The 72,089-nt window shown below is 42.8% G+C and overlaps 1 protein-coding gene, 1 non-coding gene and 2 pseudogenes across 7 annotated transcripts; all 4 read right to left on the minus strand.

Annotated features, from left to right (window-relative positions):
- Positions 1 to 3,363: 3,363 nt before the first annotated feature.
- On the minus strand, positions 3,364 to 6,914 carry LOC123076602 (G-type lectin S-receptor-like serine/threonine-protein kinase RKS1; annotated as a pseudogene).
- Positions 6,915 to 19,869: 12,955 nt separating this feature from the next.
- Positions 19,870 to 21,631, minus strand: LOC123080758 (GPI-anchored protein LLG1-like; annotated as a pseudogene).
- A 4,294-nt stretch (positions 21,632 to 25,925) lies between these two features.
- LOC123080759 (G-type lectin S-receptor-like serine/threonine-protein kinase SD1-1) lies at positions 25,926 to 35,829 on the minus strand. Of its 6 annotated transcripts, none has more exons than XR_006438537.1 (10): positions 35,564 to 35,829; positions 35,398 to 35,460; positions 34,646 to 34,942; positions 28,905 to 29,024; positions 28,476 to 28,657; positions 27,116 to 27,326; positions 26,803 to 27,040; positions 26,568 to 26,718; positions 26,117 to 26,476; positions 25,926 to 26,007 (listed from the first exon to the last, which is right to left on the minus strand). XR_006438537.1 is itself a non-coding variant. In XM_044503702.1 (10 exons), the coding sequence occupies exons 3-10, from the start codon at positions 35,200 to 35,202 to the stop codon at positions 26,174 to 26,176; spliced, it is 1,581 nt and encodes a 526-aa protein (XP_044359637.1). In that variant the 5' UTR covers positions 35,203 to 35,263; positions 35,398 to 35,460; positions 35,560 to 35,745; the 3' UTR covers positions 25,926 to 26,173. The 6 variants fall into 6 exon arrangements, 5 of the variants coding, with proteins under 5 accessions (XP_044359637.1, XP_044359636.1, XP_044359635.1 ...); XM_044503702.1 differs by adding an exon at positions 35,124 to 35,263 and having other exon boundaries at positions 25,926 to 26,476; positions 35,560 to 35,745; XM_044503701.1 differs by adding an exon at positions 35,124 to 35,263 and having other exon boundaries at positions 25,926 to 26,476; positions 35,564 to 35,739.
- A 1,468-nt stretch (positions 35,830 to 37,297) lies between these two features.
- TRNAK-CUU (transfer RNA lysine (anticodon CUU)) lies at positions 37,298 to 37,370 on the minus strand. The gene has a single exon. It is a non-coding gene; the product is annotated as a tRNA-Lys (tRNA).
- Positions 37,371 to 72,089: the final 34,719 nt, after the last annotated feature.

Genomic DNA, 72,089 nt, shown 5'->3' on the forward strand with positions numbered 1-72,089 from the left:
ATTTTGCAAGAGGCATAAGTATTTAGAAACTAAATGGTTGCAAGAAAGGCTAGATGTTTGTGCTGAAAATTTAAATTTTCGTAGCCACCCTTGTGAACTTTGCAATGAACGTGGCCATTTAAATATCCAATGCAAATTGTTTCATGATCGTATCGTGTCCAAAAATTGTGATGACTTGATTTCCCTTGCGCATCATAATGAACTTAGTTTGCTTGTGGGTTATGAAGAAATGAAACGTATAACTAAGGACATGCCAGAATTTGTCCTTGATAAAGTTCTTGATTTTGGTCTAGAGGAAATTTATATGTATTGTGCGGTGAATTGCATTGAAAATCTTATATTGCCAATTACATAAAGACAAGAAAACAAATAGAAGATGAAGAGAATACTAATGAAAGGGAAGAGATTTCCCAATATCCTCCTATTCTTTCTTATGATGAATCAGGTAACGAGGAGGAGCTTTCTATTCAGCCAATCTCATTAATAAGGAGCTTCAAAAAGAGGATTAAACCCACACAAGATGTGAAGAAGCAAAATAAAAGACGGAGAAGCAAAGGTAAAAAGGTATCCCTCCCAAATGATGTTGCTCCTATTACTCATTGTGATGATGATAATTGCTATACTATTGGTGCTATCCACACTATTAATGATGAGAATGATTATGCTTATGATATGAAAAGGCCCAAGCTTGGGGATGCCATGTTTGATGAGAATGACAAGTTTGAGAATTTATTTGCTGCAATTAATGTTTGTCCCAAGCTTGGGGATGCTATGTTTAACCTCTCAAGTTTTGATATGCAAATTTATTATGATGATAGCATGCCTCCTATTTATGATGGTTATATTGATGAAAGTGGGTTTGGAAGCGTGTCAACTTTAGGAAGTAATGATCCCACTATTTCGGAGGGTGTTGAATCTTATTGTGACAATTATGAAAGTGGATTTGGAGAGGTCATGACTTTATTTAGTAATGATTCCACTATCTTGGAAGAGGTTTCAATTGATTATGATGAGAACAAAGTTGCTACTTATGATGATTATTGTGATGACACTTATGCTATAAAAAGTAGTGATGATTATATTAAAACTTGTCATGAGTATGATTACCTTTTTTCTAAACATTACTCTTTTAATGTGGAAACAATTTATAGTATTCAAGTTTCTTATGATACTCCCACTATTCCGAATGAGAAGAATTTTGCTTATGTGGAGAGTAGTAAATTTTCTATGCTTGTAGATCATGAAAATAATGCTTCATGTGATGGTTATATTGTTTAGTTCATTCATTATGCTACAGAAAATTATTATGAGGGAGGAATATATTCTTGTAGGAATCGCAATAATATCAAGTTTCCTCTCTATGTGCTTAAAATCTTGAAGTTATGCTTGTTTTGCTTTCCTATGCTAGTTGATTCTTATTCCCATAAATGAGTTTCTCACAAAATCCCTATGCATAGGAAGTGGGTTAGACTTAAATGTTCTAGTCATATTCTTCATGATGATCTCTTTATGTTTCAATTCTTATCTTTTATGTGAGCATCATTGAAATCATCATGCCTAGCTAGGGGCGTTAAACGTTAGCGCTTGTTGGGAGGCAACCCAATTTTATTTTTGTTCTTTGCCTTTTGTTACTGTTTAGTAATAAATAATTCATCTAGCCTCTATTTAGATGTGGTTTAATTGTTTTAATTAGTGTTTGTGCCAAGTAGAACCTTTGGGACGACTTGGGTGAAGTCTTTGCGATCTTGCTGTAAAAAACAGAAACTTTAGCGCTCACGAGATTAGCTGCCAGTTTTTACTGGAGAGTACTTTTGGGTTGATTCTTTTTCAAGAAGATTAATAGACAAATTCCTCAGGTCCAATAATTTATTTCAGGATTTTTGGAGTGACAGAATTATTCAAATGATACAGATTACTACAGACTGTTCTGTTATGACAGATTCTGTTTTCTATGTGTTGTTTGCTTATTTTGATGAATCTATGAGTAGTATCGGAGGGTATGAACCATAGAGAAGTTGGAATATAATATATATTACACCAATATGAATTTAGAATGAGTTCACAACAGTACCTAAGTGGTGGTTTTATTTTCTTATACTAACAAAGCTTACGAGTTTTCTGTTGAGTTTTGTGTTGTGAAGTTTTCAAGTTTTGGGTAAAGACTCGGTGGACTATTTAATAAGGAGTGGCAAGAGCCTAAGCTTGAGGATGCCAAAGGCACCCCAAGGTAATATTCAAGGACAACCAAGAGCCTAGGCTTGGGTATGCCCCGGATGGCATCCCCTCTTTTGTCTTCATTCATCGGTAACTTTACTTGGAGCTATATTTTTATTCACCACATGATATGTGTTTTGCTTGGAGCGTAATTTTATATTCTTTTTTTTGCTTGCCGTTTGAATAAAATACCAAGATATGAAATTCTTAATGTTAGAGAGTCTTCAAATAGTTACATAATTATTCAACTACTCATTGATCTTCACTTATATCTTTTGGAGTAGTTTGTCATTTGCTCTAGTGCTTCACTTATATCTTCTTAGAGCATGGCGGTAGTTTTATTTTGAAGAAATTGTTGATCTCTCATGCTTCACTTATATTATTTTGAGAGACTTTTATAAGAGCATGGTAGTTTGCTTTGGTTATAAAACTAGTCCTAATATGATGAGCATCCAAGATGGGTATAATAAAAACTTTCATATAGAGTGCATTAAATACTATGATAAGTTTAATACTTGATAGTGGTTTTGAGATATAAAGGTGGTAATGTTAGAGTCATGCTAGTTGGGTAATTGTGGAATTGAGAAATACTTGTGTTGAGAATTGCAAGTCCCGTAGCATGCACGTATGGTAAACGTTGTGTGACAAATTTGAAGCATGGGGTGTTCTTTGATTTCTTTCCTTGTGAGTGGCGGTCGGGGGACGAGTGATGGTCTTTTCCTACCAATCTATCCCCCTATGGGCATGCGTAGTAGTACTTTGCTTCGAGGGCTAATAAACTTTTGCAATAAGTATATGAGTTCTTTATGACTAATGTGAGTCCATGGAGTATACGCACTCTTACCTTTTCGCAATTTGCTAGCCTCTACGGTACCGTGCATTGCCCTTTCTCACCTCGAGAGTTGGTGCAAACTTCGCCGGTGCATCCAAACCCCGTGATACGATATGCTCTATCACACATAATTAAGCCTCCTTATATCTTCCTCAAAACAGCCACCATACCTACCTATTATGGCATTTCCATAGCCATTCCGAGATATATTGTCATGCAACTTTCCACCGCTCCGTTTATTATGACACGCTCTATCATTGTCATATTGCTTTGCATGATCATGTATCTTTGATTAACAACCAAAGCAAAGTGCTCAACTACCTGCCAACTGGCTCCTCAGTGATGGTCACGCGCTGCATGGAACACTAGCCGATTCATCTTCCTTAGATGCTGTTGGGTTGAAGTATGCCGGATGGTTAGGCTCCGGAAGAACAACACTCTCGCTGTTTAGCATCGTGCCAACGTTTGACATGGTCGGTCGATCGTCTGCATGCTCTTGTACGCACATTAGTGCAATGTTAATGTACCTCGTAGCCTCCGCCGCATGGACCTCACTAGCAATCGATGCTTCTACAAGCTCAAGACAACGTCCACCTTCCCATAGTTGCCATGACTGCAGAAAGTTTATCATCACATAGATGATATAGGAATTGATGGTTGTGTGCATCGCTCGATGCAGTAGCAGGGGGTGTCAACCTCCTTATGGAATATATATATATATATATATATTAGTGTGCAAGGGTTTGTGGGATGCTCACATATCCAAGGAGGTTAACAAAGTCTTCATGCCCATGGAAACCAGTATTCCTTTTTCCACTAAGAATCTCGAGAAGTAACACACCAAAGCTGAATACGTCAGATTTGACCGAGTAAATCCCTTGAGATGCATACTCCGGAGACATATAACCACTGCAACGAGTTGGAATCACAAGTAAAGTATTATATCAAAATTTAAAGGTTGATGCATCAGATGATTAACGGTATACTAATTGATTGTGTTATATTCTTACTGTGTTCCCATCACCCTCTCTGTGCTTCCTTCAGTATAATTGGAGCTGAATGTTTTTGCTAGCCCAAAGTCAGAAATTTTAGGATTCATGTCCAGGTGTAAGAGAATGTTGCTGGCTTTAAGATCTCTGTGTATGATACGCAACCGCAAGTGCTTGTGGAGATACATAAGACCTTGGGCTATCCCTTCAATTATCACACGTCTTTTACTCCAATCAACCAAAGTTATTCTGCTTTCATCTGTACATTAGAGAGTGCACTTTGTAGTATGGACGAATCTCAGTCCAAAATATGGCTAAATTGAAATGTGCATACCACATATAAAGAAGTCCAAGCTCTTATTTGCCAAATATTCGTACACCAAAAGTTTTTCGTCTCCCTGAATGCAACATCCCATGAGCTTGACCAAATTATTGTGTTGTAGTTTTGCAGCAAGTTCCACTTCATTTTTAAATTCTCTGAAACCCTGTCCTGAATGTGAGGCAAGCCTTTTAACTGCAATTTCCATTCCATCTGGTAATTGGCCCTGGAAGTATGTACAAAACTGTAGGTATTATTTTGTACTGAAATATTAGATAATTGATTTCATGCTCCATGAAAAAAGGAACTTTATGATATACAACAGCATCACATATCCAATACATGGCCTTAATATTCCATTTTAGTGCAGTACTTATATTTCCTTATGAGTTTAAGTCCACCGTCTAATAGGGGAAAATAACTATGTGTATCAATAGTTTCATATTTTTTTTCCTTTCTAGATTAAGGCTCCGTATAAGGTTACTTATGCTAATCATATTTGGTTGACATACATTTATAAAAGACTAACCCCGCGTCGCCCATGTCCAGGTCGACACGGGGGCAACCCACGCAACTGCCTCCGCTCCTTGCATCGCTATTCCCCGGCCGCGCCGCCATCGGAGGATGCCGTCGGGCAAAGCCCGCGCGGCAGACGGCGGCGGCGGGGCGCTTCGTCGCGTCTACTTCGATCTGGGGGCGGCAGATCCTGGTGGCGCGACGTCTTGGGCAGGGTTTGCGGCGGATCCTCTTACGGCGGCGCTCGGATGGCGGCCGGCGCTGCGGCGGCTCGTTGCCTTGGTCACGCAGGGGCAGCCACTCTCCTGTGCTACCTTTGGTGGCCGTCCCAATGTGGTCGTCGGGCGGCTGCGAGGTCAGCGATTGGATCTGATGTCCGGCACCTGCAGTCTGGTGCCAGCCATGGTTGACCCGGACGTGGTTTCCTAATTCAGATCTGAATGTCCCGGATGGTGACGGCTGCAGATTGTACTGCAGTGATCTTCTTTGGCTCCACGATGAGGATGATCACCGAAAGATCTACAGGAGGGTTCATCTCTCCAGATCTGATGATGGACTTCGACGGTGGGATGCAAACTATGGACAAAGACTTGACGCACAGGGATGGTTGTGCAACGGCGGTGATCGCTCATCGCATGTAGTTGTCGAGATCGTGAAAAAGTGGTGATGACAACACGAGTGACTTCAGTGGTGTGCTACGGGCACCCAGACTCGAGATCCGAGGTGAAATCTTAGGATTGCCCGAGTTGGTTATGCCTGGCAATGGCGACGTTGTTTTGCATCGTTACCTTGTTGAAGGCATTGCTTGGATTCTCTTTGACTGATTCTTCAGGGTGAAAACCTAAATTCTGACCTTAGTGGTTGGATCCGGTGACGGCGATGTCTGAATGTCGCTCCATTCCTGAAGGCGTTGTTGTTGAAAAACTTCGTCGTCCGCGTGGTGTCATGAAATAGTTGGTGTGGATATGGTCATTTCTATAGTTCGCCGGTCACGTGTTTGATTGCTTTGGGATTTTTTTCCTTTTTCTTGCCTAGATATAGCTTCGGTCTTTTATGACTTTGCTACTTGTCGGCGTGTTTTTGTGTGTGTTGGTGTTGGCCGTGTGCATCCTAGCTATGCAGAGGCCGGATATATGCTCATAGTGTTTGTATCCTCTTGATGCTTCATTTTGAGACAATAAAGTCCATCCTTTATCGTAAAAACATTTATAGACATGGATTTTGGGCTACATATACGTTTATCAAGCAACAACATGTATATATAGTTTTCATTATGAGGCTTCAATAATATAATTGAAAGCATGCGATCTCTGCCTTCTTACATTGTAGAAGATGAATGATATGATAACTTACATTGTAGATATTGAAACTTATACAGATAGTTTTCCAACGTAGCATAAAAAAACTAGGCACATCACAGCACAATTCGTTATAGATTGGGCTACGGTAACTGTAAATAGCGCTACTATAAATATACGTGAATGTGATTTACGCGTGCATGCATTTATGTATTGCTAGTAGCTAGCTAAATCTTAGATTTATTTAAGCTAATCATGATTTAATATGATCTTTAGGAATGAACATACTATTTACAAGACAACACATTTACCTTGTAGACAGGGCCAAAACCACCTTGCCCAAGTTGGGCTTCTTTGGAGAAGTTGTTTGTAGCATGCAATATCTCAGAGAAGTCAAACAGAGTGAACTCTGAACTATTCTCATCCAATCTCCAAACATATGGGTATTCTTCCGGCTTATTCATGGCAGCTTGATGGTGTAAGTTTACCTTTCCTATAGTGATAGGACACACAAATATACAATCTTAATCTGGAGCTCAAACCTAAAGGCTGACTACATAAGAAATAATAGTTTTTCTTTTTAGAGGAATGTTTTAGTGAATGAATCATGATTAAAACAAACCTTTTCTTCGTCTTCTCATCCATACAACAGCACAAATAAAGCACATGAGTATTGACAGTAATGGAGCTGCCACAGCAATAATCCGCAGCGCCCTCTGACGTGAGTTGCGTCCTAGGACAAACATGAATTCATATATAATTGTCCTATACAAGTGAAAACAGATTTATTTGGTGATTGAGATGATGACCAATCTGTGGTTGGTTGTGGATCATCTCACTCGACCAGACTTCACCAATTTAATATTTGTCCTCCCCATTTCAAATGGAAACTTCACCTATTGGATTGACCTTTGAACTATTCAGATTGTAGGATCTTTCCCCCATCAATAGAAATATTTTTATTTTATTTTATTTACATAACTTATTTCACTAGTAGGAAAAGGGGCTTTTACCCCGGTTCATAAGGGCCTTTAGTCCCGGTTATGGAACCGGGACTAAAGGGTCGTTACTAATGCCCTAGCCCTTTAGTCCCGGTTCTTACACGAATCGGGACTAAAGGCCGTCCACGTGGCCGGTGCGGGGAGCCCAGGCAGGAGGGCCTTTGGTCCCGGTTGGTGCCACCGACCGGGACCAATAGGCATCCACGCGTCAGCACCTGGCAGGAGCTGAGGTTTTTGTTTTTTTTGAAAGGGGGTGGTTTAGGGGTTTTGGGGGTTAATTTAGGTGTTTCATATATTGTGTTAGCTAGCTAATTAATAGAGAGAAGTGTCCTCTCTTATCTCCGTGCTTGGTCGACGCTACGTACTATATACGTATGGAGAGGAGTAGACACGCTAGCTAGTAATCAATTGAAGGAAACAGAAGATCGTCATGAACATATGCATACAGAGAGAAGTGATATCGACCACCTCTCCTTCTCCGAGATATTGGTCGAACAACAAGTTCTCGTATATCTATCCGACACTACCGGCTACATATATACAATAATTATCTCTTACAATAGAATCTCCTAATTATATTGTAGGAACACAGGGTCCACATAGTATTCTCCGTTTTCAGCGATCACGTGGTCAAGGAAGAATGCCGCCAATTCCTCTTGAATTCCTCGCATACGATCTTCTGCTAGGAGTTCATCCCGCATCCGAAAGATCTAATTTGAAGAAGGGGGTCAATACATATATATATGAATAAATGAAACTCAACACAAATGATGGTAATAAAATAAAATTGTGAATATTATTGCTTACGCACTTCATATTGTTCTTCAGTGTAGCCCCACTCACAGGTATGGTAGCGGATGGACTCGCAAACGTAGTATCCACAGTAATTATTCCCGGTTTCCTGCCACAACCACTTTACAAGAAATAGAGGTCAATCAAACTGATAAGCAAGCATGCTAAATGGTATTGATGAAACTACCGCTTGAATCACTAGGAGATGCGCGGAACATGCTACTATAGTACTTACTTTCGGGTGATTAAATTGCAGCTTCTTCGGCAGTCCCGGAGCTTTTGAGGTGAATTTTCTCCAAACCCTGTCAGACAAAGAAAACAATTACTTGATATCAGGAAATGAACAAAGTTGCTGATATAATGGATAATGATCGATTTAACTTACTTCTGGAGCATTTGAGTCATGTTCGCATAGTCCTGGGGATCTTTTCGTCTCGAGTCTAAGACGGTTACTACTCCCGGCTCAAGCTTAATCTCTAGGAGAATATAGTGGAAGCTGCGCATGCATGCATAAGTCATCAATTACATTACCATAACCTGGACTAATAAGGGAAACCGAATATGCACAAGACAGTAACACTCACTTGAAGTTGTAAGGAAAGAGTATTATATCTTTGTTTTGATTTAATACCAACGATTGTAGCAAGTTGGCCCCGGCTTCTTTGGGATGTTTTTCAACCGTATATGCATCTATGAGATTTGTGTTAATGAACCCAATATCACCGATTTGTCTTTTCTTCAATTCGGCGATCTTCAATCTGCATAATATAGTGAGGATAAGTATAAATACATGCAATGAAAGAGCTGACCTATATAGAGAGACTTAATGACAGAAGTAGTACTACTTACAGACAGTAGCAAGTGATCGTTGTTTTATCGAGGGCCTTTTGATTGTAAAACTGGAACAAATCCTCAAATGGAACATTCAGCAGTTCAATTCCAACGAGGTCATGCTCCGGTTTAACTCTCAGCGTCAAAGTACTCATCCCATCAGACTCTCTGCAGGTTTTCATGTACCAATCATGTAGTCTTCGCATCATCGTGCTTAGAGATCTGACATCTTTGACGAGAGGCTTCCCGTAATGGTATTTGTGTTCGTCCACCTCCATGATTTCATAATGTACATCGTCGGGCAGGTAATCTCCAAGATTGCTATAACCGGGCACCATACTCGGATCATTAGCGACGATGTCTTTTGACACCTTGAGCGGGGGGCACGATTGGTTCGCTTGTTTGCCGAGCTGGGCAATTTTTTTCCCAGCTCGTCGTTCTTTCATCCTTTTATCACTGACAGTACTTCCCGACCGCTCCGCTTCGACATATGTCTTTGCAAGAACGCGCTCATAGTTGCCTCTCGGCGGAGACTTTGGTGGTTTTGTCAGGGCAGCCAGAGTGCGCTTTGCTTTCACCGGATCTACCTTCTCCTCCGGAGGTGGATGTTTCTTTGCTTTCACCCCTTCAAAGAAGTTCTTCACTTCGGCTCGCACGATCTTCGCGTTCTCCTCCTCGGTCCTCTCATATGGTAACTTCTCTGGAGTCTTCAGAGAAGGACCGAATCTGTATTGCCTCCCGCCTCTGGCAGCTGTACTGCTAGACGCCGGCAGAGCAGACGGAGCGGCTGCGGCTGTCTTCTTTCCTTGCTTACGAGGCGTAGGAGAAGGACTACGACGCGCCGGAGCAGCCGCAGCGGCGGCGGGTCTCTTCCGCCCTTGCTGACGAGGCGGAGAAGGAGGAGGCTGACTGCTCTGGCGCGCCGGCGCTGGCGGAGAAGGAGGCGGAGTGCCGCCACGCGCCGGAGAAGGAGGCGGAGTGCCGCCACGCGCCGGAGAAGGAGGCTGAGTGCCCTGATCACTCGCCGGAGGAGGAGGCGGAGGAGGAGGCGGAGTGCCCTTACTCGCCGGAGCCGTCCAGTTCGGAAGCTTGATGAGCTCCTTCCGCCATAGGCATGGAGTCTTCAGAGCTAAACCCAGCCGAGTCTCCCCTTCACCGGTAGGGTGGTCAAGCTGGAGGTCCTCAAATCCCTCCGTTATTTCATCCACCATCACCCTAGCATATCCTTCTGGAATCGGCCGGGAGTGGTAGGTTGCGCCGGGTTCAGTAGGTAAAACAGAGCCAACAGCCGCCTTGACTTTCAAGTTCTGCCATTTCGCCATAAGGTGGCAATGTTGAGACTCCATGATAGCATCCACGGGGTAGCTAGTAGGAGCCGCATGCTCCAGCTGAGGCAGCTCGGTGGAAGCCACGCTGCTTCTCCGCTGAGATGGCGGTGTAGCTTGGGGGGCAGTTTCGGCATCTCGATTGCCGTCTCGTTCCTCTAGCGCTTGAACCCTTTCGTGCAGCTTATGAATTTGGATCTGCTCCACTTTTTTCCTCCTCTCCTGGGTTTTGTAACCGCCCGCGTCCGGAAAACCAGCCTTCCACGGAACGGAGCCTGGCGTGCCTCGTGTCCGTCCAGGGTGCTCAGGATTCCCGAGGGCCATTGTGAGCTCGTCGTTCTCTCTGTCTGGAACGAACGTCCCTTGCTGCGCTGCATCGATATAGTGCTTAAGCTTCTTGACGGGTATTGCAAGTTGCTCGTCCGTCCAACGACACCTCCCTGATACAGGGTCCAAGGTTCCGCTAGCCCCGAAGAACCAAGTCCGGCAACGGTCTGGCTAGTTCATTGTCTCTGGTTCGATCCCTTTATCAAGCAGATCCCTCTCAGACTTGGCCCACTTAGGCCGGGCTTTGAGGTAGCCACCTGACCCCGTGCGATGGTGAAGCTTCTTCTTTGCAGAATTCTTCTTGTTTGTCGCTGACATCTTCTTACTCTTTTCCGATGTCTTGTGGGCCACAAATTCGGGCCAGTGATCTCTGATCTTCTCATACCGGCCGATGAATTCTGGTGTCTCTTCTTTGTCGACAAAGGTTTTCAGCTCATTCTTCCACCTCCTGAATAGGTCTTCCATCTTCTTAAGAGCATGAGACTTGATTAATTGCTCTATAACTGGCTTCTCCGGATCCTCCTCTGGCGGTAGGGTGAAATTTGCCTTCAGCTCAGTCCAAAGATCATCTTTCTGCATATCATTGACATAAGACACCTCAGGGTCTTCCTTCTTAGGCTTATACCATTGGTGGATGCTGATCGGGATCTTGTCCCTAACTAGAACCCCGCACTGAGCAGCAAAAGCATCCTTTGTCCGGAGGGGTTCAATCGGTTGGCCGTCGCGCGCGATTGCTGTGATCTCAAACCTTTCATCCGAGCGCAACTTTCTCTTCGGGCCTCGTCTCTTTACCGCAGTTGTGCTCGATCCGGAGGGCTAGAACAAAGAAGAAAGACGAGTGTTAATTAATATGTGTACATACCAAAACAATGAATGCATCAATTAGCTAGTCAGCACAGGCTTAACTAATATATTTACCTGGCCGGACTCTGTTCGGTCAGCGGAGCCGTCACCACGGGCTCCTTCTTGCACCAGCATTGGGTCACCGTCATGTCTTTCCTCCTCCACTCTTCGATCACCGTAGCCTGCTTCTTCACCCTATTCTTCCAGACCATCATTGTCGTTAAGATACGACAAGATATCACCTCCGGCTAAGATTATGTCCCCAACACCTCTTCTGCTTGCTCATCTCGTCCGTGCTCCATTGTTTCTACAAATATTACAACATGGCAATTATTACACAAACATGATAGCAGGTGGATATATTAGTGCAAACCTAAACCTAGCTTATTCCGGGTTTGGGGTGGCCTAGGCAATGCTTCAAGGGTAGGGGCGCGGCGGGAGGGGGTAGGAGACCGACATCGTTTTTTTCTAGGGTTTGGGTGTCCTCGAGAGTTTTGGTCGAGCGAGAGGGCCGGGGGGTGCTCCCGTGGTATAAGTTATCACGGTCGAGAGGGGGTATACATATCGACCGTCCATCATGTCGAAGTTATCTGGGAGGGAGTTATATATATCGACAACGATGACATACATACACGGGAAAATAATGTTATCGGGGAGGGGGTATATCGCCCCCCCCCCCACGTGTTGAAGTTATCGGGAGGGGGTTTTATATCGACAACGACGACATACATACACGGGAAAATAATGTTATCGAGGAGGGGGTATATCGACCCCCCTCATGTTGAAGTTATCCCCCCTCGTGTTGAAGTTATCGGGAGGGGGTAATATCGACAACGACAACATACATACACGGGAAAATAATGTTATCGGGGAGGGGGTATATCGACCCCCCCACGTGCTGAAGTTATCAGGAGGGGGTTATATCGCCAACGACGACATATATACACGGGAAAATAATGTTATCGGGGAGGGGGTATATCGACGCCCCCTCGTGTTGAAGTTATCCCCCTCGTGTTGAAGTTATCGGGAGGGGTATATATCGACGACGACAGACCCGATAAAACATAAGAAAACGAAGAAGAAATAAAAAGAGGAGAAGAAGAAAGGAATAGAGGAGAGGATTGAAGAAAAAAAAGAAGAAAAAAAAGAGGAGAAGAAGAAAGGAATAGAGGAGAAGAAGAAAAAATAGAAAATATTCTATTTTTTCTTCTTCTCCTCTATTCCTTTCTTCTTCTCCTCTTCTTTTTCTTCTTTTTTCCTCTTCTTATTTATTTCTCCTCTTCTTCCTCTCCTCTTCTTCTTTCCTTCCTGTTCTTATTTTCTTCTTTCCTATCCTTCTTTTTCTTCTTCTTCCCTTCCTAGCTAGATATATAAAACTTTTCTAAAATTGTAACTTTTGCATATATAAAACTTTTCCATGTGGATCATCATTTCTCATATATATCGAATATATATCCATTGTCATATATAAAAACTTTCTATATATGAACAAAAAACTTTCTATGAACAAAAAAACATTTTTGACATATATATTCATACATTTTGAACATCTACATACCTACAAAATTTTTTTTGTTCACATATACATTATAGCCACATACACATATACATCACATATGAACAAAAAAATTAAACTAATAAAAATAAAAAACATATAGCCACATATGAACAAAAACATATAGCCACATACATACACATATACATTATATATATATATATATATGATAAAAAACAATTAACTAATAAAAAAACAGAGCCGGGGCGGCGGCTCTCACAGCGGGGGCGGCTAGGACGATGGCGACGGTGGGGGCGGCGAGGGCGCCGGCGCGCGGGGGCGGGACGGGGCGGGGGCGGCGAGGGCACCGGCGAGCACGCGCGGGCCGGGCAGGGGGGCTCGGGGCGCCGAGGCGGCACGCGCGAGCAGGGGAGCACGAGGCGGGGCGGCGCGTGGGGGCAGGGCGACGGCGACGAGCACCGGGCGGCGACCCATCGAGGCAAGGGCGCGGGGCGACGGCGACGAGGAGCGGGCGGCGACGGCGAGCACGGGCAGCCTGGTGGCATCGGGGGCAACTGGCGAGGTAGCTGAAAATTTCCCAAGTGTTGCATTATACAGGCACACCTTTGGTCCCGGTTGGTGGCACCAACCGGGACCAATGCCACCCTTTAGTCCCGGTTGGTGCCACCAACCGGGACCAAAGGTCCCTTTTCAGCAGCCCAAAGGGCGGGAAGCGGCGGCCTTTGGTCCCGGTTGGTGCCACCAACCGGGACCAAAGGCCTTGCGCTGCCCGCGGCCAAAAGTTTAGTCCCACCTCGCTAGTTGAGAGGGGCTCGGAGTGGTTTATAAGCCCCACTGCGGCTGCCCTCTCGAGCTCCTCTCAAATGCAGGCTTACGGGCCTAATATCACACTGTGCTATTTGTGGGCCAATTGGGCCTTCTGCGGGCCTGAATCCTGGCCCAGGTTGGGTTTCTAGTCGTATTCAGGCCGTTGTAGCCCAATAGGTGGCAGTTTTTAAAAAAAAATCCAGTTTTTTGGTTCTGTTTTTTGCATTATTTATTTTCTTTTGTTTTTTGCTTTATTTTTTAATTCTTTTTGCTTTTAGGTCAGCAAAATTATAAACTGTCTGTTAGTGCCATTAGTTTTAGAAAACCTATAAACTTTCTATTAGTGCCATTAGTTCTGTATGAAAATTCTTTTTGCTGTATTTAGTTTTTTTGTTTTCTTTTTTGCTATATTTATTTTGTTTTGTTTCTACTTACAACAAAAAACTTATTTATTTTACTTTATTTTGTTTCTAATTACTTATTTATTTTACTTTATGATAATTCTTTCTGCTATTAAAGTTTTTATCAAAAAAAGTTCTTTATGAAAATTCTTTTTGCTTTTAATGATTAAAAATAAAAAAGAGGCGCAATGCGCGTTGATTTGCTTCAAGCCTTTCGGAATAGTGTAGACTGCACTGCATATAGCTTGATGCAGTCTGCCTTATTCCTCAAGGCTTGAAGCTAAGCAACGTGAGCATTGCGCCTCTTCTTCATCGTCTCTACACTCAGGGCTTATAAACCGCTCCTAGTGCCTCTCAGCTAGCGAGGTGGGACTAAAAAACTGCTTAGCTAGTAAGAAACTCTAGTACCGGTTCGTGCCACGAACAGGTACTAAAGGTGCTCGTGGGGCCACAGCCTCATTAGTACCGGTTCGTGGCACCAACAGGGACCAAAGGGTGGAATTGGTCCCGGTTCGTGCCACCAACCGGGACCAATGGCCTTGCACAGCGGCGTGGTGGTGAGTTTAGTCCCACCTCGCTAGCTAAGAGAGAGCCGCACCTGTTTATAAGGTGCGGTGCGCCTGAGCTGTCGAGCTCCTCTCTAAAGCAGGCTTACGGGCCTAACCTCTCTGTACATGCCTGTGGGCCTACTGGGCCTTCTGCGGGCCTGAATCCTGGCCCATGGATGGGTTCCTAATCGTATTCAGGCCGTGGTGGCCCAGTAGGTGGCATAATTTTTAATTTTTGGCCTGTTATTTTTCATGCATTTACTAATTATTTTGAGCTATAAGACCCTGAAATTGAAAAGCATTTCAAATGAACTCTGAAAAGGTTGAAAGTTGGCATGGTATCATCATTTCATCCACATAGCATGTGCAAGAAAGTTGAGAGGGTTACGGCAAAAACTAGATGCACTTCTTGTACAAAACGGACAATGGTATCATACTCGTCTATTACAAAGTTGGCATGGTATCATCATAATAGTTGCGGGAGAAAGTCTTCACTTTTTCTTCGCTTGTGTCATTTGCTTATTGCGCCGTAACCATGGATAATCTTCATCGTTTATCAGGATGCTTGGGTCCGCCTTGACTTTGAAGGGAGGAATTTCATGAAACTTTTCATAATCTTCAGACATGTCTGTCTTGCCCTCCACTCCCACAATGTCCCTTTTTCCTGAAAGAACTATGTGCCGCTTTGGCTCATCGTATGATGTATTCGCTTCCTTATCTTTTCTTTTCCTCGGTCTGGTAGACATGTCCTTCACATAGATAACCTGTGCCACATCATTGGCTAGGACGAACGATTCGTCAGTGCACCCAAGATTGTTCAGATCCACTGTTGTCATTCCGTACTGTGGGTCTACCTGTACCCCACCTCCTGACAGATTGACCCATTTGCACTTAAACAAAGGGACCTTAAAATCATGTCCGTAGTCAAGTTCCCATATGTCCATTATGTAACCATAATATGTGTCCTTTCCCCTCTCGGTTGCTGCATCAAAGCGGACACCGCTGTTTTGGTTGGTGCTCTTTTGATCTTGGGCGATCGTGTAAAATGTATTCCCATTTATCTTGTATCCTTTGTAAGTCAATACAGTCGAAGATGGTCCCCTGGACAACGAGTACAACTCATCACAAACAGTGGTGTCACCTCTCAGACGTGTTTCCAACCAACTGCTGAAAGTCCTGATGTGTTCACATGTAATCCAGTCGTCACACTGCTCCGGGCGTTTGGAGCGCAGACTGTTCTTGTGTTCATCGACATACGGGGTCACCAAGGTAGAGTTCTGTAGAACTGTGTGGTGTGCTTGAGACCAAGAATATCCGTCCCTGCATATTATTGAGTCCCCCCCTCCAAGCGTGCCTTTTCCAGTCAGTCTCCCCTCATACCGCGATTTAGGGAGACCTATCTTCTTAAGGCCAGGAATGAAGTCAACACAAAACACAATGACATCCTCTGTTTGATGGCCCATGGAGATGCTTCCTTCTGGCCTAGCGCGGTTACGGACATATTTCTTTAGGACTCCCATGAACCTCTCAAAGGGGAACATATTGTGTAGAAATACGGGCCCCAGAATGACAATCTCGTCGACTAGATGAACTAGGATGTGCGTCATGATATTGAAGAAGGATGGTGGGAACACCAGCTCGAAACTGACAAGACATTGCGCCACATCACTCCTTAGCCTTGGTATGATTTCTGGATCGATCACCTTCTAAGAGATTGCATTGAGGAATGCACATAGCTTCACAATGGCTAATCGGACGTTTTCCGGTAGAAGCCCCCTCAATGCAACCGGAAGCAATTGCGTCATAATCACGTGGCAGTCATGAGACTTTAGGTTCTGGAACTTTTTCTCTGGCATATTTATTATTCCCTTTATATTCGACGAGAAGCCAGTCGGGACCTTCATACTGAGCAGGCATTCAAAGAAGATTTCTTTCTCTTCTTTCGTAAGAGCGTAGCTGGCAGGACGTTCATACTGCTTCGGAGGCATGCCGTCTTTTTCGTGCAAACATTGCAGGTCCTCCCGTGCCTCAGGTGTATCTTTTGTCTTCCCATACACGCCCAAGAAGCCTAGCAGGTTCACGCAAAGGTTCTTCGTCACGTGCATCACGTTGATTGAAGAGCGGACCTCTAGCTCTTTCCAGTATGGTAGGTCCCAAAATATAGATTTCTTCTTCCACATGGGTGCGTGTCCCTCAGCGTCATTCGGAACAGCTAGTCCGCCGGGACCCTTTCCAAAGATTACGTGTAAATCATTGACCATAGCAAGTACGTGATCACCGGTACGCATGGCGGGCTTCTTCCGGTGATCTGCCTCGCCTTTGAAATGCTTGCCTTTCTTTCGACATTGATGGTTGGTCAGAAGAAATCGACGATGGCCCAGATACACATTCTTGCTGCTTTTGTCCAGGTATATACTTTCAGCGTCATCTAAACAGTGCGTGCATGCGTGGTACCCCTTGTTTGTCTGTCCTGAAAGGTTACTGAGAGCGGGCCAATCGTTGATGGTTACAAACATCAATGCGTGCAGGTTAAATTCCTCCTGTTTGTGCTCATCCCACGTACGTACACCGTTTCCATTCCACAGTTGTAAAAGTTCTTCAACTAATGGCCTTAGGTACACATCAATGTCGTTGCCGGGTTGCTTAGGGCCTTGGATGAGAACTGGCATCATAATGAACTTCCGCTTCATGCACATCCAAGGAGGAAGGTTATACATACATAGAGTCACGGGCCAGGTGTTGTGATTGCTGCTCTGCTCCCCGAAAGGATTAATGCCATCTGCGCTTAAACCAAACCATACGTTCCTTGGGTCAGTTGCAAACTCAGCCCAGTACTTTCTCTCGATTTTTCTCCACTACGACCCGTCAGCGGGTGCTCTCAACTTCCCGTCTTTCTTACGGTCCTCACTGTGCCATCGCATCAACTTGGCATGCTCTTCGTTTCTGAACAGACGTTTCAACCGTGGTATTATAGGAGCATACCACATCACCTTCGCAGGAACCCTCTTCCTGGGGGGGCTCACCGTCAACATCACCAGGGTCATCTCGTCTGATCTTATACCGCAATGCACCGCATACCGGGCATGCGTTCAGATCCTTGTACGCACCGCGGTAGAGGATGCAGTCATTAGGGCATGCATGTATCTTCTGCACCTCCAATCCTAGAGGGCATACGACCTTCTTTGCTGCGTATGTACTGTCGGGCAATTCGTTATCCTTTGGAAGCTTCTTCTTCAATATTTTCAATAGCTTCTCAAATCCTTTGTCAGGCACAGCATTCTCTGCCTTCCACTGCAGCAATTCCAGTACGGTACCGAGCTTTGTGTTGCCATCTTCGCAATTGGGGTACAACCCTTTTTTGTGATCCTCTAACATGCGATCGAACTTCAGCTTCTCCTTTTGACTTTCGCATTGCGTCCTTGCATCGACAATGACCCAGCGGAGATCATCATCATCGGGCACTGGTTCCTCTTGATCTTCAGCAGCTTCCCCCCTTGCAGCATCATTGGGCACATCGTCTGGTTCCTCTTGATCTTCAGCAGCTTCCCCCGTTGCAGCATCACCGTATTCAGGGGGCACATAGTTGTCATCGTCCTCTTCTTCTTCGCCGTCTTTCATCATAACCCCCATTTCTCCGTGCCTCGTCCAAACATTATAGTGTGGCATGAAACCCTTGTAAAGCAGGTGGGTGTGAAGGATTTTCCGGTCAGAGTAAGACTTCGTATTCCTACATGTAGGGCATGGACAACACATAAAACCATTCTGCTTGTTTGCCTCAGCCACTTCGAGAAAATCATGCACGCCCTTAATGTACTCGGAGGTGTGTCTGTCACCGTACATCCATTGCCGGTTCATCTGCGTGCATTATATAATTAAGTGTGTCAAAAACCATTACAGAACATCATGAATAGATAATTAAGTGACCAAATTAAGAGAAGTTCATCATCACATTAGAACCAAAGTACATACATAGTTCTCATCTAACAACATATATATATATATAGCTCTCCAGAGCATCTAATTAATTAAACCATACATTGAAACTATGTAAAACATTTCAATGCGAAAACAAATGCGATCATAATCGCAACCAAGGTAACAATTGATCCAACGACATAATGATACCAAGCCTCGGTATGAATGGCATATTTTCTAATCTTTCTAATCTTCAAGTGCATTGCATCCATCTTGATCTTGTGATCATCGACGACATCCGCAACATGCAACTCCAATATCATCTTCTCCTTCTCAATTTTTTTTATTTTTTCCTTCAAGTAATTGTTTTCTTCTTCAACTAAATTTAACCTCTCGACAATAGGGTCGGTTAGAATTTCCGGTTCAACCACCTCCTAGATAAATAAAATCTATGTCACGTTGGTCGGTATATTTGTCATAAATAATAAATGAACCAAATAGTTATAAAGATAATATATACCACATCCGAATCATAGACAGGACGAGGGCCGACGGGGGCGGATACCAAAACCATCGCACTATATAATAAGAAGGAATAATAAAAGTAACAAAATTAGACAAGTATCTGTCTGAAGTAAGAATTTTTCTTTCTTTCAGAAAGAAGATAAGAACAAGAGGCTCACCACGGTGGTGCTGGCGACGAGATCGGCGCGGGCGATCGACGGCGGTGAAGACGGGGATGGGACGTGACGGACCGCTAAATCTAGACAAATCTAGGGGAAAATGGAGCTCGGAGGTCGAGTTTCGAGAGAAGAAAGATTAACTAGTGTGGCTCAGACATGTCATCGAACACCTCATGTGCATAGGAGGTGAGCTAGAGCACCCAAATGCCCTCACCTCACCGGCTAGAAAAAACAAAGCACTGTGGAGTGCTCTGCCGTGGCGATGGGGTATATATAGGCAACTCATTTGTCCCGGTTCGTGGCTGGAACCGGGACTAAAGCCCAGCCATCTGTCCCGGTTCATGCCAAGAACCGGGACCAATGGTTGTGGGCCAGGAGCGAGGCCCATTAGTCCCGGTTCGTGCCTCGAACCGAGACAAATGGTTCCATACGAACCGGGACCAATGCCCACGAGGCCCCGGCCGGCCCCCTGGGCTCACGAACCGGGACGAATGCCCCCATGGGTCCCGGTTCGTGACTGAACCGGGACTAATGGGCTTGCCATGCCTGAACGAAAGCCCTGTTTTCTACTAGTGTTTGTTCTACTTGTTCCTTTTTTTTCATTGACATACCACAGTTTTTCTACTTATTTCTTCTAAATCATCTATTCCTATGCTCATGCTACTAGTATGAAAATGCTACCACGTACACAAGAAGCTCATTATCATAATGGTGGAAAAAAAAATCTAAGTATTGATTTTCCTTGTAAATGGAGACTACCACTGGGTACACTAAATCAGCTGCCATTTAAGATAATTTAGTCAATACAACTCTAATTTTCCAGCCCCTTCTAGTAGCATATATATCAATATAAGTTAGTTGAGAGCAAGGTATCACTCAATGGAAGAACAATGCTCCTAGTCCACACAATATAGCAATTAAAGAAGCTGAACTCCCTCGAGCTCGTTGCCCACCACTTGACACGCCGGTGTCTATCCTTGGGACGCCTTCGCAGGAAACCCCTTCCTCGCCTATGTGGCACTCATCGGTGAATAGGTCTTATGGGTACTTGCGAAAGAAGTTGATGCCGGATATCATTGTGTCTGCACAGTTAGTGCCCTTGTTGTTGATATACACAGCAAATGGGCATGCAAAATCCCTGAAAGCATCACAGCATTCCGTAGGAGGGTAATGTGGCCCTTTGCATCGGCTTATGATGATTGTGTAGTTCTGGTACTCAAAGTCCACAGGGCAGTCTGACAAGCATGGACATGAACAAATGGAAGCATGTCAGATGAACTCCTGACCATGGTGAGAAGCACTATGTGACAGATAGTGCACAATTTTTTTCTGAAACACGGTCCCTTAAGGCCCGGTTCATTCAAAAAGGTTGAAGAGATTGCCTAGTTAATTAACGGAAAACCGAGTTAAAACTGTCACAACATGCCAGCAAAAACAGGGCACTCCGAGCGACTTGTCAACCTATACACAAGAATGCACACATGCCGATAACCACTTATACTCTATATTCATATTTGAATTTGAGTGGAAATTTGAACAAGACGCCTAACTATCTGGACGTACATACAACAAGTTCCAACTGATGTATGGAAATCTATCGTTCAGGCCGGCCTAAGCCCGCCGTTGCAGCGTCAAAAAATAAATAAATAAATAAATGTATGGAATCTGAATTTTATAGTCCCAGCTTTAACATAGAACAAGGTTTGGTAGTTCACTGCCTAACTCTGTTTTCCAAGTCCAGAACATCACATCAGCCTCTCAATCCTAAACGCATATGAGCATAATCAAGAGGTTATATTAAGTCAACAAGAATGTTAGTTCAGTACCTTCAGTGTGCACCCCGTCATACGCAGCAATACTTTTTTTTTTGAAGGTAAACTTAACAAGAAGAAGAAAGGAAACTACGTACCTATCTGAAGCAAGCTCCTCCCCGTGGATCCGGTGCTGGCCTGGAAGACGGTGTCTGCTCAAGCAGCAAGAAAACAGAACGAAACCATCACAAATCCGCTGCAAGAAGCAAAATACTACGTACTCCAGTACGCAGCAAGGAGCACCGGAGCACGCAGGGATGACGGACCAGACATGAAGCGAGGCGCAGAGGCGGAGGCGGAGGCGGAGGCGAACCAGGCCAGGACGGCGGCAAGGAAGAGAGACAGGAACTGACCGACCAGCGCCATCGCTCGCTGCTGCTGCTTCTTCTTAACCGGAAGAGGGTGTCGCTCTTGGGGGCAGGGGGACGGAATTCTTGGCTCTAGCAACTAGGACGATGGCTGCCGAGACAGAGCGCGCATGGCAGCGCAGTGAGTATCGCGGTGGTACAGCCGCAGCCAATTATCTCTCGATGGAGCTGGAAATAGGCCAGATAAGGGAAGGAAGGCGCGGAATGGTCGAAGCTGGTCTGGTGCTCTGTTTTCACTCTGTTAGAAATGGTTGAAGACTCGAAGACTGGTGTATGGTGCCGGGCTACTGGAACATGCGCGCCAACCGTTTGAGCAACGCAGCTTTGGTGCCATAAAGGCACCTGCCCCGGGTAACTGACATGTGGACCCACGTGTCATAGACACAAAGGCAAATGCCTTAAGGCACCGAAGCATAGCCCGTCAAACTTGCCCACGCTGCTCTAGGCTCTGGCCCGTGGCCCTCTTCTGGTGGACCAGTCCTGGGTGCGGCTATGACAGCGTAATGTGTAGCCTCCAGCTGATCCTAAAATTAGACATCTATGTAAATAAGTAAGTATAATGTTAAATTGCAACCTATACCGAGATTGTTAAATAGGATATCAATTGATGGACGCGCATTTGGTGAACGTGGTTCCACGCGCACCCCTTATGAATAGTAACTAAAAAATACAAGAAAAAAAATAAAATCTGAATATTTTTTTGTAACATACATAGTCGACCAATATACTCGTGTATGAAGTTTCACATAGAAAACAATGTTCGATAATAGTATGGTCTCAATTGTATTTTTTCACTAAGAATATCACGGGTGTCAATACTTCACGTAGCTTCACACGTGAGTAGAATGGTCGTCCAGGTTTGATACCCCAAAATTTTAGATTTTTTATTTTTTCCTAATACTATTCACGTGAGTTCACACGGAACCATGTTCTCCTTTGAATTTTCGATCAATTGATCCCATAAAAACTTAAACAAATTGATCCTAAAATAGGATATCTATGTAAATAAGTAAGGTAAAATTGAAGGATAGACCAAGATTGTTAAAAACTCAGTGGTAAGAGCTTGCGCTCTACCGACTGAGCTAGATGGGCAATTTGATTAATTTTCCAAATTTGCACAACTGGACTGTTCTTTCCAAAGTGATGCGAACATAAACGACTGAAAAGTTGCATGAGAAATTAAGCTGAAGATGCACCTACAATTTATACGTGATTTTTTGTCAAAAAAGACCATCTGTGCGAACGAATTGCTAAAAAGGACCACCTACAGATGAATTTGACAAAAAGGATCCCCTCGGCCGTAGCGGCAGACGCGACAGCCGACACGTGGCATTTGCCGTCACCTGGCCAGGCGGCAGGCCGAGCGAAACGGGATTTGGGAAGTGGCGATGGAACGACTGGCATGGCGGGACCCGGTCGCCTGGCCGAGTGGCGGCAGGGCTGTAGCGACGGGACCAGCCGCCACGCCCCCTGGTGGCAAGTCTGTTCATGGTGCTTTCATGAAACATAGACTGACTAGTGAGCAAGAAATAGACAGATGCATAAGACGCAGAATACTCTAAATCAGCGTGCGCCTAGTAATCAGCTCGTACGAAACGACGGAAGGCAGCGCAGTGCGAGGGGATTGGGAACACGACGGAAGGCAGCGCTACTGCTGCCGGCCGGCGAGGCGGCTGGGCCCAGCCGGCACAGTAGGCGGCCGGGCCCCACTGCTGCTGCGGTTCCGTCGCGAGCGTCAGAATCCCGTTCTGCCCAGCATGCCGCCTGGCCCTGTGGCGGCAGGGCCTGCCGCCTTGCGCCTTGGCGGCAGGTGCCACGTGTCGCCTGCCGGGCCTGCCGTCATGGCCGAGGGGTCAATTTTGTCAAATTCATCTGCAGATGATTCTTTTTGGCAATTCATTTGTGCAAGTAGTCCTTTTCGACAAAAAATCATGATTCTGGTATCAGTTGGAGGCTGCTAGTTGCTGGATGATGTGCGTTCCTTTTGATTAAGTTTTGGCTGTGTGAAAAAAGTTAGTTGCTAATATCAATGAAATGAGGAATAGTTCGGTTCGAAAACGAAGAATCGTAGAACTCCAGAAAACTAAATGAACTCCAAAAAAAGTTGGGGTTATTTCAAGTATGTACAAAAATAGACATGTTGAACGGAGGATGTTCGGGTAGGCCAGAAGGCTCCGTTTGAGAGCATGTTGTTCCTCGAAATCCTTCAAATGACCTTATTTTTTTCATGACCTTGTAGGACCATTTCAACGCACCTTGCCAAGTTATATTTGGTTTTGACAATTTTTGCATTCTCTGAAGTTTTCCTGATGAAAAAAGGCCAATAAATCACTGGATGTATCGCAATATGCATACGGTGTCGGAATCATTCAAACCAACATGTATGCCTAACATGGGCATGCCCACCTACTTGCAAAATTTGGGGTCACTCCTGAGATTTCCAAGATAATATCATGTTCAACGGAAAGTGTTCGGGGTTGGCCAGAAGGGTCCATTTTGGGGCATCTCGTTTCTCGACATCCCTTAAATAGCCTAGATATTTTTCATGGCCTTGTATCACCAATTCAAGGCATCATGCCAAGTTGTTTGCGTTTTCTGTCAAGTTTTGCATTTTCTGTATTTTCTCTGTTAAAAAAGACCAATAAATGGCCAGACGTGTCATAACATGCATACTTTGTCGAAAGTCGTTCAACAAGGCATGGATGCTTTCCATAGGCATGCCTATTCGCTTGCAAAAGTTGGGGTCATTTCCAGAATGTCCACATATAGACCATGTTCAATGGAGGTTATTCGGATAGAGGCCAGAAGGGTCTGTTTGAAAGCTCGTTGTTTTTCAACATCCATCAAATTGCCAAAACAAATTCCACCAACTTTTATGAACAATTCAAGGCATCACGCCATGTTATCTGGATTTTTGACAATTTTAGCATTTTTCTTTAGTATTTTGGTGAAAAAGGGCCGTTAAATGGTCGGACATGTCGCAACTTGTAAATGGTGTCGAAAGTCGGGATGCCACATATGTCTGTGTCAGGCTGTTGCAAGAAGTTGGGTTCATTTATCCATAGCGGAAAAAACACCAGTTTAGAGGAGTGTGCTAGACTATGCCAGATATGTGCATCCATGAGCTTGTAGTTTTTCCTAACTTGAATGCCAGACATGGGTTACCTTTATGGGCACCATCTCTGTCCAGTTGGCCAGAAAAAGTATCACTTTGCTCAAAGACAAGAAGTGGCTAGAAACAATATCGAGAGGGCATTGGGAGTTCCGCAGGTCCATTTTGCACTTGTTTGTGAATCTTCTAAACAATGGGATCCAGAGACCTTGTGGGAGGTGATGATATGATGTGTGCTCATGCACAAAATGATCATGGAGAATGAGGGTGAGGATGTTGCCGCATGTCTTAAATTTGAGAACATGGGTGATCCTATTGAACTCCCAGACAAGAATTTGACCACATTTGGAGTGTTTATTCAAATCCATCAACAAATTTTGCATCGACCAACTTACGAGCAGCGGAAGAAAGATCTGGTTGAGAATCAGTGGACGGTTAAAGGGAACAATAATGTTGGAATGTAATATTTGAACTACTACTGTATGCGGTTATTTGAACGTTTGTACTCTATATATGCGGTTATTTGAATGTCTGAACTCTATGTATGTGGCTATTTGAACGTGTGGGCTTTCAAAAAAATTAAGGAGGCCGGTTCTGTGTGGGTAGCATTGAATGGCGGCCTCCCGCATCCATGTCCACGGACAGATGGACAGATACGGGAGCAAATTTGCGGGTTGCCGTTTGAAATGCCCTAATAGGAGCAATCTGTGTTTTTGTTATTGTTTAGTCCTAGAGTTGTAGATTGTTAAAATCCCCGTGCTGTGATTTTTTTGTTGCCTCAGCCCCAGATTTTTTTTTGACATTCAGTGCAGGCAGAAATCACATTGCGCCAGCATCCGCGAGGACCATGGCAATGCTTTGTTTTAATTAAACAGTCGGATTTCCCTTGTCCGTACCAGTTCTGGCCTCAGCCCGAGATGACGTGTATTTATATGTGCAGTTACCTCTTTGCTAAGTACGGAAAGGAAAAAGTCCTTCCTGTTGGTTTTACCATGAAAACTCTATGGAAACGCTTCCTTCCGTAACAGTGTGGAACTGCTACGAGTCTGAAGCCACGAACAGATCAACTGCAGCACCGGAACCTTATTAGTTAAGGTCTCAAGGTTTCCATGATAGTCCAGGCTGATCTTTAGTATTGAAGACGGCCGTTCTTCTACATTTGCACCAGTGTTCTCCGCATTTGTGTCATTGTGTGGTGGCGCCGTCAGATTCTTCTACATTTGCAGCAAAGCAGATCACGGGGAAGAAAATCCGAACATGCAGATGAAGGAGAGCAGCCGTGCATCCGGCATTATTAACTTAGGAAAACATGAATGACGCACACCGATGGAACACATACTTTGCCAAGCAGGATTCAGTTAATGCAGCTACTTGCGGATTAAATTCTTCTGTACTCCTTCAAAGCCTACGGTAGCAGCCACCAGTGGAAAATGATGACGCGGGTGCATAAAAGCTAATTACAGTATTGGCTTGGATGTCGTATCAAGCCTATGCATACCGGCAGAACATCATTCACCGGAGGATGGAACAACCGCCACAGAAATACGCTGGTCGCCATCCTTCAGAACCGAAATATGATAGGCTTACTTGATCCGGTCTATCTGCCTATCTTAGGCGTATTTAAGCTTGAACTAATGCAGAAATATTAAAAGATAAATATAAAATTACCATGCCAGCTGTCTGCTTTGCTAGATCTTTCATTAAGAACAGAAGCAAAGTGATCAACTATCTGCCATCCGGCTCCTCAGTGATGGTTACGCCATTATAGCTGCATGGAACATTAGCTGATTCATCTTCCTTAGTTGTCGTTAGGTTATAGTATGCCGGATGGTTAGGCTCCGGAAGAGCAACGCTCTCGCTGTTTAGCATCGTGACAACGTTTGACATGGTCGGTCGATCGTCTGCATGCTCCTGTACGCACATTAGTGCAATGTTAATGTACCTCCTAGCCTCTGCCGCATGGACCTCGTTAGCAATCGATGCTTCTAGAAGCTCAAGGCAACGTCCACCTTCCCACAGATGCCACGACTGCAGAAAGTTTATCGTTTGTCACATACACAACAGGTAATTACTTCGGTCTAAAAAGTAATATACAGAAGAGAGTTTGCAGAATACTCACGTATCCAAGGAGGTTCAGAAAATCTTCATGCTCATGGAAACCAGAATTCCTTTTTCCGCTAAGGATCTCGAGAAGTAACACACCAAAGCTGAACACGTCAGATTTGACCGAGTAAATGCCTTGAGATGCATACTCCGGAGACATATAACCACTGAAATGGGTTGGAAGCACAAAATTTAATGGTTGATGAATCAGACGATTAATGGTATTCTAATTAATTGTGTGATATGCTTACTATGTTCCCACCACCCTCCTTGTACTTCCTTGGGTATCATTGGAGCTGAAATTTTTTGCTAGCCCAAAATCAGAAATTTTAGGATTCATGTCCTGGTCCAAGAGAATGTTACTGGCCTTAAGGTCTCTGTGTATGATGCGCAACCGAGAGTGCTTGTGGAGATATAGAAGACCTTGGGCTATCCCTTCGATTATCAAACATCTTTTATTCCAATCAACAAAAGTTGTTATGCTTTCATCTGTACAGTAGAGTGTGCACTTGATAGTATGGACGAAACCAAATCTAAAATATGGTAAAACTACAATGTGCATACCAAAGATGAAGAAGTCCAAGCTCTTATTTGGCAAATATTCATACACCAAAAGTCTTTCTTCTCCCTGAATGCAGCATCCCATGAGCTTGACCAGATTATTGTGTTGTAGTTTTGCAAGAAGTTCAACTTCATTTTGGAATTCTGTGAAACCCTGTCCTGAATGTGAGGCAAGCCTTTTAACTGCAATCTCCATTCCATCTGGTAATTGCCCCTGGAAGTATGTAGAAAACTAGGGGTATTAATTTTTGTACTGAAATTACAGAAAATAGATTACATGCACTCCATGGGAAAATGAATTTTGGTATATACAGCACCGCATATACTCCCTTCATTCCTAAATATTTGTCTTTTTAGAGATTTCTACAAGTGACTACATACGGAGCAAAATGAGTGAATCTACACTCTAAAATATGTCTATATATATACCCGTATGTGATAGTCCCTTTGAAATCTCTAAAAAGACAAATATTTAGGAACGGAGGGAGTACAATACATGGCATTTTTTTGCGCGGACAATACATGGCATTGATATTCCATTTCAGTGCATTACTTATTTCCTTCTGAGTTTCAGTCCAGTGTTGAATAGGGTAAAATAAAAATGTTTATTACACTAGTAGAAAACAGGGCTTTGGTTGGGGCCTAGCCAGCCCATTAGTCCCGGTTTTGTCACGAACCGGGACCCATGGGGGCATACGTCCCGGTTCGTGCGCCCAGGGGGCCGGCCGGGCCTCCGGAGGCATTTGTCCCGGTTCGTGTGGACCCATTTGTCCCGGTTCTAGGCACGAACCGGGACCAATGGTTTCTTTTTGTTTTAAGGCTCCGTATGAGGTTACTTATGCTAATCATATTTGGTGGAGATACATTTATAATACTGGATTTTAGGCTACATATATGTCTATCAAGCAACTGTATGTGTATTTTTTCTTTCTAGGGCAATGATTATAGGATAATATAGTATAATGGAATCGTGCGACTGTGCCTTTTTCGCCATAGGTTGCTAGTACAAGATGGATGACATGATGACTTCCACTGTAGATATTTGAAATTATATATAGATAATTCTCCCACAAACAAGTTTGAAAACTACACACATCATAGCACAATTCGTTATATATTGGGCTATTAATTGTAACTATAAATAGCACTATTGGAAATATATTAGTAGAATATATTTTAGGCGTGCACACATTTTGTAACAGTAAATAGCACTATTGTAAATATATGAGAATGTGTTTCAGGCGTGCACACATAAATGTATTGGTTAGTAGCCAGCTAAATCTCCATTTTATTGAAGCTAATCGTGATTTAATACTTTTTTGGAATGAACATATATTTGAATATTTTCAAGACAACATATTACCTTGTAGACGGGGCCAAAACCACCTCGCCCAAGTAGAGTTTCTTTGGAGAAGTTGTGTGTAGCATGCAATATCACACAAAAGTCAAAGAGAGTGCACTCTGAACTCTTCTCTTCCAATCTCGGAACCAATGTATCTACTTTCGGCCTATTCATGGCAGCTTGATGGTGTAAGTTTACCTTTCCTAAATTGATAGGACACAGTTATATACAGCGTTAATCTGGGGCTAAAACCTAAAGACTGCCTACATTTATGTGTCTTCTTTCGTTTTAGAGGAATGTTGTAGGAGCAATTTTAACATGCCGTTGATCTCACTAATTAGTAGTTTGATTAACTCTTACTCTATTACCTCACATGTAAAAAGAGAAGGTAAGAGGAACCATGTTAAAAATTGTCCATGTTGTAGTGATCGAATCGTGATAAAAACAAACCTTTTCGTCGTCTTCTCATCCATATAGCGGAACAGATAAAGCACATGAGTATTGAAAGTAATGGAGCTGCCACAGCAATAATCCACAGCGCCCTCTGGCGTGAGTTCCGTGATTTGTGTCCTAGAAAAAAATGAATTCATATATAGTCCTCATATATAAATAAAAGTTAATCCCTTTAGTGATATAGACACTGAAAAAACAGTTGTTGCTTGTGGATCATCTCACTCGAACACACTTCAGCAATTGAACATAGGTCAGGCCCATTTCACAAGGAAACTTATTTCTCCATCTCAATAGACATCTTTTTTAATTCACATAACATAGTTCTTCTACTTATTTATATTTATTCATCTATTCCAATGCTTATGTCTACTAGTGTAAAAATGCTACCATGTACATAACAAGCTAATTTTCATAACAGTGAAAAGATCTAAGTATCAATTTTCCTTGTAAGTGGAGATTACCATTATGTAGACTAAATCAACTGACATGTCTATAAGATCGTTGAGAGCAAAGTACCGCTCAATGGAACAGCAATGCTTCTAGTCCACAGTCCACACTGTTAAACGTAGCATTGTACGTGACATAGGGATAGATAGAGATAGATGTTTAAGTGCTTCGGCTGGTTAGATAACTTATCTCCTGTAAACCGAATTCCTCTTATTCTCTCTTATCCCTTCCTCTCCAAGCATGTAATCTAAACAACATGTATGCGCTTATCAGGGATGTGCGCCCCTGCCTATAAACATGCACAGCGCCCCCTCATACGAGGGTAAGACGCTTTCCGCCTATCGCACATGGTAATCAGAGCATCCCTCTTCCAATATATCTAGTTTTTCCAATCTCCATTAGTGCCTAGCATGTCTTCCTCCGGCTCCTCCCAGATCGGCCTCAACAGCCAGGTCACGGAGAAGCTCACTCGTACGAACTACGTACTGTGGTGCGTCCAGATCACGCTGCAACTAAGGGGAGCAGGCGTCTTCGGCTATGCCGATGGCAGCACACCAGAGCCAGCCCGCTTCCTTCCTGGCAAGGACAAGGACGGCAAGGACTCCACCGAGCCCAACCCTCTCCACCCAATCTGGGTCCGGGAGGATCAATAAGTGCTCGGTACCTACTCAATAATCTCTCAAAAGAGGTGTTGGTGCAGGTGACCGCGATCACCACGACGCACGCGCTCTGGACAACTCTGGCGGCCATGTTCTCCTCGCAGTCGCTTAGCCGTGTCAACAACATCCGCACGGCTTTGCTTCATGCGCGGAAGGGAACTCAGCCGGTCGCCACCTTCTTCGCCCACATGCGCGGCCTCGCTGATGAACTCGCCGCGGCCGGCAAGCCGCTGCAAGATGACGAGATCGTCTCCTACATCATCCATGCGCTAGACATGGAGTACCAGCCTCTGGTGTCGGCCCTCGATGCCCGCACCTCCCCCGTCACCCTAGATGAGTTGTTCACCATGCTAAGCAATTTTGATCAGCGCATGGCACTCTATCAGGGTTCGGGTGGTTTTAAGTCATCTGCGAACGCTGCCTCTCGTGGCCGCGGCAGCCGCCGCGACGGACCTCCACACGGCAAGAACCGCTCGGGCGGCGGCAACTCCTCCAACAGCAACACTCCTCGGGCCGGCCGTTCCTCCTCCACCAACTCCAATGGACGCGGCGGTGGTGGTGGCCGCGGCTCCAACCGAGCGCGCCCTGATGCGCCGCGCTGCCAGATCTATAGCAAGCTCGGGCACACCGCCCGGGACTGCTTGTACCGCTATGACGAGGACGATGATGACTCCCAGGATAAGGACAAGGTGGCTGCTGCTGTGGACGGCTCCTATGGCGTCGACACCAACTGGCACGTCGACAGTGGCGCCACCGAACACATCACCAGCGAGCTTGAGAAGGTGACCACGTGGGAAAAATACCGCGGCAAGGACCAAATCCACACTGCTAGTGGTGCAGGTATGAGGATTCGTCACGTTGGTCATACAATTATTAAAACTCCGCATCGCAAACTTCATCTTAGAAATTTTTTGCATGTCCCTAGTGCTAGTATGAATCTTCTCTCCGTTCATAGAATTGCCATTGACAATCATGTATTCCTCGAGTTTCATTCCTTTTTCTTTTTGATCAAGGATCAGGCAACGAAGAAAGTGCTTTATCGAGGTAGATGCATTCGAGGACTCTACCCGTTGATTCCGGAGCGTCGAAGATTCAATAAACATGCCTACGGTGTTGCCAAACTTTCGTCAACACGATGGCATGATCGATTAGGACATGCCTCTTTTTCTTTAGTTGAAAGATTGCTTAGGAAAAATAAGCTCCCGTTTGTTGGTGAGCGCAATGTTGAAACAGCTTGTGATTCATGTCAACGTGCTAAGAGTCATCAGTCGTCATATCCAATATCAACTAGTGTGTCTACAAAACCCTTGCAATTAATTTTTTATGATGTTTGGGGTCCTGCCCCTAGCTCCGTTGGTAGACACACATATTACGTGAGTTTTATCGATGACTACAGTAAGTACTCTTGGATTTATCTTCTTAAGAAAAGATCCGAGGTCTTTCAAGTTTTCCAAAACTTTCAAGCTCTTGTTGAGCGCAAGTTTGACAGCAAGATCATTGTCGTTCAATCAGACTAGGGGGAGAATACGAAAAGTTAAACTCTTTCTTCCAAAACCTTGGCATCTCTCATCACGTGTCCTGTCCCCACGCTCACCAACAAAACGGTTCGGCAGAACGTAAGCACAGACAAATTGTCGAGGTAGGACTAGCTCTCTTAGCCGGCGCCTCTTAAATTTTGGGACGAAGCCTTTCTCACGGCTGTTCACATTATCAACATGCTTCCTAGTCGTGTCATCAATAATGAAACTCCAACAGAAAGGCTACTTCATGTTAAACCCAACTACAAATCACTTCGTGTGTTTGGGTGTGCCTGTTGGCCTAATCTTCGCCCATACAACAATTGCAAACTCATGTTCCGGTCAAAGCAATGTGCTTTTCTTGGGTATAGTCCTCTTCATAAAGGTGTCAAGTGCCTTGACATCTCCACTGGTCGTGTCTATATTTCTCGCGATGTGATCTTTGATGAAACAAAATTTCCTTTTCCTGATCTTCATCCTAATGCCGACGCCATCCTCCGCAAAGAAATCCTTCTTTTGCCATCTCATCTATCCGGCATTGATCACGGGGGAGAAAATAATTGTGCTGATCAAATGATGACTAACCCTCTTAACCATACCCATGAGCTTTCTGATGTTGCAGGAGAAAACAGCAGTGAAAACAGAGAAGAAAATGATGCACAAATCACTTCTCAAATGCCATATTTCATGTGTCATGACGTGGGGGGCAAATCTGCCTTGGAACTCGCTGGATCCGCCTCGGGATTGCTGCAGGAGCAGCAGCGCAGGCAATCTGCGCCGAGATCGGTGCGGGCTGACGCGTCAGAGCCGACAACTGCGCCGCACGCCCGTGCAACCGCCAGCGACTCCGCGCACGCCACACAACCGACCGCAGCTGGAGGTGGCCCCGCGCCTGCTAGAGGTGGCCCCACGGCCGCTCCGCCCCGCTCGTCGCCTCACACCTGGCAGCCCCCAAGTGGCCAATGGGGCGCACGCTTCCCCGACGAGTCGCGCTGCTACAAGCGGCGTGCTGAGCTGCGGCTGACGGGCGCTGGATCTTCTGCGGCCTCCACAGCGCCTGGATCACGAGATGCAGCCACAGAAGATCCAGGAGATGCACGAGGCGGATCTGCCTCGGCTGTCGCAGCATCCAGTGCTCCTGTTCCTGCTTCGGGATCTTCTGCGCAAACTGTTCCTGCTTCGGGATCCTCTGCGCAAACTGATCCTGCTGCACCGTCACAACGAAGAACAAGACTACAACAAGGTGTGATCCAACCTGTTGATTATAAGCATGTAACAAAATATGCCTTAGTTTGTTCCACAGGTGAGCCAGGTGAGCCAAGCACCCTTGAGGAAGTACTTCGTGATGAAAAATGGAAAAAGGCAATGAAGGAAGAATTTTTGGCACTAGAGAAAAATCACACGTGGCATCTAGTTCCTCCACAGCAAGGTAAAAATCTTATTGATTGCAAATGGGTCTTCAGAATAAAAAGGAAGTCTGATGGAACCATTGATCGATACAAGGCAAGACTTGTTGCCAAGGGTTTCAAGCAACGGTATGGAATAGACTATGAGGATACCTTTAGTCCCGTTTTCAAAGCTGCAACCATACGTCTTGTTTTGTCCATTGCTGTTTCCAGGGGCTGGAGTCTCAGACAATTGGATGTTCAGAATGCGTTTCTGCATGGCGTTCTGGAAGAGGAGGTATACATGAAACAACCTCCTGAGTTTGAGAATGAAAATACACCCTCATTTGTATGCAAACTTGACAAAGCACTTTATGGGTTAAAGCAAGCACCAAGAGCATGGTACTCACGTCTCTGCCATAAGATGCAAATACTTGGTTTTGTTCCTTCCAAGTCGGACACCTCATTGTTCATTTACAATAAATTGAACACAACCATATTTGTCCTCATTTATGTTGATGATATTATTGTTACAAGTTCATCTGATGAGGCAATAGCTGAATTGTTAAAGGATCTGAGTACAGATTTTGCTGTTAAGGATCTTGGAGATCTTCATTATTTCCTAGGGATTGAAGTGAAGAAACATGATGATGGGCTTCATCTCTCCCAGGAAAAATGTGCCACTGATTTGGTGAAAAAGGCTGGCTTGCAAGGTTGTAAACCGTCACCTACTCCTTTGTCAACTTCTGAGAAACTGTCTCTTACAGAAGGTACACCTCTAAGTAAAGAAGACAACACTAAATACAGGAGCTTGGTAGGTGCACTGCAGTACTTAACATTGACAAGACCTGATATTTCTTTTGCTGTCAACAAAGTATGTCAGTTTTTTCATGCACCCACCACTGTTCATTGGACTGCTGCTAAACGTATAGTTAGATATGTCAAAAATACTTTGAGCATTGGTCTTAACTTCAGCAAGTCACCATCTACTTTGGTCAGTGCCTTCTCAGATTCTGATTGGGCAGGCAGCCTAGATGATAGGCGCTCCACTGGTGGTTTTGCAGTGTTCTTTGGTCCTAACTTGATATCATGGAGTGCAAGGAAACAGGCAACTGTGTCTAGATCCAGTACAGAGGCAGAATACAAAGCATTGGCAAATGCAACAGCAGAAATTATATGGGTTCAATCCATTCTTAAGGAACTTGGTGTGAGAAATACTCAAGCTCCATGTTTGTGGTGTGACAATCTTGGTGCTACCTATCTATCTGCTAATCCTATGTTTCATGCCAGAACAGAACACATAGAGATAGATTTTCACTTTGTCAGAGAAAGGGTTGCTAATAAGCAACTTGACATTCGGTTTGTGCACTCTAGAGATGAAGTTGCAGATGGATTCACCAAAGCTTTGCCCACACGGAGTTTTGAAGACTCAAGCATAATCTCAACTTGATGAAGTTGTGATTAAGGGAGGGTGTTAAACGTACAATCGTGACATAGGGATAGATAGAGATAGATGTTTAAGTGCTTTGGCTGGTTAGATAACTTATCTCCTGTAAACCGAATTCCTCTTATTCTCTCTTATCCCTTCCTCTCCAAGCATGTAATCTACACAACTTGTATGCGCTTATCAGGGATGTGCGCCTGCCTATAAACATGCACAGCGCCCCCTCATACGAGGGTAAGACGTTCCGCCTATCGCACACACATAAGAGAGCAATCAAAGGACATACCTTGAACTCGTTGCCCACCATTTGACATACCGGTTTCTATTGCTGGAATGGCTTCGCAAGAAACCCCTTCCATGCCTACTAGGCACTCGTCGAATAGACCTGCTGGGTACGTGCCATGGAGGTTGATGTAGGTTAACATTGTGGCCGCACAGTTAGTGCTCTGCATGTTGTTATACGCCGCAAATGGGCACGAAAATTCCTTGAAAGCAGCACAACATTCCATAGTAGGATGTTGCAGCCCTTTGCACCTGCTTGTGATGATTGTGTAGTTCTGGAACTCAAAGTCCATAGGGCAGTCTGATAAGCATGTACATGAATAAATGCAAGCATATCAGATGAACGCACTGGAAGTCTTGAACATGTTGAGAAGCACTATGTGGCCGACAACGCACAATAGAATAACCATTTATTCTCTAACTTTATATTTGAATTTGAGTGGAAATTTGAATAAGCTGCTTAACTATCTGGACGCACATACAAGTTCCTACTGATGTATGGAAATTTGAATTTTGTAGTCCCAGCTTTTTTACTACTGAAGAATAGTTTGTAATTTCCATTGGTAGTTCACCGTCGAACTCTGTTTCCTACATCCAGAAACTCCACAACCGCATCTCAATCCTAAACGCATATGAGCAAAATCAGTATCTTCAGTGTGCACACCGTCATATGCAGCTGGTTGCAGAACATCTCAATCCGAAACTTTTTTTTAGAGTAATCTTAGCAAGAAGAGAGGAAATCGTGAAACTACGTACCGTTCTTGGTCTGCAGCAAGCTCCTCCTCCCCGTCAGTCCGGTGCTGGCCTGGGAAACTCTGTCTGCTCAAGCACCAAGAGAACAGAACGAACCCATCACAATCCGCTTCAATAAGCAAAATACTAGCACTGCGCAGTAGTTGGGAGCACCGGAGCACGCACGGACCAGACAGGAAGGGCGACGCGGAGGCGGAGGCGAGTCCGGCCAGGACGGCGGCGGGGAAGAGGAAGATGAACCGACGGGCCAGCGCCATCGCTCGCAAGCTGCTGCAGCTTCTTCAGCGGAAGGGTGTGTGGCTCTTGGGGGAAGACGGCTTGGCACTCTGTTCTAGTGGACTAGTGGTGCGGTGCAGTGCGGGCGGCTATGGGGAACTCTAGTCTAGTCTCCGCTAGCACTTCAAAGGCGACAACAACCGCCATGGCAGCGCACTATGTGTGGTCGAGGTAGCTTCTTAATCCTACCATTGGCTCGCTAACTTCTCTGAGCCTGCTACGATCAATAGAAGTGGCGGGGAAGCTTTCCCCTGTCGTTCTCTTCACAAAACTAACACTGTAGGCACCCGCAAAAAAAAAAAAACACTGTAGTGGTCAACATAGCCTTCCCCTATAATTATCTTCAGAAAACAAACACTGCAGTGGTCAACATAAACTCTGATGCTTTGATTGAGGCAAAATAAATAATGATAGTATGAAACAAAGCTAGTGGAGATAATAATGCACTCTGCAGCTACTTCAGCCTGATGGAAAAAAATCTGGGTACAAATTATAATTCAAACCATAACGATTCTTCCTGCAAAAACAAAATACAACTCTTCTGAAACAAATAACAACGATTGAAATATAAATGAGATTAAAATGGTGAGGAGGTCAATAATAAATTGGAACAACTTGAATATGATTCGGGAGTAGAAGTAGACGTGCACCTGTCACGCCGTATTTTCTTCGGAATTTGTACTTTTGTCCGTCAGTTCTTCGAAATTTATACTTCTGTCGGTCACTTCTTCAAAATTTATACTTCTGTCGGCCTCGTTTTAAACCTTCGCGTGTTTGGTTTGTCAAATTTGGGGTTTTGTTCCTCAATGTGCTGCAATCACTGGCGGATCCGCCATGTGTCATGGATGTACATGTACACCCAAAATTATCAAAAAACATATTGTGTGTGTATATAAATCAGTAAAAAAATAAGCTCACTATAACTTAGCTAATAACACCCTATAGCCTTTGAAGGAATGTCTCGCTAAATAAATCAGTGTACAACGTCTTGCTAACAGCACACTAATAGCATATTTTAAGAGTCACGCTATTTTGTTATAGCATGCTTTTTTTCGCACGCGCGCGCGCACACACACATGCATGCATGTAATATATCATAGAATACTAACTTACTGCCCATAGGCCCATTAGTAGCCCATTTCAGAAGTAATAGTGAGCCCAAGAGCAGCAACGAATGGGCTTCACGCACGAGAGACGCACACAGCCAGCCAACCACCAGCTAGAAGCTTTCGTCTACCCACAGACAAGGCGGCGGCGCATTGGTGTCGTGCTTTCAGGTGATGAATGATGGAATTATTTCTTCAGGTGAAGAATGATGTTGTCATATCTCGCTTTCAGGCCATGGCAGAGTGTATGGTCGTGCTGTAATTTTCATCTCTATTTCTAAATTGTCTAGACTTTTGAGATGTTGTTGCTATTGTGAAAATTTTGTACATGTATTTGTATTGCAGTGAACCAATTAGCTTCTCATTAGGGTGAACAAAATTGAACACCCAACAATGAATGCCCGAATCCACCACTATCTGCAATCGTTGTTTTATATTTTGGCATTGGTGCTTTGAGGATTATGTTGCAACCTTTTTTGAGACAAATTATACTAAAATCAAGTTAACCTAAAAAAATATGTCACCCACCTTAGGTCTCGAACCCAAGACCACAAGGTTAAGAGCCTTGCGCTCTGCCAACTGAGCTAGACAAGCAATCTGGCCAAATTTCAAAATTTTGAGATTATACTTTAGGAAATATTGAGCAATATGAATTATACATGAAATTTTAAAATGAGATTTTTATTACCAGACAAACAGTGAAAAGTTCCCCGCACCGCATACTCGCATCGATCGTAGGTTGGATCTCCTAAAAGAATCATAGAACTTTATAACTTAATGATCAAATTATTCCCTCTATATTTATTATGAAATCCTTTTTAGTACTCCCTAATTTTTTATTTACTCTGCATATTAGAGTTGACTGAAGCTTTGTTCTTCTCCTGCTGGTTCTTTCTCGAAAAGAAGTATTGAATTCAAATGGGACCTTATTGAAAGAATTAAATGCAACTCTGAAAAGATTGGAAAATTGAAAAAGGTAACGAGTCAAGTATAAATCTTGAGTTTGATTGTGTTAAGTCTTTTGTAGAAACATCTATTTTTCATAAGCTTAGTGCAAAATATGAACTTGACTCTGAGATAGTAGCTACATTTTATGAATCCTTTGCTACTAATATAATGCTGATCTCCCTAAGAAGAAGTGGTTTAAATTTCATCCACCCATTAAATATATTTGTGAAGAACCAATTATTGATAATACTGAAATATTTGCTTACACTGCTAGTCCTGTTGTGCCTACTGCTTACGCTGAGAAGCCTCCTTCCCTGTTAGGATTAAGGTACATGCTAAGGCTACAACTATGGTTCACCAGAGTCATATTAAAGCACCTAAACCCTCTGAACAAATTAAAGTAGAAGCTAATATTGCAATAGTTAAACATCTATTTGTTGATAATGGACATGTTATTTATTTCTGCGATGAAGCTCCTAGAATTGCTAAATCTGTTATAAATGAATGAGATATGTTAGATAAGAATAAGAAAGTCGTTGGCATGCTTGTTGTTTTTATTAAGATTGGATATCATTGCTATCATGGTTTTATGTGATATGGGTGATAGTATAAGTTCCATTCCTTTTTCTCTCTATCAAGAAGTCATGCATGATATTTCACCCGCTAACATAGAAGAGAATGATGTTACTATTAAGCTTGCAGATATGCATACTATCTCGCCACTTGGGATTGTTAGAGATGTTGTAATCTTGTGTGGTAAGATCAAATACCCTACTAATTTTATAGTAATTGGATCATAACGTGAAATTTTTTATCCCATTATATTTGGCAGACCCTTCTTGAATACTGTCAATGCTGAAATCGATTGTGTTAAAGAGAAGGTTAAAGTTAAGTTTCGTAATGTATCTCATGAATTTAATTTCTCTAAGTTCACTAGAAAACCTCATGATAAAGTTTTACCTAATAAAGATGATATTATTTGTCTTACTTCTATTTTCATGCCCCCTACTGATCCTTTAGAGAAATATTTGGTAGATCATGAAAATGATATGCATATGAATGAAAGGAATGGAAAAGATGAAATCTTCTTTAGGCAAGCACCCACCCTTAAGCATAGTTCGCCTCTCGAAATTATTGGAGATCCTCCTCTACCTAACGGCAATCCTATGTTCAAATTAAATAAACTCCCAGATACACTGAAATATGCTTATCTAGATGAAAATAAAATATATCATGTTATTATCAATGCTAACCTTTCAGTGCACGAAGAAAAGAGATTATTGAAAGCCTTGAGGAAACATCGTGTTGCAATTGGATATACTCTTGATGATCTTAAAGGATAGTCCTACTCTGTGTCAAGACAAAATTAATATGGAGCCCTATGCCAAACCAGTCGTCGATCATCAACGTGCGTGAATCCTAAGATGAAGGATGTGGTAATGTACGAAAGAAAAAGCTTGTGGAGGCATGAATAATTTATCCTATAGCTGATAGTAGATGGGTAAGTCATGTTCATTGTGTCCCTAAGAAAGGTGCCATCACTGTTGTTCCTAATGATAAAAGTGAACTTACCCCACAAAGAGTTCTTACAGGTTATAGGACGGTAATTGATTTTAGAAAATTAAACAGAACTACTAGGAAAGATCATTATCCTTTGCATTTTGTTGATCAAAGGTTATAAACATTATCTAAGCATACACACTTTTGTTTCTTAGATGGATATTCTGGTTTATCTCAAATACATGTGTCACTAGAAGATCAAGAGAAAACACTTTTACTTGTCCTTTTGGAACCTATGCTTATAGACATATGCCTTTTGGTTTATGTAATGCACCTGATACTTTTCAAAGACATATGACTGCTATATTCTCTGATTTCTGTCAGAAATTTGTTGAGGTCTTCATGGATGATTTTTCTGTATACGGAGCTTCTTTTGATAACTGTTTGAGCAATCTTGATAGAGTTTTGCAGAGATGTGAAGACACTAATCTTGTCTTGAATTGGGAAAAAGTGCCACTTTATGGTGAATGAAGGTATAGTCCTTGGTCATAAAATTTCTGAAAGAGGCATTGAAGTAGACAAAGATAAACTTGATGCAATTGAGAAAATGCCATGTTCCAAAGATGTCAAAGGTATAAGAAGATTCCACAGTCATGCAGGTTTCTATAGGAAGTTCATTAAGGTCTCTTTTCATTCTAAGTCAGGATATCACAGATGCAAATGCTCTAATTGAAATGATGGATGCAGTTGAAAATTTTAGAGCACTCACAACATAGGAGTATGTCCTAAGGGAAGGTGTTAAACATCACTTGGACAAACTCTTGCAACAACAAATGCATAGTGGCAGCAGATGGGGGAAGTTAAATGGGTTACTTCATGAAGTGAAAATTCTAAATTATTCCATGCTTTAGCTACTCTCCAACATAGGCACAACTATATATCTTTACTGACTGGATCAGATGGTTTGGAGGTTTCTAATCATGCTGCAAAATTTTCTCTTGTACATTAAGCTTTCAAGGACATGCTAGGCAAATGAGAGCATTACAATATTCCTCCCGAATGTTGCTTCATCTATTGCCAGTGCATTATGGTTTATCCTTCCTAGAAGAACATTTCTCTACCAAGGAGATAGATGCCATAATTAAGGACTTGCCCTCAAATAAATCTCCAAGCCCACATGGCTTTAATTCCAATATTATACAGAAGTGTTGGCTAATAATCAAGCAAGATTTTTATGATCTTTTTAAACTAGTTCTATAGAAGGGAGGTCTACTGAGGGAGTTACGGACTAAGGGGTCGTCAGGGCGCCGGCCCAATGGATATGGGCCGGACTGATGAAGCCGCACATCCATGGAAGATTTATGAAGTCGTGGTGTGTCCTCCAAGTCAAGGGTGGACGAGATCTATTTCCTCTTGTTGTAATCTATCTTCGGTAACCCTAACTCTATCGGTGTCTATATAAACTGGGGGTTGTAGTCATTAGGGTTAGAGCTTTATTCATCACCTCATCACCTTAGGGTTTAGCTCATATTGATCTCGAGCTAGATCTACTCTATAATCTATACTATACATCCAATATAATAAAGAAGGACGTAGGGTATTACCTCTTCGAGAGGGCCTGGACCTGGGTAAACACTGTGTTCGTCATCCCTTCTTCCCCATCGATCCTAGATCCACAGTTCGGGACCCCCTACCCCGAGGTCTGCCGGTTTTGACACCGACATCTACCTGCAAAGTATCAATAATTCCTTCATTTCCCCTATTCCAAAGAAGCTTGGTGCATCCTGTGCTAATGATTACAGGCCCATATCCCCGCTCCGTTTCATAATCAAATTGCTTACTGAACTTCTGGCCAATAGGCTGCTGATGTCTACTATGCAACTTTATTCTTGTAGACTCATGTTGGGCCTCCAAGCGCAGAGTTTTGTAGGACAGTAGCAATTTTCCCTCAAGTGGATGACCTAAGGTTTATCAATTTGTGGGAGGCGTAGGATGAAGATGACCTCTCTCAAACAACCCTGCAACCAAATATAAGAAATCTCTTGTGTCCCCAACACACCCAATACAATGGAAAATAGTATAGGTGCACTAGTTCGGTGAAGAGATGGTGATACACGTGTAGTATGGCTAGGTAGAAAGTGATAAAACGGAGCACAAATGGTATTTCAATGCTTGAAAACAAGGCCTAGGGTTCATACTTTCACTAGTGCAATCTCTCAACAGTGCTAACATAGTTGAATCATATAACAATCCCTCAACACGCGACAAAGAATCACTCCAAAGTTCTTATCTAGTGGAGAACATAAGAAGAAATTCTTGTAGGTAGCAAACAACCTCAAAGTTATCATTTCCGATCAATCTATTAAGCCGTCCCTATAAGTGTCACAAACAGCCCTAGAGTTCGTACTAAAATAACACCATATGAAAACACATCAATCAACCCTAATGTCACCTAGATACTCCAATGTCACCACAAGTATCCGTGGGTCAATTATATGATATGCATCAAACAACGTCAGGTTCATAATATTCAATCCAACACAAAGAACCTCAAAGAGTGCCCCAAGATTTCTACCGGAGAAACTAGGACGAAAACATGCATCAACCCCTATGCATAGATTACCCCAATGTCACCTCGGGAATTCGCGAGTTGAGTGCCAAAACATACATCAAGTGAATCAATATGATACCCCATTGTCACCACGGGTATTCATACGCAATACATACATCAAGTGTTCTCAAATCCATAAAAGTATTCAATCCAATAATAATGAAATCTCAAATGTAAAACTCAATTCATCACAACAAGATAGAGAAGGGGAAACACCATATGATCCAACTATATTAACAAAGCTTGCGGTACATCAAGATCGTACCAAATCAAGAACATGAGAGAGAGATTGAACACATAGCTACTGGTACAAACCCTCAGCCCCGAGGGTGGACTACTCCATCCTCATCATGGTGGCCGCTGGGATCATGAAGATGGCCTCCGGTAGGGGGCTGGGACGGGCTCCCGATTGAGTTTTCGTGGATACAGAGGCTTGCGGCGGCGGAACCTCTCATCTAGGGTTATTTCTGGGGGTTTCTATATTTATAAGATCTTTTTGGTGTCGATCTCATGTCAAGATGGGCTTTGAGGGGGTGGCGCGCCCTGGTGCCTAGTGACCACCTCCTTCCCCTTCTAGTCCTCCCACAAAGATTCTAGCGCCTCTTTTGTTCCAAAAAAACCATCAAAAAGTTTTGCTACGTTTGGAGAACTTTTATTTATGCACAAAAAACAACAACACGGTAGTTCTGCTGAAAATAGCGTCAGTCCGGGTTAGTTCCATTCAAATAATACCAAAACCACATAGAATTGTTGTAAACATGGCATGAATACTTTATAAATTATAGATACATTGGAGACATATCAGCATCCCCAAGGTTAATTCCTACTCGTCCTCGAGTAGGTAAATGATAAAAGAAACAATTATGAAGTGTGAATGCTAGCATAGTGCATAAGTTTCATCAATGATAATTTCAATCACTTTTCCTAGCATCATAACAGCAACTCTTTCTCATAAAACCCATCATGATAAAGTAGCAATCAACTCATAGGTTATGTTTCAAAAAATGCATTCTCTTTAAACTTAAAAACCTATGTTCTTAGTCACCAAACAATTGCAATTCAACTTATTCAATAAAGTCTAAGTAAGAGCTCCACATACTCAATCGTCATATAATCTCCTATGATTGCTAGTACTCAAAGCATATTTTTAGAACAAATGGTATCCATCGAACACAGAGAAAGATAGGGGCTTAATGTTTCACCTCCCAACTCTTTTATCATAGAGATAATTGTCAACAATAATAATTCATGATCAAATATATTTGACTAGCCATATGTGCCAAGATCTTTCCCCACCACATGATGCTTGTAACCTAGAGATAATAGAGGTTGAAATGAGAATGCATACTATTGACTCTTTCATAAAAGTAAATGCAGAAAAGTAAAAAATAGGCCCTTCGCTGAGGAGAGCAGAGGTTGTCATGCGCTTTTTATTTTTGGATGCGCAAGCTCTTAATGCAAAGGAACGTCACGTTATATTGCCCCTTATGATAGCAACCTTTATTATGCAGTCTGTCGCTTTTATTTCTTTGCCATCACAAGTCCATACAACTCTTATTTTCCCTTGCAATAAAAGATCACTTATAATTTAGGAGCAATTTTTATTTCTTTTTGCACCAATGACAACTTACTTGAAGGATCTTATTCAATCCAAATGTAGATTTGGTGGACACTCATGGCAAGAAACTGGGTTTAAGGTTTTTTTGGATGCACAAGTAGTATCCCTACGTAGTATGAATTTTTGTCTAGTAAAAGATCCTAAGCAAACACCACATGTTGGAGGATCCATAACGATATAACTTCTATGCAAATGTACACAACCATAACTTATTATGTTGTCTTCCTTGTCCAACTTTAACTAATTTTCTCAAGTTTGAAAATAATTAATGGGTATTCACAATCATAAAGATGTCCAAGATAATATATTTGTATGTGAAAGTTCTCTTCCTTATACTAATCATTCATGAATTGCTTCTATGACCAATATTGTGATTGTCAAGCTTCAATAGATTTCACATTCTAAACCCAATGTGAGGCTACTGTTGGGAACGTAGCGTGCAATTTCAAAAAAAAAATTCTTACGATCACGCAAGATCTATCTAGGAGATGCATAGCAACGAGAAGGGAAGAATGTGTCCACGTACCCTCGTAGACCGAAAGCGGAAGCATTAGCTTAACGTGGTTGATGTAGTCGAACGTCTTCGCGATCCAACTGATCAAGCACCGAAAGTACGGCACCTTCGAGTTCTGCACACGTTCAGCTCGATGACATCCCTCAAAATCTTGATCCAGCAAAGTTTCAAGGGAGAGTTTCGTCAGCACGACGACATGGTGATGGTGATGTGATCCGCGCAGGGCTTCGCCTAAGCACTACGACAATATGACCGAAGGAGTAAACTGTGGAGGGGGGCACCGCACACGGCTAAGAGAACAATTGATGTGCTTTTAGGTGCCCCCTGCTCCCGTATATAAAGGAGGAGAGGGGAGGAGGCCGGCCCTACGGGGCGCGCCAAGTGGGGGGCAAACCCACTAGGACTGCTAGTCCTAGTCGGTTTCCCCCTTCCTTCTCATGGAGGGGGAAAGGGGGAAGGAGAGGGAGAGGGGGAAGGAAAGGGGGGCCACACCCCTCCCCTTGTCCAATTCGGACTGCCCATGGGGGGGGCGCTCCACCCCTTGTGGGCTACCCTCTCTCTCCCCTATGGCCCATAGTGGCCCATTACTTCCCCCGAGGGGTTCCGGTAACCCCTCGGTACTCCGATAAATATCCGAAACACTCCGAAACCATTCCGGTGTCCGAATACTATCGTCCAATATATCAATATTTACCTCTTGACTATTTTGAGACTCCTCATCACATCCGTGATCTTATCCGGGACTCTGAACAATCTCCGGTCACGAAAATACATAACTCATAATACAAATCGTCATCGAACGTTAAGCGTGCGAACCCTACGGGTTCGAGAACTATGTAGACATGACCGAGACACATCTCCGGTCAATATAATAACCAACAGCGGAACCTGGATGCACATATTGGTTCCTACATATTCTACGAAGATCTTTATCGGTCAAACCGCAATAACAACATACGTTATTCCCTTTGTCATCGGTATGTTACTTGCCCAAGATTCGATCATCGGTATCCTCATACCTAGTTCAATCTCATCACCGGCAAGTCTCTTTACTCATTCCATAATACATCATCCCGCAACTAACTCATTAGTTACATTGCTTGCAAGGCTTATCATGATGTGCATTATCGAGAGGGCCCAGAGATACCTCTCCGATACTCGGAGTGACAAATCCTAATCTCGATCTATGCGAACCCAACAAACACCTTCGGAGACACCTGTAGAGCATCTTTATAATCACCCAGTTACTTTATGACGTTTGATAGCACACAAGGTGTTCCTTCGGTATTCGGGAGTTGCATAATCTCATAGTCAAAAGAATATGTATAAGTCATGAAGAAAGCAATAGGAATAAAACTTAACGATCATTATGCTAAGCTAACGGATGGGTCTTGTCCAACACATCATTCTCCTAATGATGTGATCCTGTTCATCAAATGACAACACATGTCTATGGCAGGAAAATTAACCATCTTTGATTAACGAGCTAGTCAAGTAGAGGCATACTAGGGACACTTTGTTTTGTCTATGTATTCACACATGTATCAAGTTTCCGGTTAATACAATTCTAGCATGAATAATAAACATTTATCATGATATAGGGAAATATAAATAACAACTTTATTATTGCCTCTAGGGCATATTTCCTTCAGTCTCCCACTTGCACTAGAGTCAGTAATCTAGATTACATTGTAATGATTCTAACACCCATGGAGTCTTGGTGCTGATCATGTTTTGCTCGTGGAAGAGGCTTAGTCAACGAGTCTGCAACATTCAGATACGTATGTATTTTGCAAATCTCTATGTCTCCCTCCTTGACTTGATCACGGATGGAGTTGAAGCGTCTCTTGATGTGTTTGGTTCTCTTGTGAAATCTGGATTCCTTCGCTAAGGCAATTGCTCCAGTATTGTCACAAAAGATTTTCATTGGACCCGATGCACTAGGTATTACACCTAGATCGGATATGAACTCCTCCTACATTTGCTACTTCCGAAGCAGCTATGTACTCTGCTTCACACGTAGATCCCGCCACGACGCTCTGCTTGGAACTGCACCAACTGACAGCTCCACCATTCAATATAAATACGTATCTGGTTTGTGACTTAGAGTCATCCGGATCAGTGTCAAAGCTAACATTGACGTAACCATTTACGAGGAGCTCTTTGTCAACCCCATAAACGAGAAACATATCCTTAGTCCTTTTCAGGTATTCCAGGATGTTCTTGACCGCTGTCTAGTGATCCACTCCTGGATTACTTTGGTACATCACTGCTAAACTTATAGCAAGGCACACATCTGGTCTGGTACACAGCATTGCATACATGATAGAGCCTATGGCTGAAGCATAGGGAATGACTTTCGTTTTCTCTCTATCTTCTGCAGTGGTCGGGCATTGAGTCTGACTCAACTTCACACCTTGTAACACAGGCAAGAACCCTTTCTTTGACTGATCCATTTTGAACTTCTTCAAAAATTTAACAAGTTATGTGCTTTGTGAAAGTCCAGTTAAGCGTCTTGATCTATCTCTATAGATCTTGATGCCCAATATATAAGCAGCTTCACCGAGGTCTTTCATTGAAAAATTCTTATTCAAGTATCCTTTTATGCTATCCAGAAATTCTATATCATTTCCAATCAACAATATGTCATCCACATATAATATTAGAAATGATATAGAGCTCCCACTCACTTTCCTGTAAATACAGGCTTCTCCAAAAGTCTTTATAAAACCATATGCTTTGATCACACTATCCAAGTGTATATTCCAACTCCTAGAGGCTTGCACCAGTCCATAAATGGATCGCTGGAGCTTGTACACTTTGTTAGCACCTTTAGGATCGACAAAACCTTTTGTTTGCATCATATACAACTCTTCTTTAAGAAATACATTAAGGAATGCAGTTTTGACATCCATTTGCCAAATTTCATAATCATAAAATGCGGCAATTGCTAACATGATTCGGAGAGACTTAATCATCGTTACGGGTGAGAAGGTCTCATTGTAGTCAACTCCCTGAACTTGTCGAAAACCTTTTGCAACAAGTCGAGCTTTGTAGACACTAATATTACCATCAGCGTCAGTCTTCTACTTGAAAATCCATTTATTTTCTATGGCTTGCCAACATCGGGCAAGTCAACCAAAGTCCATACTTTGTTCTCATACATGGATCCCATCTCAGATTTCATGGCCTCAAGCCATTTCGCGGAATCTGGGCTCATCATCGCTTCCTCATAGTTCATAGGTTCGTCATGGTCTAGTAACATGACTCTCAGAACAGGATCACCGTACCACTCTCGCGCGGAACGTACTCTGGTTAACCTACAAGGTTCGGTAGTAACTTGATCTGAAGTTTCATGATCATCATCATTAACTTCCTCACTAATTGGTGTAGGCATCACTGGAACTGATTTCTATGATGAACTATTTTCCAACTCGAGAGAAGGTACAACCACCTCATCAAGTTCTACTTTCCTCCCACTCACTTCTTTCGGGAGAAACTCCTTCTCTAGAAAGGATCCATTCTTAGCAACAAATATCTTGCCTTCGGATCTATGATAGAAGGTGTACCCAATAGTTTCTTTTGGGTATCCTATGAAGACACACTTCTCCGATTTGGGTTCGAGCTTATCAGGCTGAAGCTTTTTTCACATAAGCATCGCAACCCCAAACTTTAAGAAACGATAGCTTAGGTTTCTTGCCAAAGCACAGTCCATATGGTGTCGTCTCAATGAATTTAGATGGTGCCCTATTTAATGTGAATGCAGCCGTCTCTAATGCATAACCCCAAAATGATAGTGGTAAATCGCTAAGAGACATCATAGATTGCACCATCTCTCCCTAATAATAAAGCACGGGTTGAGTCTGTCGGGTTCACCGTTGCGGCGTTTTTGCACAAAGGTCCCTATGCTTTTTAGTATTCAACCCGTAGTCCATGGATAAGTGAAAAACGATTCGTCCACGCCGTCTTCCTTTCTACCTGCGCCGCACAAGGATGGATAAGGCGAGCGCTCTGAGTTGCGGAGCAGTGGAAGGAGCGCCGGGGAGGGGGACACTCCACGACGGCGGTGCTTGGGGCTTCGACGAGCGCAGGCGAGCGGCGACAGGAGAAGCTCCGCGGCGACGCCCTGAAGGCCATGAGCCATGGCCGTTGTGGTTTCGCATGCGCCCGCAAGCGGCTGCACGCTGGGGGGAGGCGGAGCTCGACGCAGCGCACGAACCTAGCCTTGGTGCAACGGCGGTGCGGCTGTTGTCCTCCCGTCCAACCCGCAGCACGTCGAGCCTCACCGGAGTTCCTCCATGATGCCGGTAGGAAGCCCCTATCCCGCAGTCTCTCTCTGCTTCCTTCCCATGTTCCCTCTCTAAATCTCTCTCTCCTTCCTTTCTTCAGGAAGCAGCTGCCACTGCCCTCCATGGAGCCCCGACGCCTCCGCCATGAACCCATCCATCCCGACCTCCTGTGCGCGCTTCCCTGCAACTCCAGATGCCGCCCGCAGCTCTCTGCATCGAGCAGCAGTAGTTCGGGCAGAGGACGACGCCTCTGCCTTGACCGCTCGCCCCCTCTGCTTCGGGCTGGACTGCCAAGTCCCTCCCGTCCTCATCCCCATGCAGCTGCGCGCTCTCGCCTGCCCCCACGGCGAGCTCCGCCTCCTGCGTCCGGTCGCCACCTCCCTCATCCTCCACCACCTTCTACAAGTTGTTGCCCAGGGCATCGCAAGCTGCCAGCGGCGGCAGAGTTGCTGCTCCCGTGTCGTGATTGGACTCCGTGTTCTTCTCCAACAGCAAATACGTGTTCTTCTCCAACACCAATCAATGGATTTCCCGAGCCGGATTTGAGTTGCCTACTATAAGAAGGAAGGGTCCTCGGACCAGAAGCTCCATCAAATCAAATCAAATCCCGTCGAAATTGCAATTTTTGTCGAAACGTCCATGTCGCCGCCGAGTTCGCCGGAGGAAGAAGCGCAGAGTTCGCCGGAGGAACCAGAACGTCCGTCCAACCATCCAATGTCGCTATCGGCGGCTACAACAGAGGTATATATCCCCTTGATATTCATTGGATGCAATTCCCTGTTTTAGATGTTGTTTCTGTCCCCTGCCTCTGACTATGCTATGTAGGAGCTTTTTCTTTTCTTTTTAGTTATTCAGTGATATGGGGCAGGGCATCTGAATGAACGAATTCGTGTTGAAAATAACTTAGGCATCAGGTCCGCCAGGTTTGAGATGCTCACAGAAACATGTCAGTTTCAGGCAGCTATTTTCAGTTGACAGTATACTAAAAAATTTGACAGTGAATAGTTTGAGCCATTCAGAAACATTCCCATGATGTTAATATGTTGACTAGGGGCCTTTTTAGTTGATGGCATTGTTGGTATTGTTACCACTGAAGTGTGGCATCTCTTTTGATGGTTTAGTAGAATTATGTGTCTGCTGTCATTTGATATTCAGAATTGCCCTGTCATTCATGCAATAATTAAAAAAGTGATTTGGCCTGGGTTTCATGTCTCTGCTGTGCGTGCAGGTGCGAAAGGCATCCAATCCAACTCAGTGGAGGCCAAGGAGGTTCAGCTCTTGGACATTGCACCAATAATGCTGTATGATACCGACGTGAAGACTGCAAGTTTCATATATTCAGACTGGGACCTTTGTTCCTGTTATTTTGCCGTCAAAACTGAAAAAGAGTGATGCTAATTCACCAAATGTCGATGTGTTCATAACTGCCATCTACACTAAACAATGGGACTTCATGTATAAACTGTAGCAATAATATTAGGATGATGGAACCGACATTAGTAGCAAAAAATAATATAAATGGGCTATTTTGTGTGTCTTGCTCTTTCCTGTTTTGTTTGGTTTTGCAGCCTAGAATTTTTGAACATCTACATATATAATATAACTACTACTTAGTCAACGGAGTTCCTTTATGCTGTGAGCAAGACCACATTTACTGATATTACTTACTTGCTCATTCTACATAATGGCATGTGTACCAATGAATGGCATATATATTGTACTACAAGCATCTAGCTTTCTCATCTTATCAGTAACTCACTTTCGAAACATATGTATTGGTAGTTTTTACCTCTATATGCTTTTGCCTTCTACATAATGGATTGCAATGTTTTTGTCTCCTTTAAACAATGGTACTGCCACATGATGCATATCATGGTTCTCTGAGCTTGGATCAATCCAGTTTATGCAATAACATCCCAACTGTAAACTCACTATGATGTACTAAAGGTTGGAGGTTTACATTTTATTTTTGTTGTGACTGCAGAAATTAGATGGCATCCCTGAACTGAACATTGTAGAGGATTTTGATAACCGACCTTCCAAAAAGGCAAAAATTTCTGAATCAGGTGTTCTGGAGCCATCACCTATGTCACCAACTATGTCAACATCTTCTCCAGGTTCAGAGTGTTTTGAATCGATTGTGCCGGAATCAGATAATCAGATGAATCATGATACATTACCATCACCTACCTCGACAATACCTCCTGTTTTTCCATTACATGATGATAAGGAACCAGATTCACATAAAGAGATCAAAGTTTATGATTATCTCCCACAAGATATTTGTTAAATTTATTATGTGTGCTTTTGTATACAATCTATACCTACTATTAAAGGGAGGTGATATTCTTGGTTTGGTCCATCATGGTTTGGTCCGTCAACATATTTTTAAGATTTTTTTTCGTATGTCACATATATTTTCTTTTATCCGAGGTGGTACTAAATTATTATGCATACGTAAATAAGTAAATTATTCACCCAGAATTTTGTATGTGAGTTGCGCAACGTTGTGTGGGTTGCGCAACGTTGTGGCCCAGTGGCTTCTAAGTTGGCCTTCAACCTAATAACGTGGGATTCCAACCCCACACCTCGCAATATCACTCTAACTACCATGACCAACTAGACAACCAAACAATCTTGAACAGAGACGGTTATATTTGTTTTATTTCGGAAAAGCACAAATGCCACATAATTGGGCCTCTGCCCGGCGCTCCAGCTGATAGGCCAAAGTCCGTCAACACAAGTAAACATGATCAGCGGGCACAAAAATAGATTTTTGACCCCCCGGTCTTAATTACCATAGATATTACGTGTTTAATAGTCCCACCTTGCTACACAAAATTGATTCTCATCAATTTATATACGTTCATCATCGTTTTCTGCCGTGAGCTAATTGAACGGACTCCTCATATGCAAGGTGGGAGAAGCTTTGCACAATGCATGATCGAGCCATAAAACGTCAGTGTTTACGAGATTTGTGGGCTGATATTTGAACTTTCCATGGTGCATAATTAAAGGAAGTATTGTATTACGAGATTTGTGGGATTATATTTGAACGTTGCATGGCGCATAATTAAATGAAGGAGATTTGTGGGCTGATATCTGAACTTTGCATGGTGCATAATTAAAGGAACACGAAATTGTGGGTTGATATGAAAGAATTAAAATACAAATCTAGAGGATTATGTGCAGATGCCATTGCATCCCTAAAAGAAGGAAGCTGCACCGTACCATGGATAGGCGCACAAGTGTAACATCTAAAGAATAAAACGAGGACTTTGCACAATGATTGGTTAAACAAAAAGAAGGAATTTATAGGAAGGAGTCCCCGTAATCAAAGGAGAGGACGCACAATGATTTAATGCTTGGTAGATCATTGCAATTGGCATTAATATTCCTAAATTTGTGCCAAATTTAATTTCCGTTGAAATACACGATGTGATTTTTATTACTTTTAATTTTCTTTATATTGTCATGATGTTATGAATAAAACTAAAGTTTTTTCATAACAAAATGTTTTCAATAAGATCAGTTTACTTCGAATCGTACCCCATGTTCTAAGCTCCCTTCGTCTTCAAATAATGCATCTTTTTTTTACATAAGCCTCCGTTGTCCCGTGACATAACTCCTGGACCCGGCCAACATGAACTAGAACTATTTTCCCGAATGTTGCCATAGGTATTAATATTCCTTACTAAATTTGCATCAGTTTTATTTTCCATTGAAGCGCACAATGTTATTTTTATTACTTATTCAATTTCATTACTTTTGATGTTCTTTATATTGCCATGATGTTATGAATAGATCAAAAGCTTTCATAAGAAAACATTGTCAATCAGATCATTTACTACGAATCATACCACATGTCTTAAGCTCCGTGGCGTGAACTCCTGCTCCTGAAATGGTACATATTTTTTTATAAGAAACTATTGTCCCATTATGAATAGATCAAAATCTTTCCCATGACATTTGTGAAGCGGAATTTTTTTCCCGTTGCAACGCACGGGCATTTGTGCTAGTATCTAATAAAGTACGGTTACGACGTTCGGACACACCATTACGCTGTGCTGTTTGAGGTGGCGTGAGTTGCAAAACTATTCCACATTGTTTTAAATGAAGACCAAACTCGTAACTCAAATATTCACCTCCGCGATTAGATCGTAGAAACATTATTGTCTTATTACGATGATTTTCCTGAAATTCTTTGAACTTTTCAAATGTTTCAGACTTGTGTTTCATTAAGTAGATATACCCATATCTGCTCAAATCATCTGTGACGGTCAGAAAATAATGATACCCACCGCGAGCCTCAACACTCATCGGACCGCATACATCAGTATGTATTATTTCCAATAAGTTAGTGGCTCGCTCCATTGTTCCGGAGAACGGAGTTTTAGTCATCTTGCCCATGAGGCATGGTTCGCAAGCATCAAGTGATTCATAATCAAGTAATTCCAAAAGCCCATCCGCATGGAGTTTCTTCATGTGCTTTACACCAATATGACCTAAACGGCACTGCCACAAATATGTTGCACTATCATTATTAACTTTGCATCTTTTGGCATCAATATTATGAATATGTGTATCACCACGATCGAGATTCAACAAGAATAGACCACTCATCAAGGGTGCATGACCATAAAAGATATTACTCAGATAAATAGAACAACCATTATTCTCTGATTTAAGTGAATAACTGTCTCGCATCAAACAAGATCCAGATATAATGTTCATGCTCAACGCTGGCACCAAATAACAATTATTCAGTTCTAAAACTAATCCCGAAGGTTCATGTAGAGGTAGCGTGCCGACAGCGATCACATCGACCTTGGAACCATTTGCGATGCACATCGTCACCTCGTCCTTAGCCAATCTTCGTTTAATCCGTAGCCCCTGCTTCGAGTTGCAAATGTGAGCAACAGAACCAGTATCAAATATCCAGGTGCTACTACGAGCATTAGTAAGGTACACATCAATAACATGTATATCAAATATACCTTTCACTTTGCCATCCTTCTTATCCGCCAAATACTTGGGGCAGTTCTGCTTCCAGTGACCAGTCACTTTGCAGTAGAAGCACTCAGTTTCAGGCTTAGGTCCAGACTTGGGCTTCTTCCCGGGAGCAGCAACTTGCTTGCTATTCTTCTTGAAGTTCCCCTTCTTTCCTTTGCCCTTTTTCTTGAAACTAGTGGTCTTGTTAACCATCAACACTTGATGCTCCTTCTTGATTTCTACCTCCGCAGCCTTGAGCATTGCGAAGAGCTCGGGAATTGTCTTTTCCATCCTTTGCATATTGTAGTTCATCACGAAGCCTTTATAGCTTGGTGGCAGTGATTGAAGAATTCTGTCAATGACACTATCATCCAGAAGATTAACTCCCAGTTGAGTCAAGTGGTTATGGTATCCAGCCATTCTGAGTATGTGTTCACTGACAGAACTATTCTCCTCCATCTTGCAGCTATAGAACTTGTTGGAGACTCCATATCTCTCAACTCGGGCATTTGCTTGAAATATTAACTTCAACTCCTGGAACATATGATCCATGACGTTCAAAATGTCTTTGAAGTCTCAATTCTAAGCCGTAAAGCATGGCACACTGAACTATCAAGTAGTCATCAGATTTAGCTTGCCAGACATTCATAACGTCCAGAGTTGCTGCTCCAGCAGGCCTTGCACCTAGCGGTGCATCAAGGACGTAATTCTTCTGTGCAGCAATGAGGATAATCCTCAAGTTACGGACCCAATCAGTGTAGTTGCTACCATCATCTTTCAACTTGGCTTTCTCTAGGAACGCATTAAAATTCAAGGGAACGGTAGCACGGGCCATTGATCTACAACATAGATATGCAAAAACTATCCGGACTAAGTTCATGATAAATTAAAGTTCAATTAATCATATTACTTAAGAACTCCCACTTAGATAGACATCCCTTGAGTCATCTAAATGATCACATGATCCATATCAAATAACCCATGTCCGACTATCACGTCAGATGGAGTAGTTTTCAATGGTGAACATCTCTATGTTGATCATATCTACCATATGATTCACGCTCGACCTTTCGGTCTCAATGTTCCGAGGCCATGTCTGTACATGCTAGGCTCGTCAAGTTTAACCTGAGTATTCCGCATGTGCAAAACTGTCTTGCACCCGTTGTATGTGAACGTAGAGCTTATCACACCCGATCATCACGTGGTGTCTCGGCACGACGAACTGTCGCAATGGTGCATACTCAGGGAGAACACTTATACCTTGAAATTTAGTGAGGGATCATCTTATAATGCTACCCCCGTACTAAGAAAAATAAGATGCATAAAAGATAAACATCACATGCAATCAAAATATGTGACATGATATGGCCATCATCATCTTGTGCCTTTGATCACCATCTCCAAAGCACCGTCATGTTCTCCATCATCACCGGCTTGACCCCTTGATCTCCATCATAGCGTCGTTGTCGTCTCGCCAACTATTGCTTCTACAACTATCACTAACGCATAGTGATAAAGTAAAGCAATTACATGACGATTGCATTTCTTACAATAAACAACAACCATAAGGCTCCTGCCAGTTGCCGATAACTTCTACAAAACATGATCATCTCATACAATAACGTATACCACATCATGTCTTGACCATATCACATCACAACATGCCCTGCAAAAACAAGTTAGACCTCCTCTACTTTGTTGTTGCAAATTTTACGTGGCTGCTACGGGCTTCTAGTAAAAACCGTTCTTACATACGCATCAAAACCACAACGATTTTTCGTCAAGTGTGCTGTTTTAACCTTCAACAAGGACCGGCCGTAGTCAAATTTGATCCAACTAAAGTTGGAGAAACAGACACCCGCCAGCCACCTTTATGCAAAACAAGTTGCATGTCTGTCGGTGGAACCGGTCTCATGAACATGGTCATGTAAGGTTGGTCCGGGCCGCTTCATCCAACAATACCGCCTAATCAAAATAAGACGTTGGTGGTAAGCAGTATGACTATAATCGCCCACAACTCTTTGTGTTCTACTCGTGCATATCATCTACGCATAGACCTGGCTCGGATGCCACTGTTCGGAACGTAGCATGAAATTTCAAAAAAAAATCCTACGATCACGCAAGATCTATCTAGGAGATGCATAGCAACGAGAGCGGGATATTGTGTCCACGTACCCTCGTAGACCGAAAGCGGATGTGGTAGCTTAACGCGGTTGATGTAGTCGAACGTCTTCGCGATCCAACCGATCAAGCACCGAGCGTACGGCACCTCCGAGTTCTGCACACGTTCAGTTCGATGACGTCCCTCAAACTCTTGATCCAGCAAAGTGTCAAGGGAGATTTTCGTCAACACGATGGCGTGGTGACGGTCATGGTGATGTGTGATACGTCTCCAACGTATCTATAATTTATGAAGTATTCATGCCATGTTTACAATAGTTTCATATGATCTTGCTATGATTTGATTAGAACTAACCCGGACTGACGCTATTTTCAGCAGAACTACCGTGGTGTTGTTTTTGGCAGAAATAAAAGTTCTCAAAATGCGATGAAAATCAACGGATAATTTTTCTGGAAAATATAAAAAATACTGGAACAAGAGTTATCGAAGGGGAGGCCGGTGGGCCCCACGAGGGTGGAGGGCGCGCCCACCCCCTTGGGCGCACCCCTGTGCCTCGTGGACTTCCCGTGGGGCCCCTGACTTGTTCTCGACTCCAACCTCTCCTATAAATACCCAAACCTCCAGAAAATAACCTAGATCGGAAGTTCCGCCATCGCAAGCCTCTATAGCCACGAGAAATCAATCTAGGCCCTCTCTGGCACCCTGCCGGAGGGGGCCATCATCACCGGAGGCCATGGAGGAGGATCCCGGAGGGGCTATCATCGCCATGAAGGCCAAGGACGAGAGGGAGAACCTCTCCCCATCTAGGGGGGAGGCCATGGAGGAGGAAGCACAAGGGGGAGAACCTCTCCTCCTCTCTCTCGGTGGTGCCAGAGTGCCATCGGGAGGGGAATCATTGCCGCGGTGATCGTCTTCATCAACATCACCATCATCATCACCATCCTCATCTATTTTTCGCGGTCCACTCTCCCGCACCCCGCTGTAATCCCTACTTGAACATGGTGCTTTATGCCACATATTATGATCCCATGATGTGTTGCCATCCTATGATGTTTTGAGTAGATATCCTTTGTCTTTGGGTTGATTGATGATCTAGATTGGTATGAGTTGTATGTTTTATTTTGGTGCTGTCCTATTGTGCCCTCCATGTCGCGCAAGCGTGAGGAATTCCCGCTGTAGGGTGTTGCAATAAGTTCATGATTCGCTTATAGTGGGTTGCTTGAGTGACAGAAGCATAAACCCGAGCAAGGGGGTTGTTCCGTATGGGATAAAGGGGACTTGGTATGTTAATGCTATGGTTGGGTTTTACCTTAATGATCTTTAGTAGTTGCGGATGCTTGCTAGAGTTCCAATCATAAGTGCATATGTTCCAAGAAGAGAAAGTATGTTAGCTTATGCCTCTCCCTCATATGAAATTGCAATGACGACTACCGGTCTTGTTAACAATTGCCTAGGATAATTCCGCACACCGACCCATCATTATCCCACACTCGCTATTTATAATATTTAGTAATATATTCTAACTTTATGATAACAGCACCTACTTTTATGTTCTAGCTCTCTGATATCATGCAAAGTTATCCTCTTCATACCCACAACGTAGTTTTATTTCTCGTTTCTAGTTGGAAGCAAACGTTCGGTGCACGTAGAGTCGTATCAGTGGCAGATAAGACTTGAGAGAATATTGATCTTACCTTTAGCTCCCTGTGGGTTCGACACTCCATACTTAGCACTTCCACCATTGGGAATTGCTATGATGATTCCCTGCACTTGGGGATTATCAAGCTCTTTTCTGGCGCCGTTGCCGGGGAGCAATAGCGTGGGGTTGATATTCTCGTGTGTGCTTGTTTGCTTTCTTCACTAAGTAGATTTTGTTTTTCCTTTTTGTTTTTTCTTAGTTGTGGGTGAAACATATAATTTGTTTTAAAAGAATGAAAAGACAAAAAAATTACTTGCCTCTCATGCGTAAAAAGTTTTTCAATAAGAGAAGTGATTGGAAGGATATGCATTGGAGAAGTGAGGGTCGACCTTGAACACTTGTGTTTATGGTCATGGAAACAATGTATAATTTTTCATGGAAGTTTTTCTGAAAATAATTATCCCCTTGTACATATCCATTGTATTATAAAAATAATGTGCCAAGCTTTGGTTTTAGGATGATTAGATTGCTTGTTTACTTTGTGCAGTACAAAAACAGAAACTTTGGCTGTAGCGCGTGAATTTACATTTTTTACTGGAAAGTCAAATGGGTCTGAAAGTTTCTGCACATTACTTCTGTACAATTTGTTTAAATTGTCAAATTTGTTTTAGAATTTTTGGAGTTACAGAAGTATACTAAACTTCTAGATTACTACAGACTGTCCTATTTTTGATAGATTCTGTTTTCTATGCGTTGTTCGCTTATTTTGATGAATCTATGGGTAGTATAGGGGGGTATGAACCATGGTGAAGTTGGAATACAGTAGATATAGTTCTAATATGAAATTGGAATAAGTTTTCAACAGTACCTAAAGGTAGTGATTTGCTTTATTATACTAACGGATCTCACAAAGTTTTTGTTAAAGTTTTGTGTGGATGAAGTGTTCGAAGATCGTGGAGCTATCAATATGAGAATTATAAAGAGAGGCAAGAGTTAAAGCTTGGGGATGCCCAAGGCACCCCAAGTAAATATTTCAAAGATACTCAAGCATCTAAGCTTGGGATGCCCCGGTTGGCATCCCATCTTTCTTCATCAACAATTATCGGTATACCTCGGTTTTTGTTTTGTTCACGTGATTTGTGTCCTTTGTGTTTTTGTTTTTTCTTTAAGAACCATGCTATTATGAGATATCCCTTCATCAATTGATAGAATGATTCATGTGCTTCACTTATATCTTTTGAGTATGACCTTATAGAATGCTATTTGGGCTTCGCTTAAATCTTTTGAGTATGGTTTTATAGAATGCTTCGTGTGCTTCACTTATATATTTTTGAGCTTGGATATTGGTTAGTCTATATTAATTGTAGAATACTCCATGAACTTCACTTATATCGTTTGGAGTATGAATAATACTATAATCTAAAGTGGGGTTGGAAGAGTGTCGACTTTAGTTAGTAATGATTTCACTATTTCGGAAGAGGTTCCAATTGATTATGAGAACAAAGTTGCTATCTATGATGATTATTGTGATGACATGTATGCTATGAAGAATAATGTTAACCATGAAACTTGTCATCATGATTTTAATTTTCAATTGGATTATGCCTCACATGACAGTTATTTTGTTGAGTTTGCTCCCACTATTCCGAATGAGAAGAATTTTGCTTATGTGGAGAGTAGAAAAATTTCTATGCTTGTAGATCATGAAAAGAATGCTTTATGTGATGGTTATATTGTTGAACTCATTCATGATGCTACTGAAAATTATTATGAGGGAGGAATACATGCTTGTGGGAGTTGCAATAATATCAAGTTTCCTCTGTATGTGCTTAAAGTTTTGAAGTTATACTTGTTTTGCCTTCCTATGCTAGTTGATTCTTTTTCCTTTAAATTATGTTCTCAAAAAATCCCTAGGCATAGGAAGTGGTTTAGATTTAAATGTGCTAGTCATATTCTTATCTTTTATGTTTCAATTCTTATCTTTTATGTGCGCATTATCGAAATCATCATGCCTAGCTAAAAGGCATTAAACAAAAGTGCTTGTTGGGAGAAAACCCAATATTTACCCTTACTATTTTGGTGTGTTTACATGATTAAGCTACTTTAGTAATTATGTTTTATAGATTTTTTTTCAATAAAGTGCCAAGTTAGACCTTTGGGAAGACTTGGGTGAAAGTTAATGTGATCTTGCTGTAAAAACAGAAACTTTGTGCTCACGGGATTAGCTGTGATTTTTTACAGAAGAGTGATTTTGAGTTGATTATTTTTGCAGAAGATTAATAGACAAATTCCTCACGTCCAAAAATTTATTTCATAATTATTGGGGTAGCACAAGTATGGTTGCTGTTAAGATCATTACAGACTGTTCTGTTTCTGACAGATTCTGTTTTCATTGCATAGTTTGCTTGTTTTCTAGTTTCTATGGCTTATATTTTTCAATATAAATTGTAGAAATGATATGGTACAGTAAGAATTGTGTGAGATAAATTATGAACCTTGTCTTTGACAGTACCAAAGTGAATTGTTTACTCTTTATCATACTAACCTATCTCACGAAGTTCCGTTAAGTTTTGTGTGATTGAAGTTTTCAAGCTTTGGGTGAGATATCGATATGAGGAGAATAAGAAGTGAAAAGACCCTAAGCTTGGGGATGCCCAAGGCACCCCAAGGTAATATTCAAGGAAGACTCAAGCGCCTAAGCTTGGGGATGCCCTGGAAGGCATCCCCTCTTTCGTCTTCAAAACTATCGGTATACCTTACTCGGAGCTATATTTTTATTCGTCACATGATATATGTTTTTCTTGGAGAGTATTTTCAATTTTACTTGCTGTTTGAATAAAATCATTGGATCTGAAACCTTGAATGAAAAAGAATCCTCCCATGGATAGTTAATTATTTGACTACTGAGTGTTCTTCACTTATATCTTTTTGGAGTAGTTTGTCATTTACTCACGTGCTTCATGTATATCCTATGAGTAAATGGTTGAATGAATTGAATATCATAAATCTGAATTTATATACATTTCATATGCTTATAACATGGGGAGTAATGACTTCACATAATAAGTATAGGTAGTAAACTTATTGAAAGTTAGCAAGCGCAGAATTGGTCACTTGAACAATTCATGAAAGAATATTGAAGGAAGAGAGATTTCACATATAAATATACTATATTGGACATCTTTTGTAATTGTAAGCACTCATTAAAATATGACATGCTAAAAAGTTGATGTTGGACAAGGAAGACAACTTAATGGGTTATGTTTTCCTACATCCGAAACGTTATATTGTCTTGGATCATCTTCCATGTTGAGCTTGCCTTTCCCTCTCATGCTAGCCAAATTCTTTGCACCAAGTAGAGATACTACCTTAACCCAGTTTTGCCATGAGAGTCCACCATACCTACCTATGGATTGAGTAAGATCCTTCGAGTAAGTTGTCATGGTGCATGCAATAAAAAAATTGCTCCTTAAATATGTATGATCTATTAGTGCGAAGAAAATAAGCTTTATATGAACTTGTGATAGGGAAGAAATAAAAGCGACGGAATGCATAATAAAGGTCTTTATCACAAGCGGCAATATAAAGTGACGTTCTTTTGCATTAAGATTTTGTGCATCCAACCATAAAAGCGTATGACAACCTCTGCTTCCCTCTGCGAAGGGCCTATCTTTTACTTTTATCTTCTACCCTTATACAAGAGTCATGGTGATCATCACCTTTCCTTTTTACACTTTTTCCTTTGGCAAGCACTTTGTGTTGGAGCGATCCGGATATATATATATATATATATATATATATATATATATATATATATATATATATATATATATATATATATATCCACTTGGATGTAGGTTTTCATAAATTATTATTGTTGACATTACCCTTGAGGTAAAAGGTTGGGAGGCGAAACTATAAGCCCTTATCTTTCTCTGTGTCCGATTAGAACCTTGAACCCATAAATATCACATGAGTGTTAGCAATTGTGAAAGATTAAATGATAGTTGAGTATGTGGAGTTTGCTGAATCAAAGCTCTTACATAGACCCTTCCCGAAAATAAGATCAATTGCAATTGTTTGACGACTAAGAGCACGGTTTGTTAGTTTTTAAGAAAATTTATGATCTATACTTTAACATGTGAATAGCCTGTTACTTGATCATGAGAAGTTTCCTGAGTTGAGCTACTGTTATGATATATAATGATGCTAGAAAAAGTGATTGGAACTATCATTGATCAAACTGATGCACTTGCTAGCATTCACACTTCATAAATTATTTCTTTTATCATTTACCTACTCAAGGACGAGCAGGAATTAAGCTTGGGGGTGCTGATACGTCTCCAACGTATCTATAATTTAGGAAGTATTAATGCCATGTTTACAATAGTTTTATATGATTTTGGTATGATTTGATTAGAACTAACCCGGACTGACGCTGTTTTCAGCAGAACTACCATGGTGTTGTTTTTGTGCAGAAATAAAAGTTCTCGGAATGCGATGAAAATCAACGGAGATTTTTTTTGGAAATTATAAACAATACTGGAACAAAGATCCGTGGGGGAGGCCCGTGGGCCCCACGAGGCTGGAGGGCATGCCCCTGTACCTCGTGGACTTCCCGTGGGGCCCCCCTGACTTGTTCTTGACGCCAACCTCTCCTATAAATACCCAAACCTCCAGAAAATAACCTAGATCGGTAGTTCCGCCGCCGCAAGCCTCTGTAGCCACGAGAAATCAATCTAGGCCCTCTCTGGCACCCTGCCGGAGGGGGACATCAACACCGGAGGCCATGGAGGAGGATCCCGGAGGGCCTATCATCGCCATGAAGGCCAAGGACCAGAGGGAGAACCTCTCCCCATCTAGGGGGGCCTGGAGGAGGAAGCACAAGGGGGATAACCTCTCCTCCTCTCTCTCGATGGTGCCAGAGTGCCATCGGGAGGGGAATCATCGCCGCGGTGATCGTCTTCATCAACATCACCATCCTCATCTCTTTTACGCGGTCCACTCTCCCGCACCCCGCTGTAATCCCTACTTGAACATGGTGCTTTATGCCACATATTATGATCCCATGATGTGTTTCCATCCTATGATGTTTTGAGTAGATATCCTTTGTCTTTGGGTTGATTGATGATCTAGATTGGTATGAGTTGTATGTTTTATTTTGGTGATGTCCTATTGTGCCCTCCGTGTGGCACAAGCGTGAGGGATTCCCACTGTAGGGTGTTGCAATACGTTCATGATTCGCTTATAGTGGGTTGCTTTAGTGACAGAAGCATAAACCCGAGCAAGGGGGTTGTTGCGTATGGGATAAAGGGGACTTGATATGTTAATGCTATGGTTGGGTTTTACCTTAATGATCTTTAGTAGTTGCGGATGCTTGCTAGAGTTCCAATCATAAGTGCATATGATCCAAGAAGAGAAAGTATGTTAGTTTATGCCTCTCCCTCATATGAAATTGCAATGACGACTACCTGTCTTGTTAACAATTGCCTAGGATAATTCCGCACACCGACCCATCATTATTCCACACTCTCTATTTATAATATTTAGTAATATATTCTAACTTTATGATAACAACACCTACTTTTATGCTTTAGCTCTCCGATATCATGCAAAGTTATCCTCTTCATACCCACAACGTAGTTTTATTTCTCGTTTCTAGTTGGAAGCAAACGTTCGGTGCACGTAGAGTCATATCAGTGGCAGATAGGACTTGAGAGAATATTGATTTCACCTTTAGTTCCTTGTGGGTTCGACACTCCATACTTATCACTTCCACCATTGGGAAGTGCTATGAGGATTCCCTGCACTTGGGGATTATCAATGTGATCCGCACAGGGCTTCGCCTAAGCACTACGGCAATATGACGGGAGGAGTAAACTGTGGAGGGGGGCACCGCACACGACTAAGAGAACAATTGATGTGCTTTGGGGTGCCCCCTGCCCCCGTATAAAAAGGAGGAGAGGGGAGGCGGCCGGCCCTAGGGGGCGCGCCAAGTGGGGGGGAACCCACTAGGACTCCTAGTCCTAGTCGGTTTCCCCCTTCCTTTTGATGGAGGGGGAAAGGGGGAAGGAGAGGGAGAGGGGGAAGGAAAGGGGGGCTGCGCCCCCTCCCCTTGTCCAATTTGGACTGCCCATGGGGGGGTGGCGCGCCACCCCTTGTGGGTTGCCCTCTCTCTCCCTTATGGCCCATAGTGGCCCATTAATATACCCGGGGGGTTCCGGTAACCCCTCGGTACTCCGATAAATATCCGAAACACTCCGAAACCATTCCGGTGTCCGAATACTATCATCCAATATATCAATCTTTACCTCTCGACTATTTCGAGACTCCTCGTCATGTCGGTCACCAAAACATATGACTCATAATACAAATCGTCATCGAACGCTAAGCGTGCGGACCCTACGGGTTCGAGAACTAGGTAGACATGACCGAGACACATCTCCGATCAATAACCAACAACGAAACCTGGATGCTCATATTGGTTCCTACATATTCTACGAAGATCTTTATCGATCAAACCGCAATGACAACATACATTATTCTCTTTGTCATCGGTATGTTACTTGCCCGAGATTCGATCGTCGGTATCCTCATACCTAATTCAATCTCGTTACCGGCAAGTCTCTTTACTCGTTCCATAATACATCATCCCGCAACTAAGTCATTAGTTACATTTTTTGCAAGGCTTATCATGATGTGCCTTACCGAGAAGGCCAAGAGATACCTCTCCGAAACACGGAGTGACAAATCCTAATCTCGATCTATGCCAACCCAACAAACACGTTTGGAGACACCTGCAGAGCATCTTTATAATCACCCAGTTACGTTGTGACGTTTGATAGCACACAAGGTGTTCCTCGGTATTCGGGAGTTGCATAATCTCATAGTCAACGGAATATGTATAAGTCTTGAAGAAAGCAATAGCAATAAAACTTAACGATCATTATGCTAAGCTAACGGATGGGTCTTGTCCATCACATCATTACATCATTCTCCTAATGATGTGATCCTGTTCATCAAATGACAACACATGTCTATGGTCAGGAAACTTAAACACCTTTGATTAACGAGCTAGTCAAGTAGAGGCACTCTAGGGACACTTTGTTTTGTCTATGTATTCACACATGTATGAAGTTTCCGGTTAATACAATTCTAGCATGAATAATAAACATTTATCATGATATTAGGAAATATAAATAACAACTTTATTATTGCCTCTAGGGCATATTTCCTTCAGCTACTACTAGGCATGATAGGAACAAATAATTTCAACTTGATGATATTCAATTCATTCAACAATTTACTCATAGGATAAAAGTGAAGCACAAGAGTAAAGGACAAACTACTCCTAAAAGAAATAAGTGAAGATCAAGCGAGTAGTTAAGTAAATGATAGCTATCTGAGGACTCTCTCTCATTTAAAAACTTTCAGATCTAAGTGTTTTATTGAAACAGCAAGCAAAATAAAATAAAATGACATTCCAAAAATAGCACACATCATGTGAAGAAGCAAAAACTTAGGCTTAACCGATAATTGTTGATGAAGAAAGGTGGGATGCCTACCGGGCCATCCCCAAGCTTAGATGCTTGAGACTTCTTGGTATATTATATTGGGATGTGATACGTCTCCGTCGTATCTAATTTTTGATTGTTTCATGCCAATATTCTACAACTTTCATATACTTTTGGCAACATTATATTATTTTTTGGGACTAACTTATTGATCCAGTGCCCAGTGCAAGTTCCAGTTTGTTGAATGTTTTTTGTTTCGTAGAATATCCATACGAAACAGAGTCCAAACGCGATAAAAATTTATGGAGATTTGTTTTGGAATATATGTGATTTTTGGGAAGTGGAATCAATGCGAGACGATGCCTGAGGGGCCCGCAAGCTCAAGGGGCGCGCCCCCTACCCAGGGCGCGCCTAGGAAGCTTGTGGCCTCCACACAAAATCTAACCGTTACACACAAATCACCAAACTCGGTGGGACCGATTCAAAGAACTCGGTCAGACCAATTTCGTTCATAATGTGACCGTTAGGCATTTCGGTGGGACTGACACGTCAACTCGGTGGGACCGATATCGTTAGGGTTAGGGCATAACGTAATCTCGGTGAGACCGATTACACAAACTCGGTGGGACCGATTTTGGTAATAGACTAACAGAGAGTTGGTCAGGCAAACTTGGTGGGACCGGTTCGCTCATCTCGGTTGGACCGAAACATTACAAAAAGGAAACATAGTGTTTGCATTGCGATCTCGGTGGGACCGATCGCTCATCTCGGTTTGACCGAAACATTACGAAGGGAAACAGAGAGATTACAATCCCATCTCGGTGAGACCGAGATCCCTATCGGTGAGACCGAAAAGACTAGGGTTTCTGGCAGTGGCTATGTCAACTGAATTCGGTGGCTCCAGATATGAAATTTCGGTGGGGCCGAGTTGGACTTTTTGGTTTGGGACATATGTGGATGTGAGAAAGTAGTGGAGGGTTTTGGAGCATATCACTAAGCATTTTGAGCAAGAACCTCATTAAGCAACACCTCATCCCTTCGTAATAGTATTGGCTTTTCCTATAGACTCAATGTGATCTTGGATCACTAAAATAGAAAATGTAGAGTCTTGTGCTTTGAGCTTGAGCCAATATTTTGTCCTTAGCATTTTGAAGGGTCCACTTTCTAATCCATGCCATGCCAATCATTGAGCTTTCCTGAAATATTTATCTTGGAATAGCATTAGCTCAATGAGCTATATGTTGTTAGGAATTACCAAAACCACCCAGGGATAGTTGCACTTTCAATCTCCCCTTTTTGGTAATTGATGACAACATATAGATCAAAGCTTCGACAAATGATAAGTAAGATTGAAAAACATGGTCGCTTTGAGAAGTATGTGATAAGCAAGAGCTCCCCCTAAGTTTGTGCATTATTTAGAAATTTGCTTTTGAATGCAAATGCACAATCGATTAGGATCATGGGTTACTCTTCCATGTCACATACATCTTGGTGGAGCACTCAAAATGATAGAAATTAAAACACATGCACTCATCACCAAGCAAAGTGAATGATCATAAGAGGATATGAAAGATAATATCATCCAACAAGCATTAAGGGTAGCATATGATCAAACACATGATCAAACAAGTATCTCACAAGGACATAAAGTAGTATCTCACACAAGCACACAATAAAAAGGTTCAACCAAAATAGCAAGAGACATAAAAAAGGCAACACTCTCTCTCGAAGCCTATGATCTATACATTTTTCTCCCCCTTTGGCAACAAGTTACCAAAAAGTTCAAAGATGCATAGTGCTAAACGACTCTCAGGCTTTATCTTCGGGAGGAGGTGTTGAGAGAACTCCATGGACGAAGGCTTCAGATGAAGTAGCTGGAGCTGGTGGAGTAGCTGCTGGAGGTGGAACTGGAGCTGTTATTGCTGGTGCTGATGCTGTAGCTCTAGTGTCTGTTACTGGCACTGCAGCAGATCTCTGTCCTCTGGGCACTCTGGCAAAAGCATCTGTGGTACACTTGCGCTTCTTCTCCTCAGCTTCCTCCTGGAGTTGCTCAACTGTAGTTTGGATCTCTATCACCTTGACATCAAGGTCATAGAATTTTGTCTCAATAATCCTTTCCAAGCTCTCATGGTTCTTGGTCAGGGTGGCCAAGCCCTTCTCAATCCTCAGGGTGGATTGGATCAGATATCCAAGCTGGTCTTGCTTGCTCTTCAAGAATACCTGAGATGCCTTCTCTGCTGTTGGCATCTTTGCAGCCTTCTCTGCCTTAGTCTTCTCTCTCTTTTCCTGTGCTTGAGCTGAAGATGGTTCATTCTCATTCATCACCACTGTGTTATCTTCAAATTCAGGGTAGATGGGCAGGTGCTCCTTATCCAAAATGTATTTGCCTTTGCCCATCTTTGAGTTGATGAGCTCCTGAATTTGTGGGGCATACCCACAGCTCCTTTTCTGGTCAGCAGCAGTTCTTTTGATTGTCTCAACAATCAAACTCATGACCTTGAACTTCTGTGGGACATCGAATATATGCAGCAAGTTTATTGCATGCCCTCTGATCATCTTGTGGTCACTTGACTTGGGTAGCAGTGTATGCCTTAAGATCCAGTTGATAGTTGGCAGACTAGACAACAAGTAGTGAACAGATCCAAACTTATGTGTATCCAAAGCAGCATCTGGGATCTCTTTGTACATGTTGGCCATTGAATTCTGGTCTTTCTTCTTCTCTGCATAAATATCCAAGTCATCCTCATGTTCCTCAGGAGCATTGATATGCTTGGCCCCTTCCTCAACTATAGACTGGTACCTAGGACCTTCAGACATCCATACTATCCTTCCATCTGGATAGAAGTGGGCAGTGGAGTAAAACTGCATGATGAGCTCATCATTCCACTTGGTGAGCTTCTGGGCAATAAAGGTGTCTACTCCACATGCCTTGAAGCTGTCAAGCACACCAGGGAAGTGATCCTCATTCTCCTTGATGAACTCCCAGTCAACCCATCTCATGTCACACACAATGGGCTTCTTATCAAGCAGAACTGTCTCATAGAAGTCCTGCTGTTCCTTAGTGTGAAACCTATAGTCCACAACAGTCCTTCTCCTGATAGCATATGGATCAGACTATCTCCATAGTCTCAATCCTGCATCCTTCCTGATTTTCATGTTCTCTGCAATTGGGTGTGCATCAGTGTGGTCAGGGATCTTGGGTCTCAGTTTCCTCAATACAACAGAGTCATCTTCTTCTTCAGCAGCAGCTTCAGGCACTGGGGCCTTGTTCTTCTCTTCAGCAGGGATATTCCTAGTGCTTCTCTTGGGTTTAGGCTTTGGAGCTGGAGCAGTAGCCTTGGGAGCAGATTTGGGCTTAGTTGGAGCAGCCCCTGATCTGATTGCATCCCCCATAAACTTTTGAGCTTTGGGTGCTGGTGCAGCATCCTCTTCGTCTTCTTCTTCAGAGTCTTTCCTCATTGAGGGCTTGCCAAGAATTCTGGCAGTAGTGGTTCTGGCCCTCTTCTTCTTCTTATCCTCACCAGCTGCTTCTTCTTCAGATTCAATGGTGAACTTCATAGTTTCACCTGTGGCAACTTTTCTTGCCTTAGACATAGGCTGTCTTCTTGCTGGCATCTTTGTTTTTAGACCAGGCTTTGTTGCAGCAGTTGTGCCATACTCTTTCTTCAGCACCTTTTTCTTGGAAGTGGCTTCATCTTCAACAGCCACATAGTCCTCATCTTCTGAGTTAGCATTCCTCTTCTTCCTTGTCCTGGTAGCAGCCTTTGGCAAATTGCTTGGTGTGCTCCTGCTGCCATCATCATAACTGCTAGAGGGATTAGAACCCTCACTCATCTGCACCTGCTGTTCAGACTTGTTTTGGCTGTCACTTTGATCAGACATCTCTGCAAACACTCTAACAGCAGACCCCTAGTTCGGCGGCGAACTTGCTACGGCGGCAACGGCGGGGCAGATTTCCGTTGATGGCGGCGGAGACCAGCGGCGGGAGGTCGCTAGCGACAAGAGGACGATCCGGAGACCCGAAGAGGTAGAGCAGGTTACGCGTGGGCGAGGTGGTTCGGAAAAATTTCCAAAATTTGGCCCGTCGGTATATATAACCTGACACTGTCGGGTGTGACCGAGTGGAACGACTCGGTGGCACCGAGATGCAAAATTGCAAGCAGTTACTGCAACTCGGTGTGACCGAATGGTTCTAATCAGTTGCACCAAGATTGGAAACCCTAGATCAACTTAGTGATCTCGGTGGGACCGAAAAGGATGAATCGGTCAGACCGAGATGCACAAAGAGGTTTTGGAGGTTTAAGTCTATGATGAATTGGGAACTCCGAGTGCTCCTCACACAGAGTGGTTCGAATCTGACTTGATCAAGCTTTGTGATGTAGCACGAATAGAGTTTGAGACGAGAAAAGCATAGATAGCTAGAGGGAGTTCTCAGTCATTCTTGTCCATCCATTTGGCAAAAGAGAAAAAGCCAAACAATCAAAGCAACAAATGGATGTCCTCGAATGAGTAAAATATGCAACCAACATGCTCACACAATAAAATGGCGAATGAAATATGTGACAAAGCATGCACAATCACTCTAGCATCTATCAAGCAATTTGACGATGACTAGGTCATCTATATATGAGTATATTGACTTAGGAGTCAAATGAGAATATTCGATCATAGGTCATACTCATCGTTTAAGCACAAGTGGGGTTACCACTTTTACATAAAGCATTGTTGTGTTCACACCATTAGAGTTGCTTTAGCTCAATTGATTAGAGTAAAGCTCCCCCTAGATGTGATATCCCCCCTAAGAGGGATGAACTAACCTTGGGTTTTGTCGATGATGACTTCATGTAGGTGTTCAAGATGTAGATGCTCGATGTTGATGTAGATCATTCGGAGCAATCTTTTGGAGTGAGTTGCACTTTCAATACCTACACGGGTTAGTCCCACAAGGAACAAGAAAGGATATCCATAGACATAGAGTGATGCATACACAAGATGATGTCCATGAAAGCATTAGGTTACCTTGTCCCTTGTCTTACCAACAAGGGGGTTTGTGACTCCTTGAACTAGTGCAAGATATGGAAGTTGTTTGCACTTGTCCTTGCCAAAATGATAAGAGTGAAGTATGTTGGCAGAGTCACCCTCAAGAACTCTCTAGTCCTTCTTCTTCGGGATCCACACCATCTTGATGGGAATCCTTGGAGTCGTAGTCGTACTTGATGAGGTAGAACTTGATGTAGTCTTGGGAACCCACTTGACCAAGGCCTTAGGTGCTTCTTCAAATGCATCAATTTCCTCTTGAAGCTTGTCCTTGGCTTTTTGCTTGTGGTCTTGTGGTGGAAGATCATCTTGAGCTTGTGTCCCTTTGAAAGAATTAGGATCATACTTCTCTTGTTGAGGAACAAACTTCGTCTTGGGGTATTGATCTTCTTCCCACTCAACTCCATTGGCATTGAACTTTCGTTCAAAACCAATACCTTGATTCTTCCGGTGTCTTCCTTGCTTGCGTACAATCTCTTCAAATTGCTTACTTCCGGCAAGGCTCTTGTAAACACCTTTCTCTATAATCCCCTTCAATAAGCTATTTTCTTGCTCAAGTGTAACTTGGCTAAGAGAATCATTAGTGGAATCAAGAGAACTACTAGATGCAAAAACATTGGATTTAGCATGATTGTTGTTACTACTAGATGAAGAATCTTTCTTGCTCTTGTTGCTAGATTTAACTTGTGGCATGTAAGTAGACAAGAGTAAACGCTTGGCAATGTAAGAAGAACTTTTCTTGCGAGGATCATCATTGATTGCCTTTAAAAACTCATGCTCTTGCTCAAGGTTGATCTTTTCAAAGCGTAGCTTATCATGAGTCTTTAAAAGTTCTCGATGATCTTCCAAGGTAGTTTCATGAGCTAACTTAAGAGTGTTTAGTTCTTTAGTTAGACGCTCAATCTCCTTCTTATCATTGTCATTCGTTTTATCTTGATTAGCATGATTAATTGACGTTTCATCATAGTTTTCATCACTAGAGTTGTCAACAAGTAAATCATCATCACCTAGCAAATCATCTTCATCACTATTGAAATCAACATACTCGGGATGTGTTACCTTTGGACCCTTGGCCATGAAGCATCTTCCAATTCCTTCATTTGGTGAGTCAAATATGTCGTAGGAGTTGGTTGACACAAGTGCTAGACCGGCAACACCTTCATCTTGAGTATATTCGGAGTCAGAGTGATAACTTCTTTCGGAGTGATTGTCAGAGTCAGAGCCGGATACCCATTCACCAACATGAGCTTGATGTCTTCTTTTTGTGTAGCTCCTTGATGAATTTTCCTTCCTTTCCGAGTCCTTGCTTCTCCGAGAGGGTTTTCGTTCATAACGATCATCTCTACTCCTCCTTTCTCTTGGTGGTGATTCTTCTCTTCTACTTCTTCTTTTGGGAGAATCTTCTCTTCTTTTGTAGGGGGGCGTACACTCATTGGAGCAGTGTCCGGGTCTTCCACAATTGTAGCAATTACGCTCACGACTAGAAGATCTTTTGTCATTGTAGGACCTTGACTTGGAACTTCTTTCTTTGCTTCTACTCTTGTAGAACTTGTTGAATTTCTTTACCATTAGGCTCAATTCTTCATTGAAGGTTTGCTTCTCACTTGATGATGTGGGAGCATCACACGAGGCTTTGTAAGCACCACTTGACTTGTTTTGAAGCTCTTCCTTATCCTTGAGTGACATCTCATGAGCAACAATTCTTCCAATGACTTCCGTTGGCTTGAGATCTTTGTAATTGGGCATCATTTGGATCAATGTGCACACGGTATCATATTTTCCATCCAAGGCTCTTAGGATCTTCTTGATGATGAATTTATCGGTCATCTCTTCACTTCCTAAGCCGGCAATCTCATTTGTGATGAGAGCAAGCCTAGAGTACATTTCAGCGACACCTTCACCATCCTTCATTTTGAACTTGTCAAGTTGACTTTGAAGCACATCCAATTTGGATTCCTTGACGGAGTCGGTACCTTCGTGCATATCTATCAAAGTATCCCAAATTTCCTTTGCATTCTCAAGACGGCTGATTTTGTTGAATTCTTCGGGGCATAATCCATTGAAGAGAATATCACAAGCTTGAGCATTGTATTGTAGCATCTTCAACTCTTCTGCGGTAGCTTCACGGTTTGGTTCTCTCCCATCAAAGAATTCACCTTGCAAGCCAATATACACAATAGCCCAAACGGCGGGGTTATGTCCAAGAATATGCATTTTCATCTTATGCTTCCAACTAGCAAAATTTGTACCATCAAAGTAAGGACCTCTACGGTGGTAATTTCCCTCGCTAGACGCCATACTCTCCTAGGTTGTGAAACCAAGGCTATGAACACCAAAAGCTATGGAAATCAAAGCAAATGGAGACCAAATCTTTGATACCACTTGTAGGATCAAAAGTATGTCTAGAGGGGGGTTGATTAGACTACTTGACCAAATAAAAATCTAGCCTTTTCCAAATTTTAGTTCTTGGCAGATTTTAGCAACTTAGCACATGTCAAGCAATCAACCTACACATGCAATTATAAGAGT

The sequence above is a fragment of the Triticum aestivum genome, chromosome 3D (genome assembly GCF_018294505.1).
Source record: "Triticum aestivum cultivar Chinese Spring chromosome 3D, IWGSC CS RefSeq v2.1, whole genome shotgun sequence".
Taxonomy (NCBI): domain Eukaryota; kingdom Viridiplantae; phylum Streptophyta; class Magnoliopsida; order Poales; family Poaceae; genus Triticum; species Triticum aestivum.

Coding starts and splice junctions, on each gene's coding strand:
- LOC123080759 (XM_044503700.1), bottom strand. CDS start 35,651: ATGGCGCTGGCCCGTCGGTTCATCTTCCTCTTCCCCGCCGCCGTCCTG. Junction 35,461..35,563: donor CGCGTCGCCCTTCCTGTCTG/GTCCGTGCGTGC, acceptor GTGCTTGAGCAG/ACAGAGTTTCCCAGGCCAGC. Junction 34,943..35,397: donor CTTGCTGCAGACCAAGAACG/GTACGTAGTTTC, acceptor CATGCTTATCAG/ACTGCCCTATGGACTTTGAG.